The sequence below is a fragment of the Peromyscus maniculatus genome, chromosome 22 (assembly GCF_049852395.1).
Source record: "Peromyscus maniculatus bairdii isolate BWxNUB_F1_BW_parent chromosome 22, HU_Pman_BW_mat_3.1, whole genome shotgun sequence".
Taxonomy (NCBI): domain Eukaryota; kingdom Metazoa; phylum Chordata; class Mammalia; order Rodentia; family Cricetidae; genus Peromyscus; species Peromyscus maniculatus.
Window position 1 is genome coordinate 11,318,283 of NC_134873.1, and position 70,144 is coordinate 11,388,426.

The 70,144-nt window shown below is 47.9% G+C and overlaps 2 protein-coding genes across 9 annotated transcripts in view; both read left to right on the forward strand.

Annotated features, from left to right (window-relative positions):
* The first annotated feature begins 3,548 nt into the window (after positions 1–3,548).
* Cyp4f22 (cytochrome P450 family 4 subfamily F member 22) lies at positions 3,549–44,497 on the forward strand. 2 transcript variants are annotated; one of them, XM_076558667.1, is made up of 14 exons: positions 3,549–3,665; positions 18,088–18,182; positions 21,301–21,523; positions 24,190–24,334; positions 32,527–32,580; positions 33,392–33,519; positions 33,702–33,826; positions 36,448–36,715; positions 39,893–39,959; positions 40,077–40,206; positions 41,017–41,150; positions 42,353–42,417; positions 43,000–43,082; positions 43,511–44,497. In XM_076558667.1, the coding sequence occupies exons 3-14, from the start codon at positions 21,302–21,304 to the stop codon at positions 43,686–43,688; spliced, it is 1,599 nt and encodes a 532-aa protein (XP_076414782.1). In that variant the 5' UTR covers positions 3,549–3,665; positions 18,088–18,182; position 21,301; the 3' UTR covers positions 43,689–44,497. The 2 variants fall into 2 exon arrangements, with proteins under 2 accessions (XP_076414782.1, XP_076414783.1); XM_076558668.1 differs by lacking the exon at positions 18,088–18,182 and having other exon boundaries at positions 3,560–3,665; positions 43,511–43,828.
* Positions 44,498–56,270: 11,773 nt separating this feature from the next.
* Positions 56,271–70,144, forward strand: part of LOC102914682 (cytochrome P450 4F6-like) — a 22,921-nt gene continuing 9,047 nt past the window's right edge. For 2 of the 7 annotated variants that reach the window (XR_013047256.1, XM_076559300.1), the window contains exons 1-9: positions 56,273–56,747; positions 57,097–57,292; positions 61,464–61,608; positions 63,944–63,997; positions 64,087–64,214; positions 65,345–65,466; positions 67,355–67,625; positions 67,960–68,026; positions 68,225–68,354. Coding sequence is in view for 6 of the 7 variants with exons in the window: in XM_076559300.1 (XP_076415415.1) it covers positions 56,638–56,747; positions 57,097–57,292; positions 61,464–61,608; positions 63,944–63,997; positions 64,087–64,214; positions 65,345–65,466; positions 67,355–67,625; positions 67,960–68,026; positions 68,225–68,354 (1,223 nt within the window). In the remaining variant the exon portion in view is untranslated. Of the gene's footprint in view, positions 56,842–57,096; positions 57,293–61,422; positions 61,609–62,558; positions 63,998–64,086; positions 64,215–65,344; positions 65,467–67,354; positions 67,626–67,959; positions 68,027–68,224; positions 68,355–68,637; positions 69,150–70,144 lie in introns of those variants that run through there. The other 5 variants (XM_076559299.1, XM_006991284.4, XM_042266948.2 and 2 more) reach the window with 5 other exon arrangements.

A 70,144-nucleotide genomic window follows, 5' to 3' on the forward strand; every position in this document is an offset into this window, starting at 1 on the left:
ACTGCTGAGCCATCTCTCCAGACCCTGGAAAGACCTTTTGAAAAATTAATGGTGCTGGGAGAGTAGCACAGGCCTTTAGTTCCATGGAAGGCAGAGGCAGATGGATCTCTGGGAGTCTGAGGCCAGCCTGGTCTACAGAGTGAGTTCCAGGGCAGCCAGTCTACACAGTGAGAACTTGTCTCAAACATTATTTTTAAATGAATTCTTTGAATTTCATACATGTATACACTACATTTTGAGCATATTCATCCCCCCATCTCACGCTCACCCCTTTCTTCCCAACAACTTCCCCTCTCACTTTGCTGCTTTTCTATGATATAATAGGGGCTTCTTGTGTAAGCATGGGTCAGGGGGTGTCATTTTCTGGAGCGCTGACTGGTCCCTGCTGTGCTCTGCTTCTGGAGTCCACACGGCTGTCCTGAACCATCTCCCAAGTCTACTGATTGTTCCTGGCTCATCCAGTTCTGTGGTCCTGCTCCCATCCTGTCTCCTTCCTTTTGCCCACCCCCATTCTGTGAAGTGGGAGGTGACCAATGCGAACCCCTCTGGGTTCGCCTGCTGGCTTTCGCGTTGGGTTCAACTAAGAGGGAGCCACAGCAGGCTTTAGAGGGAAGGAGAAAAGTGAGGGGCTCGGTGCAGGGGTCCTTTTGTGACCCGGTGAAGGCCCAGGGTCCTTGGGATAGGCCATTCACGCGATGTCACCTGTCACTACCTTCCTTACCTCCGCCCCCAGTCCGCCTCTGCCTGTCCTCACTCTGAGTGAGCTGTCACCCACACTCGACTCCATGCACAGCTCTCTGTCTTCCCTTTTCACCCAAGTGACCCATCCACCCACTCTCGTGCTGTCCACTTTCACCCCAGTGAGGTGACTCAGACTCTCACATGTGTCCTGCTGCCTACCTGAACTTCCCACGGCCCTTGTGGACCGAAGGTGATGGAGTTAGAGTTTTCCTCAGCACTGCTGACACTTGTGATCCCTTAGTCTCTGTTGCTGGGGGTGTGCTGTGTGTGGCAGGACACCGACGGCATCTCTGCTCTCCACTGATGACATGCCAGTGGCACCTTTTACCCCAGCGTGATGACCAAAAGTATCAGGAGAGACTGCCCGTGTCTGCTAAGCTGGCACAAATCAATTCCCAAACTCAAAGGGCCAGTACTTGCTCCATGCCTCATTTCACTGTCCGTTTTATCTGTAGAAGGATGGGTGGCTCAGAGCACCCTCGTGACTTTCCTAACACCACACGGCCAGGAAGCCTACTGCCACTGCCTCTACACCCAGACTGTCGGGTTTATTCCTCTTCCCTGGTATTCATCTCTCTGTATCTTCCAGTCCCACATCCAGCCTGTGATGGAGGTAGCTAAGGGTCCTGGGCCTCAGCCCCAGCAACTCCCCTGCCCCCCGCCAGGTCTCCATTAGCCATTTTCAACCACTGGAAAGATCCTTCGCAAACTCTCTGCCTTCGGAAACTTGTGTATCTTCCATGTCCCCAGTAAGGTCTTCGTTAGCACCATCAGCAACACTAAATCACACAAGTAAAAAGATAAGTAGGTTCTAATATGTTTTAAAACTAGGCAAGCAGTAAGGGGGCACTTTTGCCCAGACACCGTCTGTGACTCCCCATTGCCCACCAGACCAGCCGGCATCCACTGAAATTGACCCTCAGGGCCTCCTAGCCTCTTCAGCTCTCACACCCCAGGCCAGGAAAAGCTACCTGCCGGGCTGCACCTTCAGGTTTCTTTGTGCCTGAGCCCCACCCCCTCTGGCGAACAGGTTGAAATTCAACCTCTCCCCACAGACCTAGCTCTAATATCACCTGCTTCAGGCCACCTGGTCTGCCCTCCCTTCTGTGGTTTCCAAGCAGAAAGCTTCGATTATTTCTAACTCTTCTTCCTCACTTCGAATCCCCACCTTCCCAGGGCAGAGTGAGAGAGGCTGACTGGAGGGAGAAGGGAATCTCTGAAGTGGAGGCCAAGTGTTAGTTAGTTAGTTAGTTAGTCTTCAGTTAGTTCTCCCCGCTCTCTGCTAGCGGGCCCATGTCTGCTGCCTGCCCACCCCAGCCATGTGCTCTGTCTCACATCTAAGGGTGGGGCTGACTGGATACCTGTGGGGCGGATGGGCTGGCCAAGGACAACATCCCGGTGCAAGGTCAGGGTGCCTGTGAGTGGGCGGCTTGTGCCGAGGCGGGAGCTGAATAGTCTAATGCCTCTGGAGACTCTCCCTTCATCTGTTTTCATTTATTCATTTAAAATTTTAATACTTTTTAGATGTGTTATTTATTTTATTTTGTATACGTGAGTGTTTTTGCCTGCATGTATGTTTGGGCATCATGTGCGTGCCTGGTGCCCTCAAGGTCAGAACAGGGTGCTGGATCCCCCAGAACTGGAATTGCAGATGGTTGTGAGCTGTCACGTGGGTGCTGGGAACCCAGCTCGAGTCCTCTGCAAGAGCAACAGATGCTCTTGACATCTGAGTCATCTCCACTTTCTATATTTATTTAAGTACTGTGTGGACCACAGCGGTCTGTGGCGGGCCTCTAGAGGTCAAAGGACAACTTGTGGGAGTTGGTTTTCTCTTTCCACCACGTGGGTCCTCGGGATTGAACTCAAGAAGTCGTGCTTGGTGGCAACCGCCTTTAACCTGGTGAGTCATCTGGTTGCCCCTTCACTTTTTTTTTTCTTTTAAAAAATATTGCTCTTACTTACAGATTTTAAAATAATTTTTGATTGTGTGTGTGTGTGTGTGTATCTGCTCACACGAGTGCAGAGCCTCTGGCCTCTGATGCCCTGGAACTGGATTTACATGCAGGCAATTGTGAACAGCAAATGCTTTAAATGTCCGAGCCGTCTTCCCAGCACCTCTTGTCTCCAACACTCCCTCTCCCTTTCATTTATATTGCAACATTTATAAATAAACAAATACCACACACACACACACACACACACACACACACACACACACACACACACACACACACATTTCGACAGGGTTTCTTTCCTTAAGTAGCTCAGGCTGGTCTGGAGTTTGCAATCCTCCTGTTACCAAGTGCTGGGACAACGGAGATGGTGTTGGGAGGTCTTGAAGAACAGCGGTAGAATCCTACCCGGGAGGACATGCAGGGCCGGGTCCAGGAAAAGCAGGTAGCCCGCCACCTTGGCCTGATGGAGCCTGAGAACTCTCAAGAGCTCCCAAAGAACGCTCCGGTGGGACAGTGACGATCTCAGAGGTGATGGTTTAGGAACTCCTCTGCAAGCTTGAGAGCCAGTTCTGCCTTGGGGCTCTGAGGGGTTGGTGTGGGAGATGGGTGACCCTGAGTGGCAATAAAGCTCTAATAGGAGTCAGAGCCAGGGAGTCTGAAGGTTCCCGGCTGTTAGCTGTCTTAGTCTTATCATCTCCATCTCTGTCTGTTAAGTTCTTGCTTTTGGCGCCTGTCCCCACCTCCATGTCTTGGGTCTAGTTAGTGCTCTGGATTTCGGGGGCCAGGCTGGCAAGCGGCAGGGCAGGGGTGTTGCCGTATGGGCGTGGCCCCGCCGCGGAGAGGAAGGGCTCAGGGCTCAGCCTGGCGGGTTTAAAGGGCTGGGGCTGTCAGACCGCGCTGTCAGAGCCCAGGTGGCTGGCGGCACCTGCAGATCTGGATCTGGATCGAGCTCCGCAGGCTTAGACCCGGGTGAGTGAGCCGGTCCAGCGGCTGTGGCCTGAGCGGGGCGGGGCGGGGCGTGCGTCTGTGGGCGCAGTCAGTTCCAGGACCCCGCGACCAGCGGATGAAGTTTGAATGACCAGGAGTGGAGCGAAATGTCGGTGTCTCCCAGACAGTTGTGGGGTTTTTTAATTTTTTAATTTTCTGAGTGCTCCCAGTGTCCTGGAGTAGCTCATTTTCGAGTACCAGTGGTGGAGACAGAGGGAGCTTCTTGGGCCAAAGATTTCTGTTCTGGGACACCTCTTTAGGCGCTGCCTGACATATTGTCTTGAAGAGGAGGCCTGAGCTGGCATGTAGTTCAGTGGTACAAGTTTTTTTCAGCATTCTTGAAGCTGTTCATCCTGCAGATGAAACCTATCTGCTTGTAGCTGCTGTGTGCATCCACAGAAGTGTCAGGACCTCCAAGCTCCCTTCTTGAAATAAAATGGTGGCCCAGCCCCTCGGCTTTTGGCTACGCACTCTGGAAATCAGTCAAAGGTGGTATTTATCCCATAAGTGCTGACTGGTGTCTCCGGGGCCTTTTAGAACTACTGCTGGGCTGCCCAGCTTGAGCCTTGCAAGGGGGATCTCTGGCTTGAGGTGAGAGATAGGGAGGAAGAGGCTGCCTTTGGCCTCTGCACCGGCAAGTGTGTGTGGGGGTCCTGACTCACAGTCCCTTTCTTGGTCCATCTGCCTTCACAGTTCACCATGCCCCCTTTGCCCACAGTGAAGTCCTCTCTCCACGTTTCCCTTCCCTCCCAATCTCTCTGTTTTGAAGCTGACTCCAGCAAGAGCTTGTAACATCCAGTGTCTTGAAGATGAAACCCCTGAGATCCCTGCGCAGACTCTGATGTGACTGATGGGGAGCCTGAGGGTTAGAGAAAGGGAACGCGCGTACCTATGGACACTCAGTGGGCATGCTGGGATTGGAACAAACAAACCCTGTCTGACCTCAAAATCCTGGGCTGCTTTCTGATGGCCTCGGCATCTCTGTAGAGCCCAGCTTAGGTTTCTGAGCGGTAACGTTAGCCGTGGACTCCTGTCTTGGTGGTGACCAGAGTTGGGAACCACAGAGGGGCTCGGATGACCTGGGAGATATTCAGAGAATGAGACCTCATCTCTCCTCCATGACCAACTAGCTTTGGGCTTTGTTCTGTAAATCCCAGATGTCCAGGTAGCAGGAATGAATATGCTTACAGTAACAAGTGGTACTATGCCTGATAGTGAATGAACACTTTGAATATTCTATATGATTCTTGTTTTAATTTGTGTGTGTGTGTGTGTGTGTGTGTGTGTGTGTACGGGCACAAGTGTGGAAGTCACAGAACAGCTTTTGGAAGTCTGTTCTCCCCTTCAGGCCTGTGGGTGTCAGGGACTGAACCCAGGTTGTGAGGCTCGGCAGCAGATACTTTGACTCAGTGATCCATCTCGGTGACTCAAATATTTTATATGTCATCATAGCTCTGCAAGATGGAGAAATATGGTTCCCATCTGAAGCAACTGACATTCAGAGAGGCATGGACACCCGCCTCAAGTCACACAGCTACAAGGGATAGAACACTATAGAATCCCTTCTGTGGCTCCCGTCCAAGTGTGGCCACATTTGCAAGGGTGTGCAGAGGTCATAACATCCCAGGGTGCCAGTGACCTTAGAACTTCTTTTAGGCTGGGCAATAGTGGCGCATGCCTTTAATCCCAGCACTCAGAAAGCAGAGGCAGGTGGATCTCTATGAGTTTGAGACCAGCCTGGTCTACAGAATGAGATCCAGGACAACTAGGGCTACACAGAGAAACCCTGTCTCGAAAAACCATAATAAATAAATAAATAAATAAATAAATAAATAAATAAATAAATAAATAAATACTTCTTTTAAAGGCAGGACCTATTGGGGACAAGGAATCTATGTGCTTAAAATCGTCACTCTATTCTTCCCTGCTTGCTTTGGCAGCTCAGTTCTGTCCTCATTCGTGATAACTGATCCCGAGTTCCCTCTGATTTCCAGACATTTGGCGCGCTCAGTGTGGAGAAGCAGACCTAAAAGGCTGTTTTCAACTCAGACCTGGAGTCTGGCCCTTTGGTGGGGGAGAGGAGTCCCTAGGGTGAGGCAGATGTTTTGTGTTGAGAGTCAAGGGTAGGCTGGGACAGGAAACAGATCGCCTTAACTATTGGCTAGGAGAGGGAGACTGGTTTGTGGGGTGATATATTAACTCTGGGGTGTTCCTATGTCAAGCCCTGGCCAGTGCTCGACATTCAGGAAAAGGCATGTATGCAGTACCTGGCCAGGGTACATGTTCTGAGTTCTTTCTTGTGAGCCCACACACCTTGTATAACAAGTCCCTGGCTGGTGGCTTGCCAGCAGAACCTGACAAACCAGAGCTCCCTGGGTGTGGGTTGGGCTAGGCTAGGCTGCAGGGCTGGTTGATGGCACCACCTCTGCCAGATAAGGCAGCCCCAGCAGAGTGGAAGGGATGCTGTGACGGGCAGGCTGGGCATCTTGCTGATCAGGATGACACCCGGGGCTGGCCCTGCCAGCCTCCCACAGCCTTCCAGAGGTGTGGGCTTTGAATTTGTTTCACTTTTTATTTTGATGAGAGAGTGTCCCTTGTAGCCCAGACTGGCCTCAAACTGACTTTGTGGCTGAGGATGATCTTGAACTTCTTATCCACCTGCCTCTACCTCCCAGGTGCAGGGGTGACAGGCACATGACACACACCTGGTTTTCTGGGATGCTGGGAATCAAACCCAGGGCTTCATGTGTACTAGGAAAGCACCCCACCAGTTGATCGACACCCTCGGTCCCATTTCCTCCACTTCTGCAGAATACTAATAAGCTGTGGGAATTGGTTCACACCTGTCATCCTAGCACTTTAGAGGCGGAGGCAGGAGGATCTTGAGTTCCAGGCCAGCTTGGACTACAGAGCAAATTTTGGCCTAGCCTGGGCTATGAGACACTATTTCAATCCTAAGCCAAAACTCAAATCAAACCTATGAAATAGTGGTCATAGGAATGGCTAACATACTATGTGTATGTGACATGCCCTCACATACCACTGAACTCTCCCCCAACAACTTCAAGAGATAAACCTAGTTGTTGTTATATTGCTACATATTATTAATTTTTTTTTTTTTGAGACAGGGTCTTACTATGTAGCATTGGCTTGCCTGGAACTCACTTTGTAGACCAGGCTGATCTTGAACTCTCAGAGATCTGCCTGCCCATGCCTCCTGAGTGCTGGTATTAAAAGCATGTGCCACCACACCAACCCCAAATTCTTAAATTTTATCACATTTGTTTATAGTGTGTGTGTCGGCAAGCACCTTTACACACTGAGCCTGAACCCTCTTGCTGGATCCTTAAAAATAAAACAAAACGAAAGTCTTACTGTATAGCTCAGGCTGGCCTCAGACTCTCAATCATCCTCCATCCCACCTCAGCCTCCCAAATGCTGGGATTGCGGCCTGCATCACCACACGGGCTATTGTGTTCTCTCTCTCCCTCCCTCCCTCCCTCCTTCCCTCCTTCCCTCCCTCCCTCCCTCCCTCCCTCCCTCCCTCCTTCTCTCCCTCCCTCCCTCCCTCCCTCCCTCCCTCCCTCCCTTCCTTCTTTGTAATTGTGTGTGCAATCATGTGTAAGTGTGGTTTGTGCACATGAGCACAGGTACCTGTGGAGGCCAGAAGTGGGGGTCAGCTCCCCTGGAGCTGGAGTCATAGGTACATTGTGAGATATCTAATGTGGGTGCTGGGACCTGAACTCTGGTCCTATGGAAGAGCAGAATGTTCTTTTTGAATCTGGCTTCCAGGCATTGAGCTGAAGTCATCAGGCTTGTGTGGCAAAGCAAAAGCACCTTTACCCACGGAACCACCTTTTTGGCTATATATATATACATATATATATATATATGTATGTATATATATATATATATATTGTTGAGGCTTAGCTATTCAGTATAAAATTAACTCTTTTTTTTTTTGATGTTAGGGACCGAATCCATGGCCTTGCACACATTGTCATGCCCTTGCACACACTGTGTTCACACTCTACCACTTAGCTGCATCCCTCCATTGAAACAAACCCTGTTACAGTGCACAGTTTACAGACATTTGATTGTAGCACCTTCAAAATGGAGGGTACTGCCACCTCTTCAGGGTTCCGAAGGAGACCCGATTTCTGTTAGCGGTCACTGTCCACCCTCCCTCCGCTGTCCCTAACCCTTGCTAGTCTGCTTTCCAGCTCTGTGGATTTTTGTATTCTGGACATTTCTTGTCACTAGATGGTGTGTATGGCCTTCATGTCTTTCTCTTAGAATCGTGTTTTCAGGTCCATTCAAGTTCTGCCTTTATAACAGCCTCATTCTTCTTCGTGTCTGAATAGCATTCTGTTGTGTGAATGTGCCATATTTTACCTGTCTTCTCCTCTCTGGTGGGCACTTGGGGTTTTCCTCTTCTTGACAGTTGTGAATCACGCTGGTATGAAAATTCTTTGAATACTTGTTTTCCAGTCCTTTGAGTATGGAAAAATGGAATTGCTTGGTCAGGTGATAATTTAAGGTTTAGCTTTATGAGAAAGAACCAAATTGTTTCCTATGGTGGCTGCACCTCAAAACTTTTTTTTTTTTTTTTTTTTTTGAGAGGGAATCTCACTGTTTTAGCTCAAGTTCTCCTAGAACTCACTGTGTAATCCTCGTCGGTCTCAAACTCACAGAGAGCTGCCTCTCAAGTGCTGGGATTAAAGGCCTATGTGAAAGCTTGAAGACTACTTGCAGGAATTGGGTAACAGGGATTGAACTCAGGTTGTCAGGCTTGGCAGCGAGCACCTTTACCTGTGAGCCATCTTGTTGGCCCTCAAAACTTTTTGTAGTGTGTGTGTGTGTGTGTGTGTGTGTGTGTGTGTGTGTGTGTGTAGTGATCTTCTTTGGGGTCAGAATATACTCAGATGTGGAAAGGGTAAGATTTCTCCATTGCAGGCTGGGAGTGTGGATCAGTGGCAGAGTGCTTGTCCAGCATGTGTGAGGCCCTTAGCTCCCTCCTTAGAACAGAAAAAGAAACAAAATTTTCCGATGTACTATTTATGTAATCTTCGTTTTTTTAGTATGTGTGTGTACATGCACACACATGAATACATTTGTAGGTGTTGCATATGGAGTCCAGAGGAAGATCTCACTTTCCAATTTATTCTCTTGAGACAAGGTCTCTCTCGCTGAGCCTGGAGCTCACCGCAGTCTCTTCTGCTCCCAGGGGTAGAAGTGGGAGTGTGACCTCAGGTGTGCCAGAGCCCACAGTTGGCACGGGATGAGGTGAGGTGGGCACAGGACTTCAGAACCCTTCTTATCCTTGCACAGTGCCCCTTGTGTACACAGCCCCCAGAACTAAAGCCAAGAGTCCTCTAGCCCCGGTTCCTTCCTGTGGCAATCCCTTGACATGGCCTTTGCTGTGTCTGCACTGAGCTGTCATCCGCCTTCCTCCAAATGTTCCTGGCCAGAGGAAATGAATGACAGGGAAGGCTACAGCCTAGGGCTGGTGCTCATTCATGCTTCTGAGGGTGGTGGAGGGGTGGAGGCTGATGGGGGGAGAGGACATAGGCTGCTGACAGGGCTGGGTTTGGCAATGAGAAGGAGCTGGTGTGGGCGGAGCAGGGAAAGGCATGTGAGTGAAAGGAACAGCACATGCAAAGCTTAGAGGTGAGAACTGGCTTGGCCTGTGGCCAGAGTGGCCTGGAGTTGTCAAGGACCATGAGTGAGGAGGAGGGGGCGTGGGAGACAGTACTACCAGGATAAACAGGGACCAAGGCATATAGGGTGTCACAGTCCAGGCAAGGTGTCTGAATGTCACTCAGAGTGTAATGGAGACTCATGGGATGGTTTGAGCAGGGGAGTTTTATGATCTGATTTAAATTTTGTGATTTTAAAAACATTTTCATTTTTTGGTAAGTGTGTGTGTGTGTGTGTGTGTGTGTGTGTGTGTGTGTGTGTGTATGTGTGTGTTACGGGCCACCCTGTGGGTCCGAGGGGATTGAACTCAGGTTGCCAGGGTTAGCAGCAAGCACCTTTATCCACTGAGCCTTCTTGCTGGCTCCTGATTTTATTTCCAGAAGATGCTTTTAGCTTCTGTGTGTGCCTTGGAAGACTGTGGGAGCAAGGGCAAGCCAGCGGGGTACTGCCACTGTGGCAGGCAGATGTGGGATGAGAAGATGGACTTGAGGAAGAACTACTCTGCATTGCAAAAGAATCCATCGGCACATGGCATTCTTCTGAGGCAGTGATTGTGAAACCTGGGCTTAAAAAAAAAAAATCTGTTAACCATTGATGCAACAGGAACTGAACAGGGCTAGTCACTGAATACATTTGTTGAACTGACCCACTCAGAAAAAGGGATTAAAAAGAATTGTTTGTGGAGGAGGGGCTTTGTAATCTGAAAATCTCTCTCCTTTTCTTTCTGTTTAAAAATATATAAAAGCATTTAATTGTGGTGGTGTTTAATATGGAAACTGTATACTATACATAACACCTTTTCCCTAGTGTTTTTAAAGATTTATTTTATTTGTGTGTGTGTGTGTGTGTGTGTGTGTGTGTGTGTGTGTGTGTGTTCTTACGAGTGCAGGTGTCTTTAGAAGCCAGAGGCTTTGGAATCCCTGGAGCTGGAGTTATCTGTGGTTGTGAGCTGGCTGTTGTGGGTGCTGGAAACTGAACTCAGGTCCTCTGCAAGAGCAGCAAGTGCTTTTAACTACAGAGGCATCTCTCCACACAGAGGCATCTCTCCACACAGAGGCATCTCTTCACACAGAGCCAGCTCTCCACACAGAGGCATCTCTCCAGCCTGGAGATTTTTTGTTTGTTTGTTTGTTTTGCTTTGTTTTTTAACATGTTTAGTTTGGATGTAGGAAGGGGGTGAGGAAATTTGAAAATTTGAGAGTTTGGAATTCTTCCAAACATATCATGGGGAAACTCACTGAGTTTGGTACTGAGGCATAGGAATCAGCTCTGATATGAGATTGCTGAAGGCCTGGGGTGGGGTGGAGAAGGGGTGTGGTGATATTTTATTTGTGCTGAAATGTGATATTTTATTTGTATGTTAATAAGTAAAGCAGCTAAGAACCCCCAACATCTATAACTTGTGTGACAAAGAGGACTCCACACTGGACTGGGGAAAAGGACCCTCGGTGAGGAAGAGAATGGTGGAGGTGGGACCTCCGAAGGGGCTCTGGAGCCAGGTGAAGACAGTGGGGACCCACGGAGGGTGTTAGAGCATGGGACTGGCAATCCTTGAGGAAGCTGGTAATGGTAGGGCTGGTAGATGGTTTAGCTGGTAAGCATGCAGATCTGAGTCCAGTGCCCAGCACCTATGTGAAAAGCTGGGCATGACAGTGTGGGTCTTCTCCCCCTCTGGGGAAGCGGGGACAGGAGGAGCCATGAGACTTGCTGGCCGGCAAGTCAATCAAACCAGCTGTAGGTTCAGTGAGAGAGTTGGGGGGGAGGGAACAATTGAGAAAGAAGCCCGGCATGGATCGCACAAGCAGGAACACAAAACCTGAAAGAAAGAAAGAAAGAAAGAAAGAAAGAAAGAAAGAAAGAAAGAAAGAAAGAAAGAAAGAAAGAAGGAAGGAAGGAAGGAAGGAAGGAAGGAAGGAAGGAAGGAAGGAAGGAAGGAAGGAAGGAAGGAAGGAAGGAAGGAAGGAAGGAAGGAAGGAAAGAAAGAAAGAAAGAAAGAAAGGAGGAAAAAAAGAAAGAAAAGAGGAAAAAGAAAGCTGTTAATGGTGGTGTATGCCTGTAACCCCAGCATTCAGAAGCTGTGACTGGAGGATCTGTAGTTCAAGGCCAGCTTGGGCTCCACAAAACAAACAAGCAAATAAATAAACGGAGCTGGGGCGATGGCTCAGTGGGTAAAGGCACTGGCCACTGAGCCTGACCACTGGAGTTCAATACCTAGGACCTACAGAGCAGAAGGGAAAAAGCAGTTCTTGAAGGCTGTCTTCGGTCTCCACACATGCACTGTTGTGTACTTGCCTCCTCAATAATAATAATGGTAAATAAATGTAATTTAAAAATAAAACTAAGACAGGAAAATGGGAGGAGGGTGGAAGCATGTCCCTCTCCGCCTCCTCCGCGCCACCGTGATTCCAGGGATTAGAAAGCGCCACTCTGGAGAGATGGCTCAACAGGTGTAGTCACTTGCTATAACATTTGCCCGCCTTAGTTTGATCTCTTGATCCCATATGGTACAAGGAGAGGACTGATTCCTGCAAATGGTCCTCTGACTTCAGCATGGCACCAAGACACACACACACCACACGCACGCACACACACACAAATAAATACTCTGTGAGTTCGAGGCCAGTCTGGTCTATAAGGTGAGTTCCAGGACAGCCAGGTGTACACAGAGGAACCCTGTCTCAAAAACAAACAAACAACAACAACAGCAAAATACACGTAAAATTTACTAAAAAAAAAATGAAGTCCCTAAGTGCCACCCTCCCCACTTCCCACCCTCCCACCCCACCTGCTCCTTGGCAATATCACCAGATACCTTGTACCCAGTTGCATCATTGCCATAAGTGATCTCCTCCCTCTGGAGCCAGAGCCACGTCCGTCATGTTCACCACTTTAATCCCAACGCCCAGAATTGAGTCACTCACATTGCGGCCTCTTGAAAGTATTTGCCAACTAACTTTCTGAGGAAAGGCATGCGGAGCACTTAGCGTGGGTGTGGCAGGTGAAGGCCCTTTGAAAAAGGTCTCAATGGACGCATTCAATCACTGGCTGGCTTCCTTGGCCTTGCCAGAGAGATCTTCTCATCAGCTACTGTTAAATTGTTAAACAAATAAAGAGTTATGGATACTTCTTAGGGTGTGTGTCCCTGGGAGCTGCTCAGGTGAATGCCATCCATTTTTTTCTTTTTCTATTTTTAAAGATTTATTTTATGCACGCAAATGTTTCCTGCGTATTTGCCAGTGTATCACATATGTGACCTGAGGAGGTCAGAAGAGGACATTGGATCCCCTGGAACTAGATAGTTGTGGATAGTTGGGAACCGCCATGTGGTGCTGAGACTGGAACCCAGGGCCTCTGCAAGAGCAGTCTGTGCTCTGTTGAGCCTCTGAACCATCTCTCCAGGCCTCCTTCTAAAGAGTTACTTTTATTACTTAAAAGTTATGTGTATGTATGCATGTCTGTGTGTGGGTATGTACTTGCGAACACAGGTGCCTGTAGAGGCAGAGGCGCTGGATTCCCTGGTTCTGTAGTTGCAGGTGGTTGTGAGTTGCTTGACATTGGTGCTGGGAGTCCAATGCAGGTCCTCTGGCAGTAGGGTCCTTAACTTTGTTTTTGTTAGTTTATTTTTTTATTTTGGAATAGGGTTCATGTAGTCCAGGCTAGCATTTAACATAACATGTAGCTGAGAATGGTCTTGAAATCCTGCTCTCCCTACCTCTCCCCGCTGAGTGCTATGATCACAGGCATGCACCCCTCTCCCCTACCCTGTGATGCAGTGCTGGGGATAAACCCTAGGGCCTGTGTACCCTAGGCAAGTGCTCTACCAATGGCACTATGCTCTCAACCCTTTGTTGTTGTTGTATTTATTTATTTATTTATTTATTTATTTATTTATTTATTTATTTATTTATTTATTTTGATGCAGGGTCTCACTCTGTAAGCCAGGCTGGCCTTGGACTCAGCCAGCTGAGTGCTGACATTTCAGGCGTGAGCCACAGTACAGCTAGTTGACCACTTTTGAGCATCTGTCTGCCTGGGACAGTGCAGACTCTGGAGCTGATGTGCTTCCATTAGGGAAGCTGTTCACTTCTCTCTCCTGCCCCCACCCCAGGGACACACCTGATCCTCCTGGCCTACGTGTGTGTGTGTGCGCGCGCGCCTATGAGTGCATGTGGAGGCCAGAGGAGGACTTCTGTTCTCCTGCTCTCTACTTTCTTTGCATTGCTTTCCATTGAGGTGGGGGGCTCTCACTGAACCTGGAGCTTGTCATTTTGGGGCTCTAGGAATCTGCCCACTTCCAGGCCTGTGCTTGTCTCTGTCCCCCAACACCCTGGTTAGAGGTGCACACAGTCACACCAGTTTTTTTAAAAATTCTATTTACTTTTAATTTGGTTACATTTTTTCTCTTATTTATTTATTTATTTATTTATTTATTTATTTATTTATTTATTTATTTTCCATTATCAGCTTGATACAGTACAAATTCTTATTCTAATAGTGAAATATTTCACTGAGGCTTGCCCAGTGATTGAGTAAAACCAAAATTTATTATAGGCCACAGTCGTTCTAGGGTCCCCATGCTATATATATATATATAGCCTCCATGTTTCTGTGGGTTGCAGTCTGATTGTTCTTTGCTTTATATCTAGAATCCACTTATGAGTGAGTACATACCATGTTTGTCCTTCTGGGTTTGGGTTACCTCACTCAGGATGATTTTTTTTTTCTAGTTCCATCCATTTGCCTGCAAATTTCATGCTGTCATTGTTTTTCTCTGCTGAGTAGTACTCCATTGTGTATATATACCACATTTTCTTAATCCATTCTTCAGTTGATGGGCATCTAGGTTGTTTCCAGGTTCTGACCATTACAAATAGTGCTGCTATGAACATAGTTGAGCATGTATCTTTGTGGTATGATTGAGCATTCCTTGGGTATATGCCCAAGAGTGGTATGGCTGGGACTTGAGGTAGATCAATTCCCAACTCTTTTTTTCCCCCCAGACAGGGTTTCTCTGTGTAACTTTGCGCCTTTCCTGGAACTCGCTTTGGAGACCAGGCTGGCCTCGAACTCACAGAGATCCACCTGGCTCTGCCACCTGAGTGCCGGGATTAAAGGCGTGTGCCACCACCGCCTGGCAGATTCCCAACTTTTTGAGAAACTGCCATACTGATTTCCACAGTGGTTGTACAAGTTTGCGCTCCCACCAACAGTGGAGGAGTGTTCCCTTTGCTCCACATCCTCTCCAACATTGACTGTCATTAGTGTTTTTGATCATAGCCATTCTGACAGATGTAAGGTGGTATCTCAGAGTCGTTTTGATTTGCATTTCTCTATGACTAAGGGTGTTGAGAATTTCTTTAAATGTCTTTCAGTCATTTGAGATTCTACTTTTGAGAATTCTCTGTTTAGCTCTTTAGTCCATTTTTTAATTGGATTGTTCAGTATTTTGATGTGTAGTTTCTTGAGTTCTTTATATACTTTGGAGATCAGTCCTCTGTCAGATGTGGGGTTGGCAAAGGTCTTTTCCCATTCTGTAGGCTGTCATTTTGTCTTATTGACCATGTCTTTTGCCCTACAAAAGCTTCTTAGTTTCAAGAGATCCCATGTATTAATTGTTGTTCTCTGTGTCTGTGCTACTGGTGTTATATTTAGGAAGTGATCTCCTGTGCCAATGCTTTCAAGAGTACTTCCTACTTTCTCTTCTACCAAGTTCAGTGTAACTGGATTTATGTTTAGGTCTTTGATCCACTTGGACTTGAGTTTTGTGCATGGTGACAGATATGGATCTATTTGTAATCTTTTACATATTGACATCCAGTTATGCCAGCACCATTTGTTGAAGATACTTTTTCTTTTCCATTGCATAGTTTTGGCTTCTTTGTCAAAAATCAGGTGTTCATAGGTGTGTAGATTAATGTCAGGGTCTTCAATTCGATTCCAATGGTCTGTATGTCAGTTTTTATGCCAGTACCAAGTTGTTTTTTATTACTGTAGCTCTATAGTAGAGCTTGAGGTCAGGGATCGTGATGCCTCCAGAGGTTGCTTTATTATATAGGATTCTTTTAGCTATCCTGTGTCTTTTGTTTTTCCATATGAAGTTGAGTATTGTTCTTTCCAAGTTTGTGAAGAATTATGTTGGGATTTTGGTGGAGATTGCATTGAATCTGTAGATTGTTTTTGGTAAGATTGCCATTTTTACTATGTTAATCCTACCTATCCATGAGTATGGGAGATCTTTTCATTTTCTGATATCTTCTTCAAATTCTTTCTTTAGAGATTTAAAGTTCTTATCAAAAAGGTCCTTCACTTGTTTAGTGTTATCCCAAGGTATTTTATATCATTTCTGGCTATTGTAAAGGGTGATGTTTCTCTGACTTCTTTCTCAGCCCTTTTATCATTTGTGTATAGGAGGGCTACTGATTTTTTTGAGTTGATCTTGTATCCTGCCACTTTACTGAAGGAGTTTATCAGCTGTAGGGGTTCCCTGGTAGAATTTTTGGGGTCACTTATGTAGACTATCGTATCATCTGCAAATAGTGAAAGTGCAAATAGGAATCTGCGCTCTTCCAGCCCTGTGCTTGTCTCTGTCCCCCAACACCCTGGTTAGAGGTGCACACAGTCACTCCAGTTTTTTAAAAATTCTATTTACTTTTAATTTGGTTACATTTATTTTGTGTATGTGCATTTATCCATGGCTCCTGTGTGAAAAGTCAGTGGACTAGAACCGGCATGGTGGCCCACGCCTTTGATTCTAGCACTCAAGAGGCAGAGGCAGGCAGATCTCTGAGTTTGAGGCCAGTCTGGTCTACAGAGTGAGTTCCAGGACAGCTAGGGCTGTTACACAGAGAAACCCCATCTCACCAAACAAACAAACAAACAAACAAAAACAACAACCCAAAACCCAAAACCAAAAACAAATAACAAACAAAACAAAACAACAACAAAAGATCAGAGGAGAACTTGCTGGAGTCAGTTCTTTTCTTCCGCCATGGGATCTGGGGGTCAAACTCAGGCCGTCAGACTTTCAACGCAACACTTCCCCCACCGACCCATCTCACAGGCCCAATAAACAGCTTCAATTGTAGTAGAATAGAGGCCACACAAGTTTTCCCATCGGAAGTGTTTGGAGCATAACTCAGCAACACAGAGCACATTCATCATGTGGCACATGATGTTTCCACCTGTGGAAACTGTCCCAGTACACATTCAGTACGTGGCTCCCCTTTGCCCTTAGAATCTCTGATGCTGCTTCCCGTATCCACACCTCAAACGGCTCTAGGACCTTAATAAATAGAGCAGCACTACTGGTCTGGCTTTCCATTTCTTTCTTTTTTTTCTTCTTCTTGTTTTGTTTTACAAGACAGAGACTCACTATATAGCCCAGGCTGGCCTTGAATGCACAATCCTCCTGTCTCAGCCTCCTGAATGCTGGAGTTATATTCATGAGCTACCATGTCTAGGTAGCACTGATCTTTTTACATTGGGCTTATTTCACTGAGTGTAATGACCTCAAGATTCATCTGTAACACAGCACATGCCTGACTTCTCCTGTCTTGTCTTCGCTGAGTAATGTTCTGCAGTAAGTGCATGCCATCTTTTACTCATCCCCTCACCTGTCTGTGGACAGTATGGTGGTTTGTGCTTTTCCGATACTGTGAATATTGCTGCTATTGGACAAGCTGTACAAATATCTCTTTGGGATCTTTCATCCGGAAATGCATCCAGAGGTGGGCTTGCTGGATCATATATTATTCTAGGTTTATATTAGTTTATTTATTTACATGTACTTATTGATTGATTTTTCTGTGTGGATGTGTGTGTACATGCCATGGAATACATGTAGAGGTCATAGGACAACGTACAGGAGTTGAATTTCTCCTTCTACCACGTGGGTTCTGGGAATCAAACTCAAGTCATCAGACTTGATGTCGAGTGTCTTTACCCATGGAACCATCTCTTTGGCCCTTTGTGTGTGTGTGTGTGTGTGTGTGTGTGTGTGTGTGTGTGTGTGTGTGTGTTTAAAAACATGAGATCTCATGTAGCTCAGGCTAGACTTAAACTCACTGTGTAGCTGAGGATGGCCTTGAATTCCTGTTCCTCCTGCTTCTGTCTCTGAGTGCTGAAAAGTGCAGGCAGCACACACCTGTTTAATTCTCACAGGGATAATTAGCATGCTTTGCAAAGTGGTTGAACATTTCACAGTTTTCTCAGTGGTGCACACAGGTTCCAGTTTATCCAGTTTCTCACCAAAACCTTATTTTATTTTATTCTTCCTTCCTTCCTTCCTTCCTTCCTTCCTTCCTTCCTTCCTTCCTTCCTTCCTTCCTTCCTTCCTTCCTTCCTTCCTTTCCTCCCTCCCTCCCTCCCTTCTTTCTTTCTTTTGCATTGCTAGGATGAAACTGAGGGCTTTGGGCATGCTGAGCCAGCGTTCTGCCCGAGTCATGTCTTAGCCCCTCAGTGGGGGATTCTAGGCAGGCACTCTGCAGCTGACACATGCCCCTGGTACTCATTCATTACTTCTTTGAATTGGAGGAACTGAGCTGAGATTTAACCTCCTGGTCTGGAAAATGAATAGTGTCATAACCTGCTGTGTGAGATTGCCTGAGGTGGAGGCTTCACATCCCTGTGGCGTGTGGTGCCATGCATGGGGAGCACTATGTCCCTACTCATGCTTCAATTCATGCCACTGCTTTCCTTCTTCCAGGAGCTGACCCCAAGTCAAGGATCTGAGTACCAGTAACTGGGCGATTTCAGCAAATACCAGTAAAGAAAGAAGAAAGTCAAGAGAATTGAAAGCAGGTACCCAAAGGAGTATGTACAGGCACATGCTCAGAGTAGCACATTTCCCCATTCCCAGAGATGGAAACAGCCCAAATATCTATCAAGAGATGAGTGGCTAAGCCCGACAGTGGGGGTGCACGCCTTTAATCCCAGCACTTGTGGCAGAAGCAGACAGATCCCTGTGAATTTAAGGTCAGCCTGGTCTATAAAGCAAGTTTCAGGACAGCCAGGGCTACACAGAGAAACCCTGTCTCGAAAAACTAAAACAAAACAAAACAAAAAAATGAGTGGCTGAACCAAAGTGTGGCACGTCCAGATAATGGAGTATTACTCAGCAGTACAAAGATCATAGCGATGATCCTTGCCAATGTGGCTGAATTTGGAACAGGTAGAGGAATAAGTCAGGCAAAATGGTACCATTTGTATGAAAGAGAAGAAAACCCACAGAAACATAAAGACGATCAGACACTGAGTAAACTGGATGTGATGGCCCACCATGTCATCCCAGCACTTGGGAGGCAGTACCCTGCGAGAGGAGCAGCAAGTCTGAGCTAGCCTGCACTAACTACATGAGGCCATGTCTGTCTCAAAAATTTTTCAAAAAGGAAAAGAGAAAAGAAGAAAGAGAGGGCAGTAGAGGCCAAGATTTGTATGAAGGGAAGACCAGGGGAGTGGTTGCCAATGGACCTGGGGTATTGTTCTGATCACAGTGTTCTAGGTAGAGGCAATGGTTGCACAGTGTTGTGAAAATGCTAACTGCCAGTGAAGCGTTTACTTCCTTATTAATTTCATAATCTTTATTAATTATTTTTGTGACAGGACCTACTCTGAGGCAGTTCTGGCTCAGAATGTACTCTGTAGCCCAGACTGGCCTCAGCTTGCGCCTCTCAGATGCTGAGATTTCAGGCACACACCACCACACTTGGCTTCCAGACTGATTACTTTTTCATTTTGAGACAGAGTCTCACTAAGTTGTTGGTCTGACCTGGACTTTACTGTGTGATCTGAACAAACCTAAGATGTAATTTTTTTTCTTTTACTTTTATGTGTGTGTGCGCATGTGTGGATGTATGGGTGTATGCACAAGTACATATGTACCCGAGGAAGCCAGAAGAGGGTATCAGATCCTCTGGAGCTGGAGTTACAGGTGGTTGTGAGCTGCTTGAGGTGGTGTGTTGTGAACAAAACTCGGGTCCTCTGGAAGAGCATAAAGTGTTCTTAACCATTGAACCATCTCTCCTGCCCCCCAACCCCCACATTTTTCTTGTATTTTAGAGACAAGGTTTCTCTATGTAGCCCCAGCTACCCTGGAACTCAGAGATCCGCCTGCCTCTGCCTCTCAAGTGCTGGCATTAAAGGTGTGCGCCACCACAGCCAGGCTGGCCTTGGATGTTTTCAGACCCCTTGTCTCCGTCTTTTGAGTAGCGGAATTGTCGGCTTGTGACTCCTGGCCCAGGTTTCTTCTCAGACTCTAAATAATCACTATCATATCTCAATGGACTTAAGAAAAAAGTACTCATATACGAGAGAGAACTGATGTTCCTTTCCTGCCAGCTTCTCTTGTCTGAGAAAAATCTAGCTTTGCAGCCCAGGCTAGTCTCACTTGTGATCCTCCTGCCTCAGCTTCCTGAGTACTGGGAGTATAAACATGTGCCTCCATGCTTGGCCTGCCATCTACTTTTCTGTGTTTGACTTATTTCCCTTACCCTGCATGGTTGTCCAAACCTGCAGTCCCAGCCCCTCAGGAGGCTGAAGCAGAATATCACTTCACACCAGGGGTTAAAGGTCAGCCTGAACTACAGAACAAGACACCATTTCAACCAGTCAACCAATGAAAGAGGTTGAGTGACTTATGTTACTTAACATGATGTCTTCCCGGTGCCTTTTTGGCCAAAAATAACAGGCTACTCTTTTTTGTGGCCGAATAATATTCTATTGTAGGATTTGCTCATTTAAAAATGGCATTTTTAGGCCTAGGAAGATGCCTCAGTGGTTAAGAGTGTGTACTATTCTTACAGAGGAGGGGGTTCTGTTCACAGCACCCATGGTAGGTGACTCACAACTGCCCCAAATTCCAGTCCCAGGGCATCCATGGCTTCTGGTCTCCGAAGACACCCGCACATGAGAGCACATACCCACACACAGACACACACACACAATTAAACACTTAATATCCAAAAATTAAGAAAAATGATGTTGTACATTATGTGAATTTTCACTTTAGTTGGAAAAAGAAAGAAGGAAGGAAGAGGTGAGTCAGGGAAGGGGGAAAAGCAATCAGGAAAGTCCTTGCTTTGGGCTGCTGGAGTTAATCTTGCTGGGAAACCCTGCATAGAGTACCTGCATAGAGTACATGTCTCGGTGTTATTTCACACATACACACACACATACACACGCATGCACGCACGCACGCTCACGCACGCACACACATTGAGAGAGAGAGAGAGAGAGAGAGAGAGAGACAGACAGACAGACAGACAGAGACAGAGACACAGAGACACAGAGAGCTAGAGTGTTGATTTACCAAGACTGTAGGGCCATTGGTTGAGGGCTACTTTGTGTGCATGTGTGCATGGTGTGTGTGTGTGTGTGTGTGTGTGTGTGTGTGTGTGTGTGTGTGTGTGTTGCCTCCCCCGGACTCTGACTATCTGTGCCCAAGCAGAGAAAGTCCTATGATAGGAGGGTCCAGAGGGTGTCTTGGGACTGGGGACATGGAGGGAGGGTGGACGACCTTGGGTATAGCATCTCCATCGAGCACTGCAAACATAAACAAACAAACAGTTAAATAAATAGAAAAGAAAGAAAATAAGGGTGGGTGGGGGGAGTAGGGCTGGAGAGATGGATCAGCAGTGAAAAGCAATGGCTTCTCTTCCAGAGGACTCGAGTTTGAGGCCCCCAGCCCCCATTTCAGGATGCCCACAACCCCTTATAACTCCAAACCCTGTTCTAGTCTCCACAAGAGAGACTCCACAAGTTGCACTCACAAGCGCAACTCCGTCACCCCCGATACACACATAATTAAAAATAAGCCCTTTTTAGAAGTTGTTTTTGTCTTTTAAAGAAAGATGTGTGTGCCGGCAAAGTGAAGGATCCTCCTGTGTGTGGCTGCGCTGACTGGTCCCCGCGTGTCTTCTAGGATGCTGCCCATCACGGACTATCTGTTGCACCTGCTGGGGCTGGAGAAGACAGCCTTTCGAGTGTACGCTGTGTCGGCTCTGCTGCTATTCCTCCTCTTCCTCCTCTTCCGCCTGCTACTGCAGGCATTCAAATTATGTTGGGACTTCCGCGCCCTCTGTCGCAGGCTGAGCTGCTTCCCAGAGCCTCCGGGTCGCCACTGGCTGCTGGGCCACGTGACCATGGTGAGTGCGCAGGGGCAGACCTGGTGGCGGGTGGGTTTAAGGTTGGACGCAGATTCACTGTGTGGAGTAGGAGACCAGACCTCAGAGAGGGCAAGCAGTTTGCCCAGGGTCACACCGTTAGAAGGAGGCAGAGCTGACTATAAAGTCAAGTTCGTACCCCGTGCTGGCTAGCTTTCCTAGTACTGGAAGCTGCATCAGTGGTCTTCTTACTCAGAGCTGAATGTTCCAATAAAGACCTGCCAGGCAAGATGTACCCACTGGTACAATAGTGACATTACAGTTACAGGGGTAACCAATTGTCTTTTAAAGAAAATGATCCATGCCCAAAACAAACAATGATAATAATAATAATAATAATAATAATAATAATAATAATAGTTCTTTCTATAGTTCTGTAGCTACCAATGTAGCAGGGAGGTACTGGTGCCCATAAAATTTGGGGTCTGGAGCCTAGAGTGGGAGCAAGGAGGGGGCTCCTGGAGATTGTGTTTCTCTAGCCTTACCTAGATTAGGGTGATTCTACTCTTGCTCTTTTGCTTCTTTTATCTTGAAACAAGGTCTCTATGTATCCCTGGCTTCCTAGAACTTGCTATGTAGACCAGGCTGGCCTTGAACTCACAGAGATCTGCCTGCCTCTGCCTCTCAGGCGCTGGGATTAAAGACGTGCTCCACCATACCTAACTACTCTCATTATTGGAATGCTATGATACTACACTGAGATTCTAACTCTTTCCTTGCATTTGATTTTTTTTTTTTTTAACAAAGTCTTTTCATGTAGGCCACACTGGCCTCAAACTCATAACCCTTCTGCCTCAGCCTCTTGAATGCTGGGCTTACAGACATGTCAGCATGCCTGACTCATCTATTTTTGTTTTTAATTTTTACTTTGAGACAAGGTCTCACTCTGTAGCTCAGCCTGGCTTGGAATTCCTATGTAGCTCAGGCTAGCCTCAAGCTCACAGCAAATCCTCTTGCCTCAGCCTCATGAGTGTTGAGGTTACAGTTGTGAGCAACCATGCCTGAGACAGTAAGAGTCTCTTTAGAAAGATGGGGCGCTAAACATGACATGAGGGCCCCAGCTTAGGGACACACACACACACACACACACACACCATTCAAGACATAAAGATTAGTTTGCATGGCGACACAGACCACTGGTCCCAGTTACTCAGGCTGATTGAGAAGGATCAGCTGAACACAGAAGTTCATCTTGGGCAACATAGGAAGACCTTGTCTTTGGTATCCTAGGCTGGCCTTGAAATTGCCATCTTCTAGCTTTCCCGAGAAATTCTGGATTCCAATCATTCCAACCCTTTCCTGCTCATACACCACCATGGCTCCCCATTACAGTCTAGAGGAAGACTCCTGACCTGTCCTATCATCCTCTACAGTTTCCAGAACTCACTTCCTGTTTCTGAAGCTGGCCTTTGTCAGCTCTCTGGTCCTTCGTCCAATTGTGTTCTCTGTCAGAATATCTTTTTCTGCTGCATGAATTTTCATGCTAATCTCCAAGCACATATCGGCAGGAAGCCATCTCTGCTCCCGGGCTTCGTTTGTTTTTCCTGAGGAAAGGGTCTCAGTATGTAACCCAGGCTACTACAGCCATTGTTACCTTCCTTGGTGCTGGGACCGCAGGCATTCACGACCAGGCCCAGCTCCTCTCTCCCTCCCTCTCTCTCTCTCTTTCTCTCTCTCTCTGCAGGGAACTCATCTAGCACAATCTGGTCTCAAACCTATTATGTAGCTAGATAACATTGAATTTTTGATCCTCCTGCCCTCTACCTGTTGAGGGCAGAGATAGCAGACATTTGCCACTGTAAATGGTTCAATTGTAATTTTTATTTATTTGTTTTTTACTAACATTGTATTCTACTTTGCTTGTCTGTGGCTATGATAAAACACTCTGACTCAAAGCAGCTTAGGGGAGGAAAGGATTTATTTGACTTACACTTCCAGGTCTCAGTCCATCGTTGGGGAAGTCAGGGCAGTTGTAGAAAACCATGGGGGTGCACTGCTTACTGGCTTGCTCCCCCTGGCTTGGGGAGCTTTCTTATACAACTCAGGATCACCTGCCCATGGGTGGTACTGACCCCAGTGGGCTGGGCCCTCCTACATCAGTGACGAGTAAAGACAATTCCCCACACACAGTTACAGGCCAGTCAGATCTGGGCAATCCCTCGATTCTTCTCGGATGTCCCGGTGACAAAACTAAACAGGACATACAGCAAACATCTGATAAATGCCAGCTCTTACCGCTGCTGTGCTTGCTACCCGCTGTCTCTCTCTGGGTCTCCCTCCCTCCCTCCCTCCCTCCCTCCCTCCCTCCCTCCCTCCCTCCCTCCCTCCCTCCCTTCTTCCCTCCCTTTCTCCCCCTGCTATGCTGTCTTTGGAATCCACCTTCTCACAAATCCTAGGCAAGAGTTCTACCCCTGAGGCATGTCCCCAGCCCCTCACTGGGGGATTCTAGTCAGGGGCTCTACCCCTGAGCCAGGCCTCCAGCCCCATTGCTCTTAATTTATTTTTAGAGGAGGGGGAGACTCAGAGAAAGGCAGAAAGAGGCCCGTGGTCTGGTTGGTGTTCTGCAGGAGAGAGGCAGTGGTGGGAGGGGGCGGGAGCAGGTTAAGCCGAGTTGTCACGTCTTCGCTGTTCCTTTCTGTCTGCCATAGTATCTCCCCAATGAGAAGGGCCTTCAGAATGAGAAGAAAGTGCTGGACACCATGCACCACATCATCCTGGCATGGGTCGGGCCTTTCCTGCCTCTCCTGGTGCTGGTCCATCCTGATTACATGAAGCCTGTGTTGGCTGCCTCAGGTAGGCAGGTTGGGCCTGGGGGAGGGGGGGGAGATGAGTGAACTTCCAATCCCCAGAACCTTCCTGGGATTTATAGACACGAGGTTGCCCCAGAGGAAGGGTTACTTGAGTAGGGATTTGAGGGATGAACAGAAGTTCACCAAAGAAGGCAATACAGGCTGTGAGAACAGCATGAGCAAAAAATGTGACAGTGTGCAAGAGTCTCAGGGACTTTGCAAGGCTGCGCACCTGCTGCAAGTCACATCCAAGCAATTCATTCATCCACATTGTCCATCCAGGCTTGGGTAAGTAAGTGCTGCTCAATCCTGGGCCATGCTATTCTCCTCATTAAGACTGTGACCTGCCCACCATGACCAAGCATTTCAGTCATCCAGTGGGCAGCTGGCTGACAGGGAGGCAGATGTGGATCCTTCTATCTGCTGTCCCTACTTATCTTCCAAGTGTGCTTGGTGAGTTCTCACTCATTCTCAGCACCCAGCTCCAAGAGCCCCCTCTTCCAGGAAGTCCTTCCCAAATCCTCCAGGGGTCTCTGTCTTCTAGACATCCTCAATCCTAATCCTTTAGGGTGAGTGAGTCTGGCCAACTCTATTCCCCTTGAAATGGATCCTCAGAATGGCCTTGCCTGGAGCTGGTTGTCTTCATAGCACCAAGGGGACTGGGTTGGTATTTAGAGACAGGGTCTGTCTATGTAGCTTAGGCTAGCTCACACCAAAGATCCTCTCAGATGTGTGCCAGCACTCTGCTCTCTGGTGCCTTGAAAGAAGTCTATTATTATATATTACTGTGTGTGTGTGTGCCTGTATGTGTGTGTACATGCATATATGCGTAAAACTGTGGGAGTCAGTCAGTTCTCACCTCCCGAATAGGTCCTGAGGGTGGAGCTGAAGCCCTCAGCCTTGGCAGCAACCACCTTTACCCTCTGAGCCACCTCCCCATTTTTTCTTTTCTCTCTTCTACTGATTTTCCTCTTCTCTTTCTCTTTCCCTTCCTCTCCGACCCTTCTCCTCCGACCCTTCTCCTCCTCCTCCTCCTCCTCCTCCTCCTCCTCCTCCTCCTCCTCCTCCTCCTCCTCCTCCTCCCATGGTCAGGTTCCTGGGCTGAGTTCTCCAGACAGAGTGTCAGCTGTGCTCAGGCACTTGGCAAACAGGCCCGGCTTCCTCCGCACGCTCTCTCCACCCTCTCCAGGTCTGTCTCCTTCGCTGTCCCCACTGGAGGTGCTGGATGGAGCGCTGAGAGGGGCTGAGTCAACCTGGAGGGAGGTGGGGGGGGCGTGTCCCAGGAGCTTCTCACCCTCCTGCTCCTCCCTGTAGGCCTGCCCACCCGCCACTGCCACTGTTGCCCAGGCTGGACCCCCTCCCCCTCAATGTGCTCTTTCCTCAGTGAGGCAGAACTGGCCCAGGGTGCAGTGCTTTGCTCTTAGGTGAACCATCACTGACGGCTTGGTGTGTTCACAAGGTTGCTCAACAACTCACTCTCTCTAGTTTCGAAGGATTTCATCATTCCCTCAAGCAGCTTGCACCGGAGGCGGTCCTGCCTCTGGTTCCTCCCTGCTGAACCTCCTGGCTCCCAGAACCTGGTTCCTGTCTAGATGGACTTGCTGCTTCCAGACCTTTTTTGTGTCTGGTTTCTCTCAGTCAGCCTCTTGTCTTCCCGGTCCATCCACACTACTGTACAGATTGGCCCTGTGCTCTTTTTATGATTCATTGTGTAGATGGGTCCAACTTTGCTTATTCACCTACTTGCTGGCTGTTGTGAACAATGCTACAGTGAACATTCACGCATGGGTTGTACTCTCACAGACCCCCACCCCCCGCCTTTTGTCCCTTCATTCCTTCCTTTTTTTTAAAAAAATAAGATTTATTTTTATGTGTATGTGTGTGTGTGTGTGTGTGTGTGTGTGTGTGTGTGTGTGTGTGTGTGTAGGTCAGAGGACAACGTGTGGGAATCAATTCTCCGTCTACCATGGAGGTCCCAGGGACAAAACCCAGGCTGCTTGGCCTGGGCAGCCGGTGCCTTTAAGCCACGGACGGAGCCATCTTGCTGGCCCCTCCACCCTTCTCTCCCTGATACTGGGCATGGAACTCAGGGCCTTGAGCACAGTAGGTCAACACTCTGCTACTGAGTCCTGTCTCCTAGTCCTGTGTTTGACTTCTTAAAAAGGTTCTATTATTTTTATTTGTGTATGCAGGCTCTGTGTATGAGTACGGGACTTGGAAGCAAGCACCCTTAACTGCTGAGTCATCTTTGGGGTCCAGAGTCTCTCATTCATTGCTCCTGGCCAGGGATCTTCACCTGTCCCCACCCTCCCCACTCCCCGTCTCACTGTAGGGGTCCTTCCCTGTGTGGTCTTAAACGGCTCCAGGGGATCCCAACCCAGGTCCTCACACTTGTGAGGCAAGTGTTTTACCTCCTGAACCACACTCCCCAGCCTTGTATTTTACTTTCTAGGGAATTCTCTTGCTGTTTTTCACAGTGGCTGTGTATTAATTGTCCACGAACAGGCTTCCCAAGCATTCAGTTCACAAGTGTTTGCTGCCAATAAGCGATAGTCGTAATCAGAGTAACGAATCAGCCGGCAGTTCGTTCATCAGCCGCGGACACATGTGCAGATTTAAGGAGCATATGCCAGGATGGAGGGGCAGTGGTATGGCTCAGCAGGCAAGCGTGCTTGCTGCCAAGCCTGATGACCCGAGTTTGATCCCCAGAACCCCATGGTGGAAGGAGAGAACCCACTTCTGCAAGTTGTCCTCTGACCTTCTCCTGCATATCTTGCTTGGCACACACACACACACACACACACACACACACACACACACACACACACTCAAACATGTAAATGCATTTTTTTTTTTTGTAAAGAAAATGAGATGGAGGGTCAGAGTGGTGACCTGTCTAGGTTTACATGACAAGGATCGGCAGGGCCAGAGTCTGATGCCAGGCCTAGCTGTTAAGCACAGTTCTGAGCTGGGCACCGTGTAGTAGGAGCCTTTCCAAAGCACTTTCCTTTGAAGTGGCATGACCAGCCTGGTAGAGGCAGCTTCCCTTTCTAGCATGGCCATCGTGGAAAGACAGTGATAGAGTTGAGGAGGAGCCAGAAGATCCCAGGAGAGAGCTTCCTGGAAAAAGAGTCAGTAAAGCCAGGCTTTGAAGGATGTGTAGGAGTTAGTCAGGTGTAGAGTTGGAGACAGAGGAGCTTGTCAGTCCAGAGGTACAGAAGTGGGAGGATGCTAGGAGAATTCAGGTGCTTTGATTGGATGGAGTAGAGGGGATGTGCTTGGAGGAGTAGGAAATGAGACTGAGAGTTAAGAGGAAGCTGGACCAAGAAGCAGATGGGTTTGCACTTTATCCTGGGGTGCTAGCGCCAGTGCGGGTATACGAGCCAGGCAGCCATGGGCCAAATCTGAGTATCGGTAAGACTCCTGACTAGTTCAGCCTGGATTCCAGAGCCAGGAAGAGAGAGGTGACTGTCCTGCCATCTTGCTTTCAGCGCCGCTTCCGCTCGGAAGCCTCTTCGGCCTTCCGGTAGCCCTTCCTCTGTGGCTTTCTTAGCACCTGGCATGCTCTCTGCCATTTTGGTAATTGGCTGGTGTGGGCCTCTCCTTCCCTTTCCCACCCCACCCAGGAGCTCCTGCAGGCAGGGAGTGGAGCTGAGCCATCCTTGGATCACTGGCATCACCTTGCATGGGTTGGGCACAGAAAGGCAACAGAAGGGGTGACTGATGAAGGATGACTGTGCATGCTGTTTGCCAATGCAGGGAAGTATGCGTTGGTGGCTGAGTCACGTTGGGTGTACAAACATCCTTGGGTGCCTGTTCACTCGAACCTTTCTATAGTGTGTAGGTTTTTTTTTTTTTAACTCTTTTGGGGCCTACCACCCAGCTCCCAAATAAATACATAGAGACTTATTCTTACTTACGAATGCCTGACCTTAGCTTGGCTTGTTTCTAGCCAGCTTTTCTAACTGAAATTATCCCATTTCTCTTTACACTTTGCCTCTAGGCTTTTTACCTTTCCTTATTCTATATATCTTTCTTTCTTACTCTGTGGCTGGTTGTGTGGCTGGGTGGCTGGCCCCTGGTGTCCTCCTCTCCTCCTTTTCTTGCTCCTTGCTGTTCTCTCTCCTAAATTTCTCTTCCTATTTATTCTCTCTGCCTGGTAGTCTGCCTATCCCTCTCCTGCCCAGCTATTAGCTGTTCAGCTCTTTATAAGACCCATCAGTATTTTAGGCAGGCAAAGTAACATAGCTTCATAGAGTTAAATAAATACAACATAAAAGAATGCAGCACACGTTTGCATCATTAAACAAATAATCCACAACATAAACAAATGTAACACATCTTAAACTAATATTCCACAACAATGGTGTACAAGGGGGATGGTATCCATTAATCCATCCATCCATCTATCCCTCCCTCTGGCTATCCATACATCTGTCTACATATTCATCCACTCATCTGTACATCCACTTACCCAATCACCCATCTATACATCATGTATGCATACATGCAATTTTCCACGTATTCATTTATCTACCCATCCGACCACCTTGCATCTATCCATCCACACATATGCTTTCCATTCATCCATCCATCCATCCATCTATCCATCCATCCACTCACTTACTTACTCACCCATCTATCTGCCTACCCATCTTCCCATTCATCCACCAATCTGTCTATTTATATATCCAATTACCCACCCAATCATCCATTCATCCACTTACCCATACTACCTACTAACCCATTCATCTACCCACCCACCCATCCATCCACCCACCCATCAATTCATCCATTCACTAAATATCTACCCACCCAATCACTAAATTTCCATCTATCTACCATTCACCTACCACCCACTCATCTACCTATCCCTTTTCCCATTCATCCACCCATCTATTAATCCACCCATTCACTCACCCATCCACTCACCAACCCCACCCACCTATCCATTCATCCAACTATTCATTTCTCCTTTCCTTCCTTCCTTTTCTTTATTCTTTTAAAATTAAAAACAAGTGTACGTACATATGTACGTGCGTGTGTGCGTGCGTGCGTGTGTGTGTGTGTGTGTGTGTGTGTGTGTGTGTGTATGCACACTTGTAGTTCAAGGAACAAGTCCTTAATGAACCTGAGACTTGACATTTTTTCAGCTAGACTGGTGGTCTGTGAGCCTCAGAGATTCTGTTCTCACTCCCCAGCACTGGGGTCACAGGTGCATGCAGCCATGCCTGACTTGTTTTTGTTTATTGATTTTGTGTGCGTGTTAGGGTGGGTGTGAGCCACAGCATGTGTGCAGAGGGGAGAGGGCAACTTGCAAGAGTCTGTTCTCTCCTTCAACCACGGGGTTCCGAGGAGCTAACTTGGGTCGTTAGGCTTGGTGACGAGCATCTTCACCCACTGAAGCAGCTCTCTGGGCCCTGACTTTTTCCTGGGTTTTGGGCATCGACACTCAGTCCTTATGCTTGTACAAGTGCTCTTACTTTCAGAACCGCTTTTCCAGCTCCTATTTTTCCCCTGATCCACCCACCCTTTGATCCATCCATTCATTCATTTACTGAATGAAAAAGGTTCTTTTTTCTTCTTTTGAGGCAGAGTCTCTGGTGTCTCAAGCTGGCTTTGAACTCACTGTGTAGCCCAAGGTGATCCTGAACTTCTGAACTTCCTGCTTCCTCCTGGGATTGCAGGCATGTGCCACCACGCCCAGCTCATTGCATCAGCTTTGATTTCTCTGAGTTTCCTTGGTTAGCAGTCTTTGCAACATCATCTACAAAGATCTGGATCCACACCTGATATTCTTAACCTCATAGTGCCAAATAGCACCCCCATCTCTGAAGGTTTTGGGGACATGGTGTCCCACAGTGACATGGGGTTCCTTCCTAGATCTCATTGCAAAGCTTATGACTTGCCAGTTCACAAAAATAAACAGCAGTATGATACCAGGCCCGATGGTATTACTGATGGCCTGAAGCCATCGGTAGCAGGAAGTTCACCCTGGCATGCAGTTGCTGCAGGACACCCTCGAGTCTCTTCCCTTGAAGAACTGCTGTACAGCACCCCCGGCCCCGGCCCCGGCCCCAGGACCTGCCTCGTTAGTGCAGGCTCACTCAAAGCTGCCATGTTCTCTTCCCTGGAGCTTCTTGGTCATCACGGCAGCCAGATCCAGCCATGATGGATGGTTATCATGGTAGATGCAGGTTCAAAAAGGAGAATGGGGCCTTCCAGATCCCCTAATTTGTGACTTGGCAATATCCAGCTTTTGGTGTGTGTGTGTGTGTGTGTGTGTGTGTGTGTGTGTGTGTGTGTGTGTGTTGGTCTGGGAGCATGTGTATATACATGTGTGCAAGTGGGAACCCGAGGACAGCCCTAGCTGTCGTTCCTCAGGTGCCTCCAGTCTTTTTTTTGAGACAGGATCTCTCACTAGCCGGGAGCTTGCCAAGGCTGGCTGGCCAGTGAGCCCCAGACAGTCACTTCTCCTCACCCCCACATTGCTGGGATTGTAAGTGCAATTTAAAAAATTAAATTGAATTTTTGTCTGGTATGTGGGGAAGGCAGAGGAAGGGCCATAGCACATGTGAAGAGGTCAGAGAACAACCCAGAGGAGTTGGTTCTCTCCACCTTGTGGGACCCAAGATCAGAACGAAGGTGTTCAGGGTTGACTATAAACTCCTTTACCCACTGAGTCATCTCATTGGCCCACTCACCATCTTATCAGCTTTGGTGTCGTTTAAATGTGGGTTCTGGGGACCAAACTCAGGCTGTCTTGTTTGCAAGGCAAGTACTTCACTAGCTGGCTTTTGGTTTAGTCAGAAAGAGCCTCACTATGTATCGCAAGCTGACTTAAAACTTTGGCCTCAGCATCTGAACTTTGGGGAACACAGATATGCTCCCCAACAACAAGGGACACCTGACATTGTTTAGGAGCAGAGAGACTCTATGCTGTTGGTCCTGTGTGATGGGAGTGACAAGAGCTGGAGGATAGAGATGTCTGTTCGGGGCAATGTCCGGACCAGGGCCGATCATCGATGGCTTTGAAAATGAGCCCTGTCCGGGTGCCGGTGGGTGATGGGTGGGTGCAGCGGCAGAGGCTCCCGTCACTGTCAGCAGGCTGGCATGTCAGACAGACAGGAAGGTGAGGCTGGCTGTGGGATTACAGCCGTGATTCAGATGCTGGGCCAGAGCTGAGAGCAGGGAAGGTTAGGGCGTGTGGTCCTTCCCAAGGGAACATGGCCTGGCGGTGGGTGAGTGATGCTGTGCTGTGAGACTGCTGAAGGATTGAGCAGAAGAGTCTGGGTGCAGGGACCGAATGCGCCAGAGCCATCAGCGGGAGGCTGAGCGTGGATTTTTATTATTTATTTATTTATGTATTTATTTATTTCAATATAAGAAAGTCCAGCATTCAGGCCCGGTGAGATGGCTCCTCTGGTAAAGGCAATTGCTGACAAGCCTGACAAACTGAACTTAATCTCTGAGACCCAGAAGGAAGGGGAGTACTGACTCCTACAAGCTGTCCTTTGACCTCCACACCAGTGCCAGGGCATGAGTGTGCCTACACATGCAAACACATATGTAAATAAATACATATAATTTTTTCTAAAGCTTGGGTTTCTTTTATATTTAGTTTTAGTGCGTGCGTGCGTGCACATGTGTATGAGTCTGCACTACATTATGTATGTGGATGTCGGGGCGCAAGTTGTGGGTGGGAGTCAGTTTTCTCCTTCCTTCTGAGTCCCAGGGATTAAACTCAGGTCATCAGGCTTGGCAGGAAGCACCCTTATTCACAGAGACATCTTGCAGGCCCAAATTATTTATTTATTTATTATTTTAGAAAAGCTGTTAGTACATAGCAGCCCAGGTTGGTCTAGAACTCACTATGTATATAGCTAATGCTATTCTGTATAAATAAAAAAGGAAATTTACAGTAATCTTCCTGATTCAGTATCTCAGCTGCTGGGATTACACACATAAAACACCATGCCCAAACCAAAAGCTCTTTTACAAGATTAATGGGGAGCCGAGGGAGGTGTTTGAGCAGGAGAGACTGGAGTTCAGATCAGCATGTTGTAAGATTTCTCAAGTGATAGATGTGAAGGTGGGGTGAGATGGGAGGCAGGAACCTAGAGAAGAGGCCCAAGGAGGTCCTAAGCGGAGGTCAGAACTCGGTCTGGAATGCCCATGCCTCCTCTCTCTCCACAGCTGCCATTGCGCCCAAGGATGAGTTTTTCTATAGCTTCCTGAAGCCGTGGTTAGGTGAGTGCTGAAGAAAGGATGCTGGTCTTCATTTCCTGAGCGTGCAGGCTACTCAGAGCAGTAAAAACAAACCTGTTTATTTTACAACTTTGGAAAGCTGGCTGTCAGCACAGAGGATAGGCAAAATGGCTGTCCACCCACTCAATTTGATCCCAAACTGGTTTTTATACTTCTTTTTAAAAAAAATTTATTTATTTTTAGCGCATTGGTGTTTTTCCTGCACGTATGTCTGTATGAAGGTGTCAGATCTCCTGGAACTGGAGTTACAGACAGTTGTGAGTCACCATGTGGGTGCTGGGAATTGAACCAGGGTCCTTTGGAAGAGCAGCCAGCGCTCTTAACTGCTGAGCCATCTCTCCCTGGTTTTTATATTTCTAACATTTCTCTGCCCTTTGGATTTCTCATTGGCTGAGATCTTCAGTGAGTGGTGTCTAGCCCTGTCCCCTCCCCAGATTCCTATCCCATTAGTTCAGCACAAAGCCTCATCTGATGTGTGTCTTGGGGCTGAAGATTCCCTCCATTTCTGACACATGGCCTTAGACTTCGTGTAGCTTTCAATCTTAGGATGAACTGGGATCACGTGAAGCAGGCACCAGCTGGCAGCTGGGGGAGAAAGTGGGTGTGGGGTGGGGATGTGTGTGTGGCTCCTGTTTATCTGTGATTCTCCAATGGCCTCTAAACACACCTCATACTGAACGTGGAGCCAAAATGATTGCATTTTACATGAAATCACAGAAGAGTACGGGGTTTCTTGGAGCGCTTCAGCGCGGGGGAGAGGAGAGGCCAGTAGCCCTTGGTTTTCTGGGTTCAGGGGATGGACTTTTGCTCAGCAAAGGGAACAAGTGGAGCCGGCACCGACGCCTGCTCACACCCGCCTTCCACTTCGACATCCTGAAGCCCTACATGAAGATCTTCAACCAGTGCACGGACATCATGCACGTGAGTCCTGGGGCTGAGTGGTGGGAGGAGGTTGGCCTCATCCGGGAAGGCCTCAGAGCGGAGGGGGGCAGCGTCCCTTGCTACGCCTGAACTGGATTGGCGATTAGGATCCCGCCTGCTCCCGTCTGACCAGCTCGTGGGCCGTGGTCTTCATGCCTGGTTGCCTTGGGTCTCTCTTCCAGGCTAAATGGCGGCGGCATCTGGCAGAAGGCTCGGTGGCCTCCTTTGACATGTTTGAGCACGTCAGCCTCCTGACCCTGGACAGCCTTCAGAAATGTGTGTTCAGTTACAACAGTGACTGCCAGGAGTGAGTGTGGCCCCTAGGGTAGGTGGGGGCGGGAGGAGAGAGGGACCCTCCCTGCTGTGATGCAAGCTGGGCTGCGCACCCACAGCCTTGTGTTCTTTCTTTTTCTTCCTGGGTGGCCCCCAAGATGACACACCTCTCTGAGTCTCAGTTCTCTTATAAAAAGGATTAAACGAGATTTTGGCTGGGTGTGGTAGTTCACACCCACAATCCATAATCCTAGCATTAGAGAGGTTGAGGCAAGAGGATCTTGAGTTTGAGTTTAGCCTGGACAGCTTAGAAAACCCCATAGAGCATCGTGGTGGTCGCTTTTAATCTCAGCACTCTGGAGTGAGAGGCAGGCAGATAGCTTTTGAGTCAAGGCCAGCTTGCCCAGTGAGTTCTAGGATAGCCTGGGCTATATCTTGAGAACTCATCTCAAAAGCAAGCAAGCAAGCAAGCAAGCAAGCAAGCAAGCAAGCAAGCAAGCAAGCAAGCAAAACCCCCATATAAATACATAATTAAGTAAGTAAAACAATGTCAGCCAGTGTCTTGGAACTTAGTAGATGCTCAGGAAACTCTACTCTCCCTCATTCCTCCACAGAGAGGGTACAGCCTGGAAATGCCCACCTCATTCTTTCTTTAGTTCCTCCATCTCCTTCTCTTTCCTCTTCTCTCTCCTCCTCTTGTCCTTCTTATTCTTTTTCTTCCCTCTTATTCCATCTTATCCCCTCTTCTTCCTTTTCTTCTTTTTCTTCATCTCCTTCCTGTATTGTTATTTTTTTCATCCCCATCTGCCCTCCTCCTTCCTCATCCTCACTTTCTTTTCCTCCTTTAAAAAGATATATTAAAAACTTGTCTGTCATTAAATATCATGCCTACGTGTCTGTGCATAGGTACGTGCACATGAATGCAGGTGCCCCTAGAGCCTAGAGGTGTCAGACGCCCTGGAGCTGGAGTCACAGGCAAGCTGTGAACTGTCCAACGTGGGTGCTGGGAATCAAACTTGATTCCTCTGGGAGAGTAGTATGTGCTCTTAACTGCTGGGCCATGCCTCCATCCCATCCTCCAGGCTTTCACTCTGTACCCAGGGTGGCCTCTTGATCCTCCCTGATTCCATCTCCTTAGTGTTGGGATTGCAGGAGTAAGCCACTGCCCCCCGCCCCAGTCCTTTGCTACACAAAGATGAGAATACCTGATGTTGAGATAGTCTCGAAGGATAAAATAATGTGGCAGCTTCCCTGGCATGTAAAAAGCGTTCAGTGAATATTTGTTGAGTGAACTAATAAAACAACACTCACTCGAGTTCATTCACTCCCCAGATATTTGTTATGGACTGGCTGTGCAGCTCTGAGGTGGAGGGCCTCACGTAGGAGGCCCTCGGCTCCACTTCTAGTCTTGTGCAATAAAATAAAATAAGCCAGGTACAGGGCTTAAGGGATAAACCAGTGGTTAAAAGCACATAGTGCTCTTGCAGAGGACCAGAATTTGGTTCTAAGCACAAATGATGGGCAGTTAACAAACCACCTACAGCTCCAGTTCTGGGGGAATCTGGTACCTTCTTCTGGACTCCTAGGCAACCTGCATGCAGGTGGTGAACACACATACATTCAGACCCCCCCCCCCCAAAGATATAATTAAAACTGAAAACACCGGCTGAAGAGATGCCTCCGTGATTAAGAGCACTTGATGCTGTTGTGTAGGCTCCAGGTTTGATTCCCTAACACATCTCTGGCAGTTCACCACCACCTCTGACTCCAGTTCCAGGGGATCTAGCACCCTCTTCTGACTTCTGAGGGCACCAGGGACACATATGTAGTGCACAGATGTGCAAGCAAAGTACTCATACACATAAAATAAAAATAAAAGAATAACAAAACAAAACCCTTTAAATAAAATAAGTCATGTGTGGTGGTGCATGCCTGTAATCCAAGCATTTGGTGGGCAAAAAGGCAGGGAAATCAGAAGCTCAAGGTCAGTCTTTGCTACATAGTGAGTTTGACTCCATCCTGGGCAACAAGAGACCCTGTCTTAAAAACACAAAAAGGCTGGCGGTATAGCTCAGTTGGTAAAGTGCTGGCCTAGCATGTGCACAGCCTTGCAGTCCATTGACAGACAGACAGACAGACAGACAGACACACACACAGATGGGGGAGGAGGGGGAGAGAGAGAGAGAGAGAGAGAGAGAGAGAGAGAGAGAGAGAGGGAGGGAGGGAGGGAGGGAGGGAGGGAGGGAGGGAGGGAGAGAGAGAGAGAGAGAGAGAGAGAGAGAGAGAGAGAGAGAGAGAGAAAATATAGATTAAATGAAAATACAGGGGCTGGAGAGATGGCCCAGCTATTAAGAGCACTTGCTTCTTTTGGGGAGCTCGTCATTCAGTTCCAAATACCCACGTAGCAGCTAACAATCATCTGTAACTCAGGCCCCAGTAGATCAGACTCCCTTTTGGTCCCTTCAGGCACTGCACACAGTTGGTGCACAGACATACACGCTGGCAAACACTCACAAACATAAAATAAAAAATAATTTAAAAAAAAATAACAAAAGACGGTTAATGCAGGACCTCTGTCTGTCATTATGCAACAGAGGCTGGGCCCCATGCGTGTCTCTGGGCCGCGCGGGTGGCTCACTGCCCTTCTTTCTGCAGGAGAATGAGCGATTACATCTCTTCCATCATCGAACTGAGCGCTCTGGTGGTGAGACGTCAATACCGCCTGCATCACTACCTGGATTTCATCTACTACCTCACGGCCGACGGGCGGCGCTTCCGTCAGGCCTGCGACACCGTGCACAAGTTCACCACCGAAGTCATCCAGGAGCGGCGGCGGGCGCTGCGCCAGCAGGGTGCCGAGGCGTGGCTGAAGGCCAAGCAAGGCAAAACCTTGGACTTCATAGATGTGCTGCTGCTGGCCAAGGTAAGGCTGGGTGAAAGCGGGCTTCTGCCCCTAGAGCCTGGCATGGGAATTGCACCCACTGATGAAAAAAGATGCTCAAACTCTTGGGGATTACAGGAAGGAGCCAGGTGTAGGGGCACAATGTGGGTGGGTTCATTCAGATGTCACAACAGAGTACTTCGGTCTTTTTAATTTAAATGAGCCCCATTATAGTCTAGAGTGTGGTCTGTTCTGTGGAACATTTCTGTAAACTTAAACAGACACACACACACACACACACACACACACACACACACACACACGCTAGGGAGCTTTTATGGAGATCAGTAGACAACTTGTGGGAGCTGGTTTTCTCCTTCAACCATGCGGGTCTGGTTCCAGGGTTCAAACTCGGGGCCCACCAGGTTTGGTGTCCAAGTGCCTTTGCTTGCTGATCCATCTTTCCAGCTTCATCTGTTCATCCTCACCCCCTTCCTCTTCCTCTCCCTCAGCAATTCCCAGGTTGGCCTCAAACTCACAGTCTATAATCCTCCTTCTCAGCCTCCTTTGTGGTGAGATCAAAGGTATATGCCATGATGCCCAGCTATTCTGTTAGGTGGGCTTAAAGTATACAAGAAGATGATTATAGGTTCTGTGCAAACACTCTTAGTTTTAACCATGTGTCTATGCATGGGTTTGTGCGCACAAGTGCACATGCCCGTGGCAGTCAGAAGAGGACATTGGGTAGCCTGGAGTTTCAGGGGAGCTCCCTGACACAGGTGCTTGTAACTGAACTGGGCTCTTTAGAAGAGCAGCAAGTGCTTGTAAAAAACCACCGAACAGACTTCCAGTCAAAACACTCTTGTTTTTATTATCATTGGCGCTCTGAGAATTGAACCCAGGGCATAAAGAATACTATGCAAGTGCCCTGTCATTCAGCTACGGCTCATCCTTCTGTGGATTTGTGTGTATGTAAGTGTGTGGGTGTGAGTGCCTATACATGCACATTTGGATTCAGCAGCCAGCGTAGGAAGTGTGGTATCTTCCTCTATTGCTTTCTGCCTTGAGTCACGGTCTCTCATGGGATTGGAATCTTGCCATTTCATCTAGTCTGGTTATCCAGCCAGCAACAGAGATCTGCTTGTCTCTGACCCCAATGCACACAAAGCTATGGAGTTTTTAATTAATTAATTAATTAATTAGTTAATTTTAATTAACTAATTAATTTAATAAAATGTGTATTGGAGATCTAAACTCAGGTCTTAGTGTTTGTACAGCAAGTACTCTTACCCACTGAGCATCCCGCCAGCCTGATGTTTTTACATTTATTTCACTCTTAAATATGTGTGCATGTGTATGTCTGAGTTCACGTGCCCTTAGGGTCCAGAAGAGGGTCAGACTCCTTGGAGCTGGAGTTACAGGCAGTCGTGAGCTGCCTGATGTGGATGCTGAGTGCTGGGTACCAAACCCAGATCGTCTACAAGAGCCGCAAGTGCTCTTAACTACTGAACTATTTCCCCAGTCGTTCTTGTTTGTTGTCTTTTTTTCCTTTTGAGGCAGTGTCTAGTTTAGCCAATACTGACCTCAAAGTCCTTGTATAGCTGAGGATGACTTTGAATTTCTGATCCTCCTGCCTCCATCTCCCTAGTGCTGGCGTCACAGGGGTGTGTGCCTAGCCTCTCGTGTGGAGTTTTTGATACAGTTTGATATAGCCATGGCTCTGCCACTCAGAGGGCATATGATTGAGATCACCATTCCCATCTCTTGTATCCTGGTGCTCGTAAGACCTGATGACAAACTTGTTGGTGATCCAGCAGGATAAATGGCTGCCAGGAGCTACCCAGTAAATGCGGGTGTGCAGAGATGATCGTGGCCCTTGTGTGGGTTAAGTCATCTTAGGTAACTTAGAACAGCTGGGTCTGGTGGCACATAATCCCAGAACGTGGAAGGTTGAAGCAGGAGGATTGTAAGTTTGAGACTACTTTGGGCTACATAACCTGTGAAGAAATGGAAAGGATCACAATGAAGAAAGAGGAGAGAGAAGAGGAGGAGGGCTGGCAAGGTGGCTAGGTGGGTAAGGAGGCTTGTCAGCAAGTCTGATGACCTGAGTTCGACCCCCAGAACTCACATGATGGAAGGAGAGAATCGACTCCTGAAAATTGTTCTCTGACCCCAGATAGCGTCTCCCAGGAGAGGCTTGAGAGGCAGCTTTGCCTAGGAAATGCACAGCCCTGACTCCATCTGCAACAACACACACACACATACACACACACACACACACACACACACACACACACACACACACACACCAAATCACTTAGTGAAGTTGTATCTGTTGGTTTATGTAAATGGTGAAATTGCCTAATGCATTTCCCCTCCTCTTCTTTTTGCATTTATTATTCATTCATTCATTCATTCATTCATTCATTCATTCATTCATTCATTCATTTTGTGAGTCCATGAAGGTGTGTGAGCATGCATGTGCCACAGCATGAATGTGGAGGTCAGAGGGCAAATTATGGGAGTTGATTCTTTCATACCACGTGGGTTCTGGGAATTGAACTCAGACTGTCAGGATGGGCAGGAGACACCTTTACATACTGATTCATCTTTCTGTCCCCTTCATTCGGTTTTTGAACTGTAACATAATTGTCAAGTGACGCTTGTCTGAACTCCCTTTGACATTCCTTCCCCTTTCATCTCTTTTGTAGTACATTGCATCCTTCCCTCTGCTAGGAGCATTTGTACCCAGTGTAGGTTAGGAGGGGGTGGATGGGAGGCCAGGCACAGTGGTGCGTGCACACCTGTAACTCCAGCCCTTGGGAGACTGAGATGAGTCTGGGCGGCATATGGAGTCTCTGAGAGAGTGGGGTAGAAGGGATAAGAATATGGCTCAGCCGGTGAAGACGCTTGCTGCAAAGACTGACGACCTGAGTTCAATCCCTGGGACCCACATGTTCAAAGAAGGGAAATGATCCTAGCAAGTTGTCCTGGTTCTCACATGTGCAGCATAGCATATGCATGAATGCATGCATGCACGCACACACAGACTAAATAAATAAATGTGTGCATACACTAAATAAATAAATGTAAAAAATAGAAGTGGGAAGAAAGAAAAGAAAAAGTCAAAAGGGAAAATAGGTAGATTTGACTTTGGGGAACCTCTAGGATGTAGGAAGTGGGATAAAGTGGGCTCAGCATCCTCCACCGTGATTGCAGGATGAAGAGGGAAAGGAATTGTCTGATGAGGACATCCGAGCTGAGGCAGACACGTTCATGTTTGAAGGTAAGGATGCTGAGTGAGGCCGAGAAGAAGTGCCGCTGTCCTCCTGGTGTCGGGAACACCTCAGGGAACACTAACCTGCCTGGAGGTAGTAGCTCCACTACACCTGTCTGCCCATAGGTCACGACACAACATCTAGTGGGCTGTCGTGGGCGCTGTTCAACCTGGCGAAGTATCCCGAGTACCAGGAGAAGTGCCGGGAAGAGATCCAAGAAGTCATGAAGGGCCGGGAGCTCGAAGAGCTGGACTGGTCAGTTGGGAGGGTCGGGAGGACTGGAGGGAGATAACCGAGGCCAGGGTCTTGAGTGTGAGTCTCTTCGTTACCACGTTCTGATTATGTGGCCTTAGACAAGCCCCTTAAGCTTTCAGAATTCCAGTTCTTGGGACTGGTTGAGATGCCCACCCCTTCTTCAGCAGTTCTCAGAACCATTCCATCAGCAACTGTTGTGGTCCCACCACATGACAAACATCCCTCAAATCCAGTGGCCTGTAGCAAGCATTTAGTTATCGCTTTTACCCACACACGATTTTTTGTGTGTGTGACCACTGGGCTCAGTTGTGTGGAGAAGGGCTGCTTCCAAATCGTAGGCTGGGTTCAGGTCTCTTCCAGGTATCTCCTAACTCTCCTAGGATCCGGGGTTACTCTGGGGCATGTTCTTCTCAATGCGGATTCCAGAAGAGTAAAAAAAAGTTCTGTGTGCACTGACACACTATGGAGGAGGCAAGTCATCATCATATGCTCTGTAAAGTGGTCCAACTGTAAATCTCTTTCTGGGAGAGTTTCCCTTCTGGGTGCCTAGCCTTTACGTTTTCCCTTCCTGGCATTAGATTCCTGGGGGAATTCCAGTTTCTAGGACTCCATGGCTTCAGTAGTCAGATGGTCAGAATGCGTGGTGCAGTCATTTTAGAACATCTTCATTCCTTCCTGGTCAGCCACACTCACGACACCGGCCTGGGACATCTGTAAACTGCAGCAGCCATGGGGCCACTCTGGATCTTTTGAACTGGCCTTACAAAACTGTTTCCGTGTGTGCATGAGTCACAATGCCTTTCTTTCCAGGGATGACCTGACTCAGCTGCCCTTCACCACCATGTGCATCAAGGAGAGCCTCCGACAGTTCCCACCTGTGACGCTCATCTCTCGCCGATGCACCGAGGACATCAAGCTGCCAGATGGGCGCATCATTCCCAAAGGTGCCTGCTCTGTGCCCTCCACTGCTGCGGCGTGGTTTACAGGGGTCGGGCCAGGCCTGCTGTGGGTGCGGGATCCCTGTGAGGGGGAAGATCCCTGTGTGTCTGTTGCTGGTGATGAGGGCATCTTACTTTCATTTCCTGTCACTGTGACAAGATAACCCGACAAAAGCAATTTTAGGGGTAAAGTGTGTATTTGGCTGTAGTCCATCATGGTAGATGGGTCAGGGTGGTAGGGATTTGAAACAGCTAGTCGTGTTGCAGCCACAGACAAGAGCACAGAGCAATGAATGGCTCTGTGCACGCCAGTGTTCACTTCTCTCCTTTTTATTCTGTCCAGGTCCTAGCCCATGAAATGCTGCCACCCACATGCAGTGTGTCTTCCCACCTTAAGTAATCCAATTTAAAAAATCTTTTATGGGGGCTGGAGAGACGGCTCAGTACTTTAAAAGCGCTGGCTCCCAGCACCCATACGGTGGCTCACACTATCTGTAACTCCAGTTCCAGGGAATCTGATACCCTGTTCTTAACTCTACATGCACCAGGCTTGCATGTGGTATGGACACATACATGCAGGTAAAATACTCATATACGCAATAAATAAACCTAAAAAAAATAATAAAAGCACTTGCTATTCTTGTAGATAACTGAGTTTAGTTCCAAGCACCTGGTTGGGCAGTTCACAACTACCTGCAACTTCAGAACCAGAGGATCTGACACTCACTTATAGCCTCTGTGGGCACCCACACACATAAATTGTATACGCACACACACAGAGTACATATAAAATAAAAACAAATATTGAAAAAGAAAATTTCTTACTGTCATCCCAACACAAATCTAATTAGGCAATCCCTCGTTGAGACTCCTTTTCCAAGTGATTCTAGACTGTATCAAGTTGATATAGCTAATCATCATGGAGGGAAACCTAGGTGTGTGTGAAGGAGGTAGATGTGTCTGTATCCGTAGTGGAAAGGAAGGGGTGGGTGAGGCAGGGCTGGATCTGGGGGTACTGATGGCAGAGGGTCAGTTTCTTTCAAACAAATTATTATTGTCAGTATTATTATTATTACGACTACTATCCCCTTATTATTATTACTATCCCGTATATATATATACATGTATATGTGAGTGTGTGTGTGTGTGTGTGTGTGTGTGTTTCCAAAGACTCCCTTGGGTCCCACTGATTCCAACTGTCCCTACAGGTATTATCTGCTTGCTCAGTATCTATGGGACGCACTACAACCCCTTAGTGTGGCCTGATTCTAAGGTAAGCTCCTGCCTGTGCCTTCCTATGGCTCTGGCTCCTTCTCAGGGCTGCTTGCAGGGACTGGCCCTCCTGCTCCACTGTTCCACCCAGTCCTTGTTAACTCACGAAGTCAACAAATAGTCACTGAGTGCTCTGCTCGGCACTGACCACCTACAATGACACTGCCTTTGCCCTCATGGACCTGGAAGTCAAACTCAGGGCGACAGGCCAATAGAGAAGATCATTTTGGGAATTGCTAAATGCTTTAAGGAAGTAAAAACAGACGGGGTGGGGGTATTCAGCTCAGGGGATCAGGAAAGGCCTCGAAGACAAGATGATGTTTGAGCTGAGACCTAATGAGTATGAAGAACAGGGAGAGGCCTGTTCCAGGCTCAGGAAACATCAAGTGCAAAGAACCTGAGGTAGAAAAAAGCCCGGGTGCCGGACAACAGGAGACAGGCATGGCTAAACTCTAGTGTGTGAGATAGATCGGACCAGATGGCCCCGAGGTGTTCCAGCTGCAGGGACCCTCAGAGGCTGAGGTGCAGGCTAGGCTGTATGGTTGGGCCGGAACCCAGACTCACCCAGGCAATTCCTATCTAGGTGTACAATCCTTATCGCTTTGACCCAGACACCCCACAGCAGCGCTCCCCGCTGGCCTACGTACCTTTCTCAGCAGGTCCCAGGTAAGGCCTCTACTAACCCCAGACATCATCACAAGTGGGAGGGACTTGGCCAGTGTCAGGCCAGGGATGCGCCCCCATGGAAGCAGGGACCAAGTCTCACCCACAAGTAATTTCTGGCAACCCAAGTCCCCTTTGTACCCTTGACGGAACCAAGGGTTCAGCATCAGATCTCAATTCCGTCCTTGATAAGAGGGTACCCCTCCTGTATGTTAGACCCCGGGTTCTGGGCTCACACACTTCTAACAGCTCTGTGATGTGGTCTTCGTTCGTTTCTATAGAAGCGGGAACTGAGGCTCAGACAAGGGCGGTCATCCATCAGGATGCACTGATAGTCGCAGGCTGTGCTAGGATTTGAACATTTGACTCCAGGGTCATGTCCAGAGACATGTCCTAAGGATCCTTGCCTCTCATTTGAATCCTCCCTGCAGGAACTGCATTGGGCAGAGCTTTGCCATGGCAGAGATGCGAGTGGTCGTGGCGCTTACACTGCTGCGCTTCCGCCTGACCGTGGACCGAACGCGCAAGGTGCGGCGGAAGCCGGAGCTCATTCTGCGCACGGAGAACGGCATCTGGCTCAACGTGGAGCCTCTGCCCCCGCGGGCCTGAAGGCGCGGGGCCCTGCGGATCCCCCGGGTTCAGGCTCCGCCCACTCAGGCCTAGACCACGCCTCCAAGGGCCTGGGTGCCCCTCCAAGATCCTGAAGGCGTAGACCACGCTCCTTGAAAGCACAAGAAGGATAAAGCTTTGTGGAGGAGCATCCTGTTGGTGCCGACCACGCCCCTCAGGACAAGGCCCAGCCCCTTGGGATCTGATTCCACCCCTTGAGGTCAAAGTTCCGCCTTAAATTACCCTCACAGCCCTTCAGCCTGTGGGAGTCAGATTAGGCCCCGCCCCCTAGGGCTTGGGCCCCGCCCCCAAGGCAAGGCAGCTCACCCTAGCCCTGTGGATTCAGGTTCCCCAGCCGGACCCACAGAACCTTCCCTGGACCTAAAACTCAACGCTGGGACTGGATCCTCGCGTTCCCTCTGGCTACGGCCCAGGTTAGCTTCTAAACTGAAGGTTTAGAAGCTGGAGTCTGAGGTTGCAGCCCTGAATCTTCAACGTCACCTTTCCGGGACACGCAACTACACTGAAGGACTGCATAAGCTGAATCTCAGGACTTTGGCTGTTTGCTTTGTTGTTGTTGTTTTGTGAACCCGGACCCTTGCAAGCCATTTCCTCCATGGTCACCGTCCCTTTGCTGAGTTTTCTCATTTTTTTTTTTTTAAAGAGTAAAAGCAAGGAGATGCAGATACCTTCCGCCTCATCCCATCCCAGATCTGGAGCCCAAGTTGGGGAGGAGGGCTCCTTGGCAGCTGGGAAGCGACTAGGGGGAAGCTGTTTGTTCTTGAACTAAACTCAGATTTTTGGAGACAGTTTGTGCACTGTTTATTTGGTCAACAGACTGCATATTAATTCAGTGTCTACTGTCATGGGGCCAGGAGCACAAACCAGCCTAGTTCCTACCCTCCTCAGGGAGAAGCAGGTGCTGAACTAACAATTACACACGGCAATGATTATTTGAAACGGATGACAGGTGCTTCAAACATGAGACCCCTGGTTCTGGGTGATAAGACAGAGGTGTGGGGAGTGGAGCGTCAGGGGACGTTGATGCTGGGGAGTGGAAGCTGAGTGGATGATCGGGAGGGAAGGGTGTCGCAGGCAGAGGAACAGTGTCAGCGAAGGCCCGGATTGGAGAAGAGCATGAAGAGCTTTAGAAACTCACAGCAGGCGGAGGTGTTTGCGTCTGGGTGGTGGGAGCGGAGGAAGGCTAGTAGACCGAGCAGACAGCAGCAGGGAGCCATGGCAGGGGTGAACAGGGACAGGGAAGGGTTAGATCAGGCTTAGAATGAAGGGGCGTTGTGGGGGCGTACTGGGGGTCAGGGTCCTGGGAAAGATGGAAATTAGACTCAGGGATCATGGCTCTGGACCGGGGTAGCTAGCTAGCTGTGGAGACTAAAAGGAGGGAGGAACCAGGTCTGGCTCCGGGAGCCAGGCTGACATGCAGAGTATTAGAGTTGGGGCAATGATGATATTGACCATATCAGTTCATCCAATATTAATAGGCATCTGCTGGGAGCCATGCTTACTTGGGGCCTTTGCATAGGTGACATCTAAGGGCAAGATGATAAATGACAATAGATATGTAAAGAAACCAGCAAATTCACTAAGCACGCTGGAGGATACTATACAGATGTCAACTTCTCGTGTGAGAAAAAATGGGGAGCTATGGAGGGGCCCAAACAGTGGTGGGACATGACAGCTGCTGTGTTGAATGGAGACTTCATGAGGCAAAGGGGTCAGGTGGTCCTGATGATGGCCGAATCAAGACGGTGCTATAGAGGTGATTAAGGTGATCGATTCCAGGGAGGAGTGGCTGTCCCTCGAAGGAAGTTCTGGCAGGTTTGCCTTATGTGGGGTTCAGGAGAAGGGGAGGGCTCTAGGTTTGTCTCAATCTCTTGACAAGGTGGACCTGCCACAGGCAGACACGGGGGTGCAGAGTGGAGGAGATGGTAGTGGTGAGATCAGGATGTCAGATTCTGAGACGTGAAACAGGATCCCAGAAGGATGGAATGCAGTGTGGGAATCAAATCCAGGGTCCTGTGCCTGCTAGGCAAACACTCTACCACTGAGCTGTACCCCTGGGGAATAGTTCTTTTTTTTTTTTTTTTCCGAGACAGGGTTTCTCTGTGTAGCTTTGCGCCTTTCCTGGGACTCCTGGTGAATAATTCTTGAGCTTGAATGTGGATTCCAGGCTGGAACACACATTTTGGAAGTCTAAGTGCTTAGACAGCATTTAAAGACTTAGGGAGCCAGGCTTGGTGGTGCATATCTTTAATCCAAGCACTCTGGAGGCAGAGACAGGTGAGCTCAAGGCCAGCTTGGTCTGTATAGGGAGCTCCAGGACAGCCAGTACTACATAGAGTGTCAGAAAAAAAAAAAGTCAAGAAAGGACTAAAGGGTTGCAGGGGTGGGGTGAGGGTGGTGGAGGGAATGTAGCTCATCTGGTAGAGCATTGCACTTGAATTTGATGCCTACATTACAAGAAACAGCAAATCCCCCCCTCAGCGAAGACTGTGTGCCCCAGTATGTGTGTGTCCTTACATTTGTGTGTGCATGTGCGTCCTTACATTTGTGTGTGCATGTGAGTGTGTCCTTACATTTGTGTGTGCATGTGTGTGTGTTCTTACATTTGTGTGTGCATGTGTGTGCCCTTACATTTGTGTGTGCATATGTGTCCTTACATTTGTGTGTGCATGAGTGTGTCCTTACATTTGTGTGTGCATGTGTGTGTCCTTACATTTGTGTGTACATGAGTGTGTGTCCTTACATTTGTGTGTGCATGTGTGTGTGTCCTTACATTTGTGTGTGCATGTGTGTGTCCTTACATTTGTGTGTGCATGTGTGTGTGTCCTTACATTTGTGTGTGCATGTGTGTGTGTCCTTACATTTGTGTGTGCATGAGTGTGTCCTTACATTTGTGTGTGCATGTGTGTGTCCTTACATTTGTGTGTGCATGTGTGTGTGTCCTTACATTTGTGTGTGCATGTGTGTGTATGTCCTTACATTTGTGTGTGCATGTGTGTGTGCATGTGTGTGTGTCCTTACATTTGTGTGTGCATGTGTGTGTGTGTCCTTACATTTGTGTGTGCATGTGTGTGTGTCCTTACATTTGTGTGTGCATGAGTGTGTCCTTACATTTGTGTGTGCATGAGTGTGTCCTTACATTTGTGTGTGCATGTGTATGTGTCCTTACATTTGTGTGTGCATGTGTGTGTGTCCTTACATTTGTGTGTGCATGTGTGTGCCCTTACATTTGTGTGTGCATGAATGTGTGTCCTTACATTTGTGTGTGCATGAGTGTGTCCTTACATTTGTGTGTGTCCTTACATTTGTGTGTGCATGTGTGTGTTCTTACATTTGTGTGTACATGAGTGTGTCCTTACATTTGTGTGTGTCCTTACATTTGTGTGTGCATGTGTGTCCTTACATTTGTGTGTGCATGTGTGTGTCCTTACATTTGTGTGTGCATGTGTGAGTGTCCTTATATTTGTGTGTGCATGTGAGTGTACTGAAATGCACACATACCCAGGTGCATGAAGAAGGGTTCAAAGACTAAGCCTAGGACCTTTCCACAGTTAATGTAATAATGAGATTCAGGTGAGACCTAATGCGTCCTCTGTGCTCTTCCAAGGCTTGGCAGAGATAGGCAAGCACATCCCCAGCCCTTGTTTTCTCGAGACTGGGTTTCCACCTGGACCAAACTGGACTCAAGATGGAATGACTCTTTTTTCTTTTTTCTTTTTCTTTCTTTCTTTTTCTTTTCTTTCTTTCTTTTTTTTTTCTTTTTTTCTTTTTTTTTGAGACAGGATTTCTCCATGCAGTTTTGGTGCCTGTCTTGGATCTCGCTCTAGATCAGGCTGGCCTTGAACTCACAGAGATCCGCCTGGCTCTGTCTCTCGAAGGCTGGGATTAAAGACGTGCGCCACCGCCGGGAAATGACCCTTGTCACTTGGCTCAGTTATCTTCCCACATGCTCTCATTAATCCATGCACTGCCTCACAGTTTAGATGACTTATCTTTAGATGATTATCTTTTTAGATGACATCTTTTTTAGACGATTATCTCATTTAACAGAAGCAACTCAATACCCTTATCTTGAGGTCCCAGCGCAGATCCTTTCCTGCAGCATCCTTCAGGATTCCTGTCTGGTTGGATTCCTAAGCCTCTGTGTAGCACTGGGAGTCAGCGGGTGTCAGGAAGATCTGCTAAATTGAATTTGGAGACAGTGGCAGCACAGCTATGTGTCCTGGGGCGACCCCTGGTGGCCTGTTGTGGGATCGTCGGCCCGTATCCGCTGTCCGTCGTACTCGCGGGCTGAGTAGTAAACTGACAGACCCGGGTTCTACCTAAGCCACGTGGCTCTCGGTGGTGCAGTTGCCCCCTCATCGTCGTCACGATGGAGGGGCTCCAAACGCGCATCATTTCCCAAGACCTTCCCACTTCTCTCATACGCAACTCTGTCGCCCTCTAGGAACACGACAAAACAAAACAACCACAAAAACTTGGAGCCAATATCTGTGAGATCTAACTCTGGGAAGGGCCACTTCCTAGAGGTGGCTGTGAGCACCGAATTGCTCCTCTCTGCGGCTCAGTTTTCCCTGGTACCATGAGTCTTACAGGTTAATCAAACTCGAAATTCATAAACCTTGTGAGGGCGAATAAAGGAGAGGAGGAAGGGAGAGGTGGCGTCAGAGTTCAGGGGCTGCTGCATCTTTAGGGCCCTCCTTCTTTCTTAAGATAAGGGTCTCATGTAGCTCAGGGTGGCCTGGAATTACAGTAGCCCCTAAAGATGACCCTGAACTGGATTTTGTTGTCTCCACTCTCATATGTTGAGATTGCAAGTGTATACCCTCAGGCCTATGTGTACACAGTCTGTGTGATAGACTTTTTAAATTTATTAATTAATTTTACACAAGGACTGCAGTTCAGTGACTTTTAAGACAATGAGACTGGGGAGGAGGCACCCTATTCTTCTTGTATATGTGTAAGAGGCTCCCTCTGCTGGCCAGAGACATCAGTCTATAAAGTTCTTCCTCCAAGAATTCCCGTGCCAGTTTGCTTGCGTCTAGACAACTGCATGCACATATCTCAGGGGCTATGCACAGGTTTATGTGCGTGAACATTCGTGTATGTGTGTAAATGAGTATGTGTGTGTTTCTGTGTGTATGTGATTATGTGTGCATGTGTTGGCGGCACAGCAGGAGAAACAGCACTGTGCTTGCAACTGTCCACACCAGCTGTGCTCATGGTCAGTGTCTCAGCTCTCTGCCCTAGTTGGTCTCACACTCCAGAGAGACACTGTCCTTAGGAGCAGTCCCAGGTCTTCCCTCTGGCAGAAATGACTCTGAGGTTCGTGTTCCTTGACCTCTGTCCAGAGCTGAGCACTGGTTATCCACAGTGCAAACTCCCTTCAAACTGCCTTTAACTCCTGTCTCCCTTTCCATCCCACTTCCCACGGAGTGTTTCTGGTGTTTCCAGGCATCTCCTCCCAAAGAGATGCCTGGCAGTTGAAACCCAGTCCTTGACCTGGAATCCTTGTATCAGGACCTGCAGGTTCAAACTCACCAGACATAATGCTGGCTGGTTCCCCCGACTCCTGTAGTCATAGTCTTGTGTCCTGATTACCAAGGAGGGATTTGATCTTAGAGGGTAAATCACTTGTTCAAGTCACACATAGTTGGTGAGTGGCAGAGCCCAGCTTTGACCTTGGTCTGTCTGATCCCAAGCCAGGTGCTCAGCACTTTCCTAACAGCCTGCTAAGGGTCAGAGAATTTGTGAGGGGTGTTTACAGCAGTGGGTTCCTTGACAAAATGACCCCAAGCATCATAGCTGGTGTGTATGCCTTCATTCTGTCATAGAGTAGGTGTTAAAACGATTCATTCTGTCCATTATAGCCATGTGTTAGGGAGTATTGCAGACCTCCCCTCACTTTCCTCGCTCCCTCCCTGGCTGGTTGTAAAAAGCAGTAAGTGTGGGACATTTCTTGTAAGTGTACAAATTCATACTCTGGGGAAGGCTCATCAGGCTGTCTTTCTATACTCTATTGAACATTATCCAGAGCAACTCATCCAAGTGGGAAGGAGCCATTTCCAAGATGGCTGACTCTCATGGTGGACATGGCTGTGTATCTCATGTCTTTTCAGAAACGGCCTCTCCATGGGGCTGCTGGGGCTTTCTCTTACAGTGTCCACTGGGGCCAAGACTGTGTAGTCCAATGGGATTGGAAGGAAACTGTACACTGTCTGTAACATGAACGCCAATGTTGAAGATATCATGGGGACTGCCCAGATTCTCGAAGAGAGGAATTAGGAGTCATCCCTGAATTGGTAGGGTTCTCTAGAGAACCAGTCAACAGATGGCTTCAGGTGTATAATATTTTGATGTTTCAACATGACATTGTCACACCTTTGAAGCTAGTGCTCAAGAAGCATAATCAAGTCACCAAAAAATAAAAATAAATAAAAACATTTAAAGATGTGTCTACGTGTGAGAGCATGTGCATGTGAGTGCAGATACCTTTGGGGTGCAGAAGCATTGGAGCTGCCTGACGTGGGAACCAAACTCAAGTTCTCTGCAGAGTGGCACATGCTCTTAACCATCTCGCTAGTCCCCTCCCATCAAATCTTACAATGATTTAAATAAGTTTATGATCTTGTGTTAGAGACACTCAGAGCTATCCTGGGAGCAGTATGTGGCCCTTAAGCTGCAGGTTGGATGTACCTTGATTATTAAAAAAAAAAAAAAAAAGAGGTGCATCTCTTTCTTTGATGTCTATTAATAGTGCAAGTAATGGGTTCACTGTGATATTTTTATACACTCATGTAATATACACGGGTCATACTCCCGGCTATTACCTTTTCTTACCTCTCCCCCACCTTATTCTCCTCCTCTTTCCTAATGGTCTTCCATCTGTTTCGTGTCTTTTTCTTCCTAGCTCCCACAATGGAGAGTAAATGTGATATTTATCTTTCACTTAACATGATGATTTCCAGTTCTGTCCATTTTTCTGAGCACAAAGTGATTTCACACTTTTCTATGGGTAAGTAATACTCTATTGTATTTATATGGCACATGTCTTTTAACCATCCAAACATCCATTGACAGACATGTAGGAATATATATACCAGTTAAAAGAAAAGAGGCCAGAGTGTCTATGAAGTTGGGAGAGAACAAGATATGCGTGTGTGTGTGTGTGTGTGTGTGTGTGTGTGTGTGTGTGTGTGTGTGTGCACGTTAGGGATTGTTGGAAGGAGGAAAGGGAAAAGAGAAACAGATGTAATTATATTTTAGTAAACAACTCAACAGCTTCAGGAAGTCCCAGGAACTGACCAAGTTTTCCAGGCCCTCCCCTCTCCAAGCTAATATAAGCTGTAAGAATAGTGGAGTGACTCTCTGATCTATTGAGCTGCCTTCAAGTTGTACATATAGTGAGCTTCAGGGTTCCAGTTTTTGTGAATGGTCACACCCCATGTTGGGATGTGCTTTTGATGATGCAACTTTCTTTCAGCCATCCTTGCTTGTGTAGGTAGCTGTGGTCAGAAAGTTTCTCCAGTTCTGCCAAACCTCAGTCCTGCAGCCCGCTTATAAAATAATCATTTAGTAGCTTATATTAATTATAACTGCTTGGCCATTAGCTCAGGCTTATTACTGACTAGCTCTTGAATTAACCATGATTCTTATTTATGTTTATTCATGTGGCTTGGTACCTTTTCTCAGTTCTGCCTTCTCATCTTGCTTCCTCTGTGTCTGGCTGGTGACTCCTCACTCTGCTCTTCCTCTTCCCAGAATTCTCCTCGTCTGCTTACCCCACCTATACTTCCTGCCTGGCTACTGGCCAATCAGCATTTTATTTATCAACCTATCAGAGCAATACATATTCACAGCATACAGAACAATATTCCACAGCAGGTAACCCCTCACCCACACTTCTGTAAGTAATCCCAACAAACTTATTGCTTTACCAGGCTGAACTTTTGCGGTATCTTTTGGTCTGTCTTTGATTCCCTGTCTGAGATGAGTGGTCAGCCACTTGTTTACATCTCCCCAGGAACAGTATCACTCAACACGCCCACCACAGCACTTCATCTTTAATTAATTAGTTAAATGAACATGGATGTTTTGCCCCCTTGTGTGTCTGTGCACCATGTGTGTCCCACGGAGGAAGTCAACGTCAGATCTCCTGGGACTGGAGTCACAGGCACCTGTGAACTGCTACATGGGTGCTGGAATCAAACCCAGGTCCTCTAGAAGAAAAGCCAATGTTCCTAACCACTGAGCTACCTCTTCCCTCCACATAGCACTTTGAATCATAACTTTCCACCCATACCCCAATTGTCACATTTTCATCCATAATGTAAAATTCATTTACTCTTTCTTTGGAAGTCTTTTTTTTCCTCCTAAGACAGGGTTTCTCTGTGTATATATCCCTGGAACTCTTTCTGTAGACCAGGCTGGTCTGGAACCCAGAGATCTGCTTTCCTCCCAAGTGCTGGGATTAAAGGTGTGTGCCGCCACTGCCTGGCTATCAAGACAATCTCAGAATGGGAATTTCATCCCTATAAAATAAAAAAGCAAGTTGCATGCTTCCAACACACAATGACACGGAATAAATTTTCCCACTACAAAAGGGAGAAATGAGAGCATAGCAAGACTAAAAGCCATCAAGAAAAGCACAAAACTTCAGCTCCATCCATATCGAGGACCTGGCTCTTGTCGCTGACTCATACAGGCTCCAGCAGTCCTGCCTCTCCAGCGCTGTCCACGGGCGCTCATGTAGACTCTCCACTCTGTGCACGAAGCTTTCCCCAGTGGACACTCAATGGTCCTGATATTTCCAGCATCTTCTGGTTTCCACTGGAACTTAGGTTCATCTTCCCACTTTTTTTTTTTTTTTTTTTTTTTTGGTTTTTCGAGACAGGGTTTCTCTGTGCAGTTTTGGTGCCTGTCCTGGATCTCGCTCTGCAGACCAGGCTGGCCTCGAACTCACAGAGATCCACCTGGCTCTGCCTCCTGAGTGCAGGGATTAAAGATGTGCGCCACCACTGCCAGGCCATCTTCCCAGTTTTAAGTAATCTACTTTCACGCCCTCCATGCAGGGAATCTTACCCGGACACACACTGCTTGGCATCAGAGGATTTCTGGAATTTTGAATTCTGGAAATTTGGTATAAGTCACCCTCCCCTCATGCATCTTTCAAGCTTGCAAAAGAATTGCCAGATGGAAGATGCTAAGTGTTGCTGTCGGTTTGAGATCTCGCCTGGACTTTGCTTGGACCACAGCTGTGGTGATGTATTGTGTCCCCCAATATACTGTGTCTCCCAATAAAATTTACCTGAGGATCAGAGGAAAAAGCCAGTCACAACACAGAAGTCAGGCAATGGTAGCACATGCCTTTAATCCTATCACTTGGGAGGCAGGGATCTGTCTGGATCTCTGTGGGTTCAAGGCCACACTGGGAACAGAGCCAGGCATGGTGGTATATGCCTTAAATTTCAACACTAGTTAAGCATGGAGGTCTGGAGGTCTGTACAGACAGACAGGAAGTGACAGAGCTGGGCAGGTAGCTGGACAGAGAGAGCAAATCAGATGGCAGAATAGCAAGGCATAGAGGCATGGGTAGACAGGAAATAGCTCACCTTTTGGAAGCTTCAGAGTTGGTGAGGTAGGGTTAGCTGTGGTTTTCCCTATTTCCCTGATCTCTCAGGTTTTCACCGTTATATCCGGCTCCATGTTTTTTTTTTTTTTATTTAATAAGACAGTTTAGCAATTTGTCTACACCACAGCTGCTGTGACCTTGTGTGTCTTTGAGGTTAACCTTAGGAAAACCCCTCTAGGTGGCCATTTTGCAGTAAGTATTCCCTTCAGCAATATCCCTCATATATAAAATTTACCATCACTATTTCTCCTCCTCCTCCTCCTCCTCCTCCTCCTCCTCTTCCTCCTGGTGTGTGTGTAGGTACATATGTGTATGGTACATATGAGGAGGTCAGAGAATAACACTGAGGAACTAGTTCTGTCCTCTGAGCCACCCCGCTGTCCCACAGATCTATTGGGACCATTCATGGTTGGGACCTTGCGCTAGGACATATCCTGTGGGACCAATGCAGTCCTGTGGGACTAAGGCAAGTGTGAGATTTCTTTTGATGGTGTTGTCTTTTAACATTACTGGACTTCAAATGTGCACGCTTCCTTCTTATTCAAGGTGCTTTTCTTTAATCTTTCTGCTCTACTTGCTCTCACTGTGTGCCCAGATCAGAACACTGAACAGAAACCATGGCACAGCTCGAGTGGAAGCACATCTTAGAATTTCTTCTGTCAAACAAATAGTCCATTGTTTTTAAATTCAGCTTTACTCAGGTTCTCACAACATGGGCAGAATGTAGCCAGATTCTTTAAAAACATTTTCCCCCCATTTCATTGTATGTGTTTTGCCTCCATGTATGTCTATGTACCACATGCATGGCTGGTGTCTGTGGAGGCCAGAAGAGGACATTGGATCCCCCAAGAACTGGTGTTATAGACAGTTGGGAACCACCATGTGGGTGCTAGGAGGAGCAACCAGTGCTCTTAACCACTGAGTCATCTCTCCAGCCCTGCAGCAAGATTCTTTACCATATTACAACATGAATGACCTCTACCTCAGTTTCCAAGAGAGTTTTTTTTTTTTTTTTTTGAGACAGGGTTTCTCTGTGCAGCCCTGGCTGTCCTGGGACTCACACTATAGACCAGGTTGGCCTCAGACTCACAGAGACCCACCTGCCTCTGCCTCCTGAGTGCTGGGATTAAAGGTGTGTGCCACCACTGCCCGGCCCCAAGGAGTTTTGATCCCTGCTGAAACCTCATGAACTGTGGGCCTTCACTGTCCACACATCTCTCGGCACACTACTGTCCCAACTCCTACCATCGTGGCCCATCGCTCTCCTCTTACAGCATTCTGGAGCTTTTCTAGATAGAATTCCAAACTCATCCTCACTCCTCTTGCAAGCCAGGGCCAAAGCCTGTGAGCCACACAGTCAGACTGAGCACAGCACTGGCTTCTTCACTCTGTGGGCCCCATGGGCCCTGCCCCCGACTGTGAGTGGCTGCCTCCTTGCTTGCTGACCTTGACCAGATGTCCTCCCTATTCAGATTCCCTTCTGGTCTCCTTATCACCTAAGGATCACCGGAGAGCTTACCGGAGGTTCTTTGTTCCTACATCCTGTATTTGGTGTAAACAACTTAGGTGCAAGAATGTAGAACATTGGGTCTAGAATGTAGACCATTGGTAGTGAACTTCTGCCCTTGGGGATCCTCCATTTGTGTTGTAAGCCTGTATTTAAGGTTTCTTCCCTCTTTCAATAAACAGCATTCGGCATTTGGCATTCGGCATTCAGCCGTGGCGAATGACTCGCTGTCTCTTGTCTCTATTTTTAATCCGCAGCCCCTCGCTCGGACATGGTGAACGGGTATCGGTAATGCGGGCGTTACCGCTACATCACTCGACACCAGCTTTGCACGTTAGTTACTTTTCTTGCTGTGACAAAATACCCAGTGAAGGCTGCTTCAGGAGGGGAGGGTGATTGTGGCTCACAGTTTAAGAGTACAGGCCTTCGATGGGCGGTGGTGGCGCACACCTTTAATTCCGGCACTCCAGAGGCAGAGGCAGGCGGATCTCTGTGAGTTCGAGGCCAGCCTGGGCTACAGAGTGAATTCCAGGACAGCCAGGACTGTTATACAGAGAAGCCCTGTCTTGAAAAACCAAAATAAATAAATAAACAAATAAAAATGAAAATAAAAAGAGTACCATCGTCCTTCCTGGTGGGGAAGTCCTGGTGGGGTGGTAGATGGCAGCTCTTTACATTGTATCTGAAGTCAGGAAGCAGAGAAGCTTGTTCCTTTTAATGTTTAATGTTTTTAGTTAACACATATCAATCCTGCCTAACGATGGGTCTTATTGTGACATTTCATACATATGTGATGTGTTTGGACATAATCACTCTCCATTACCTGTTATTGTCCCTGCCCCATTTATTTCCCCACCTAGCTCATCTTCCTTCTACTTTCATGCCTTAAAATCTATCTGTCTATCTATCTATCTATCTATCTATCTATCTATCTATCTATCTATCTATCTATCATCTATCTATCTATCTTATGTTCAGTTGACGTTTTGCCTGCATGTATGTCTGTGGGAGGGTGCCAGAAACCCTGGAAATGGAGCTACAGGGAGGTGTGAGCTGCCATGTGGGTGCTGGGAATTGAACCCAGGTCCTCTGGAAGAGCAGCCAGTGCTCTTAACTGCTGAGCCAACAGTTGTTATCGTCAACAACTTGAACTAGATGTCTGCACACCCTCGGGCTTTTCCTTTCATTCTGTTGAATGAATAATGGTGTTATTCTGACGGGCCTGCCTTAATATGTAAATCGGTGTTATTCTCTAGCAGCTCTCAATGAGTTGTGGGGGGACCCAGAGCCCATACCCAGCTCTCTCTTCTCCTGACAGCACTCCCCGCCCCTCCCTGCCCCCCCCCCCCCGCAACTTGACCCCTCCCATCTGCTTCCTATCTGAACTCTGGCTCCTCAGCTGGGAATTTTATCTTCAGAATCGGACCTAGCAGGTCGCAGCAGGGCTGGATTCTTTGTTTCTGGAAGTCTTGTCTCCGTCCAGAGCTTGGATTACTTGGAGGTTGAACTTGAATTCTACCGGGTTGTGCAGCTGGTGGGCAGGGGCTCGGAGCCTCTTGATTCTGCACTGAGAAATGCTGCCCTGCTGTCCCCCAGCGTGCTGTGCAGAGGGCCTGAGGAGGCAGGCGACACCTTTGTCCTGGCTCAGATAGATGGTGTTGAAACTGCAGGAGCTCGTCCCTGCCTGGGGCGGGTGACTCTGAGTTGGCTCAGCGCGCTTCGGATGGGCTCCGCCCCCCTCATTTTGGCCTCTCGCCGGGGCTGGGAGGCCGCAGCTAGGCCTGGGAAGTATGATTGGCTCAGCCCAGATCATCAGTGCACACAGTCAGAAGCCAGGAACTAAAACATTTCCAGAGAAGAAGAGAGGAGGTCTCCTGGGACTCATTGCTTCAGAGAGAAGGTGCCAGGCTTGGGGACACCGGGGAGCCCTTGACTGAACGGTGGAAGCTCTGTCTACAGCTGGGGTGGCCCCGGGGAGCCCGCTGGCTCTGGAGGCCAGTGATTTCCGGTTACTCTGCCACTTCCCCGTGCTTTATTTAGTCTGGGCCAGTCTAGACTCTAACAGTTCCCCACTGTCTGCGGCTCTCCTTCGTGTTTTCTCTCACTGTCTCTCCCCTGCGTTGCCCTGGGTGTCCCTTCTCCTTGCCCTGTTCTAGTCCTCTAAGTCACTATCCCTGTCCAGTGACCCCCGCAATCCATCTCTGTCTCTTGGGCCTCAGAACCTCAACCTCTGCCCATCTGCCCTGCAGGATGCTACAGCTGAGCCTGTCCTGGCTGGGTCTGGGGCCTGTGGCTGCATCCCCATGGCAGCTTCTGCTGCTGGGTGGGGCCTTGTTCCTGGCCCGAATTCTGGCCTGGATCTATTCCTGGTATGACAACTCCTGCCGGCTCCACTGCTTCCCTCAGCCCCCTTCACGGCACTGGTTTTGGCGTCACATGGGCATGGTGAGTATGGCAGCAGGTGGGTCTGGTGTGTCAGGATGAATGTGTTCTCAGAGGATCAGGAAAGGTTCTTAGGAATCTGGGGGTCATGAGAGGGCTGGGGCCTGCAACTGTGGAGAGGTGAGGGAGGCTCTGCTCACACACCCAGCAGATCCACTCCTTGCCTGTCTGCCCACACGGTGCTCTGAGGCTTTCTTCTTCTTTTTCTTTTGTTTTTTCCCCTTTTTTATCCCTAGCTAACTTTGGGTCACATTCTCATCAGGACTCATGGTCTGAGGTCTCATCCTGTTGTTTGTTCAGTACTGTTCTGTGCTGTAGTTCCAGGCCCCCAGGACAGGTTCCCCCATGTGCTCTCCTCATTTTCCACGGTTGGATTTGAGGCCCTGTAGTGGAAGGCATGTGGTGTGCCCCTTTCCTGGCCCATCTCTGTTGTCCTCAGGCAAGTGTCTGTACCTCTCCAAGATGCCTCTTGCTCTGTGGGAATGAGCTATGATCCTTACACCTCCACCTAGAGGGACACTGAATGTCAGAAGAGATGTGATCTTTCCTCTCCAACTCCTCAGGCTCTGTTCTTTCTTATCTAGTTCTCCATTCTCAAAGTGTGTCAGAGGACTCTACTGTCCAAGTTGTGCCGAAGTTGAGCACTCTGTTTTCCTTTGTGGTGTTGAGATAAGACACTGAATGTCCTGTGCTCCCTATGAAAGGGTTCCATCACTACCCCAACAACAACCTCTTCTTCTTCTTCTTCTTCTTCTTCTTCTTCTTCTTCTTCTTCTTCTTCTTCTTCTTCTTCTTCTTCTTCTTCTCCTTCTCCCTCTCCCTCTCCCTCTCCCTCTCCCTCTCCCTCTCCCTCTCCCTCTCCCTCTCCCTCTCCCTCTCCCTCTCCCTCTCCCTCTCCCTCTCCCTCTCCCTCTCCTTCTCCTTCTTCTTTCTTCTCCTCTCCTCCTCCTCCTTCTTCCCTATGTGGCCTCTTCCATAATGGCTACACTTTCTGGGAAGAGTTTCTCATTCTCATATCCAGTGTCTCTTGCTCCAGAGCTTCCTACTGCCAGAGCCACCCTTGGCACCCCGATGTCACCGGGAGGGCACCACCTCCAATGGCATTGATTCAAGTGCTGCTCTCTCTCACCACAGGCCTCTTTGCTTCCCTGTTTGCCTTCTCTCATCTCCTATCTCCTCGGGACCTCCTCCTCTCCATCTCCCATCCAGGAGCTTCCTATTAGGCAGGGTTTCCCCAGATGGTAGACCCATATACATCATATATTTACCTGACTAGAACGGTGCATAGCCAGCAGAGGCTGGGGAATCCAGTCATGGCTATCTGCATGTTGGAGAGGCTGAGGACCCAGTAGCTTCTCAGACCACGAAGCTGGATGCTTTGGCAGTTCCGGTCTGGTGCTGAAGGCCCGGAAGATTCAGGAGAGTTTCTGATCTCCCATCAGCAGCTGAGTTCTGGTGGAGAAGAGACACAGTCACCACCAGGAAGTGAAGGTCCAGACATCAAGCAGCAGGTTTGACCTCAGACTTTAAATCTGGGCCACCTGTCAGAAGGCAATGCCCACTCTCAGGGAGGGTCTTCTCCCTTCAGTTCATCTTTCCAGGAAATCCCTCACAGACTAGCCCAGAGGATCATCTTAGTTAGTTCCAGTTGACAGTGAAGATTAACGGTCTGAAACCCTACCTGTTGTCAGCCTGACACCTAACCAAATCTCTGTGTCATGCTTAATTACCAAATAAAGATAATAAAGTCTCAGTTCCACTTAACATCATCTAAGCTTCATTCTCACAAAGGAATATACTATTATTTCTCCAGAGTAGATGGCAAAGTCCCATGAGGAATGCCTAACTACTGATGTTATTTTAACCAATGTTGTGTTACATGGTAAAGGATTAGGAGAGAAAAGAAAACATAAATTTCTGTATATTTGTGCATAAACGTATCCTTAACAAAACAGGACAGAAACACTCATGATAATGAAATCCTTGTTTCTGTAACTAATCATGAGATTTTAGATGGTATTCATTGCTGCTTTCTTCTACTACCCATTCTATATTTCCTCTACCCTCAACAATGTCTCATAAGCTCTTGGCTCTTTATCTGGAGGGGGTAATCTATACCTTCATCTTCCTTGAAGAACTATAACCATCCTGACTGGTTTGGGTTATTGGAGCTTCCCATTGACCTTAATCGCGGGACATGGTAACACCAAGAGAAGCCCTAAAAGATCTCCTGCAGTCTAGGCAATACTCTTCCTTCTATTGTGGATAAGAAGCCCACCCACTTTTCCTCTGGCGGTTTGGATCAGTCACCCTGTTAACACTATAACACTTATCTTATCCTGTTGATTCAAGGGAATAAGGAACACAAATTGGTCAAGGGGGAGAATTAGCTTCTGAGTCAATGGATATTTATCAAGTCTCTTGGCAGAAGCAACCTCCCATCTGGAAGCAAGTCTTGTAAGTCAGCAGAGCATATGATTGTGTGAACAAGGAAGAAAAAAATTGCTGGCGGGTCCCTAGAGGTGATCAGGCATGGCACCAGTCTCATTTCCACCTCTTGCTTGATTCCTGAACTATAAACCCTGGTCAGAGGAGAATCGATGCCATGTACAGATTCAGAGCAGATAGAGCCTTCTGGAAAACCTGTCCAGTCATCTAAGTTATTTCTACCTATTTCACTGTAGCTGTGCCCTTAAAAGGCCATTCTGCCCTTCCTTCAAGCCATCCGCTTCAGGTTGGTGGGGGATGGTAAGACCACGATCAGGAACCCACTGCCTCACTTCTATGGCTGGGAAGTGAGTTCCTTTATTAGCAACCAAATTACGTGGCATACCACAGTGGTGGATAAGGCATTCTGTAAATGAATAGATGGTAGCTTTGGCAGAAGCATTACATGCAGGAAAGGCAAATTCATAACCAGAGTAAGTATCTATTTCAGAATGGACAAAACACTGTCCATTCTGTGACGGAAGTGGTCCAGGGGAATCAACCTTCTCAGGTCACTGACTGATCTCCCCATATTGGAGTCTCAGTGTTGGTCTCTGCTGCTGGCAGATCTGACACTCAATGGCAGCCGTAAGCAGGTCAGCCTTGGTGAGTGGAGGCCTGTGTTGTTGAGCCCATGTATATTCCTGCCACCTTGTCCACTTTGGTCATGGACCCTTTCACCAATGACAGAGATGGCTGGGGAAAGATGTTAACTACTATCTACAGTACAAGTTACCCTATCTGCTTGATTACTGAAGCCCTTCTCAGCTGAGACCACCTTTTGCTGAGTAGTTATATGGATACATCCTTTGCCCATTTGGAGAGATCTACCATATGCCTTTCCCCAAAATGTCTTTCCAACTTTTTAATTATGCCACCTTTAAGAACCCTGACACATAGCCAAACCATTGGCCACAGCTCAAGAAGCAGTATATAATCACATGCTTGACTATCTCCTTTTCCAAGCAAAAACATATGACTGTACACACTTTGGTAGATTTCTCTTCACTAGTGTCCTTCAGGGTTCAGAAATGCTGTAATGCTACAGCTATCCACTTTTGGGAACATCTGTAAATGTTACAGATGGAAACATCTGTAAATGCCTACTCTTCTGTTCAACAGATCACAGGACACACTTCATAAAGCTGTAGGTGCACGCTTAGGAACAGAAGGAGTTGTAAAAGGAGTAGGAACCATAGGCATTTTGGAATCCTCTTTAGTAATTTGCTGTGATTTCCTTTCATCACTAACCCACACCCTCAAAATCCATTCTCACATATATGTTCCAGGCCTCTTCTTATATAAACCAGAAACAACAAGAAGTTCTTCAGGAGTGTAGTATGACTTCTCATTGTGTATTCCATCTCTGTGGCCTGCTGACACTGGAGTCTAGTTGTAGGTCTGGAAGTAAAGATGTGTGGTGAGGGTGGGTCCCGATTGGCATCAGAGGAAGTAGCATAGGCTATAGAACCTCAAAGCCTGTCCCTGGTGATGTATTTCCTCCAGCAAGGCTCTGCCTTCTAAAGGTTCCATGACTTCCCCAAACAGCATCACCAACTGGGGACCAAGTGTTCCAATAACTGGGCTTACGTGGGGCATTTCTCACTCAAACCACCACAGTAACTTTAGGTCTAATCAAATTGCAGAGTTAGCGCCAGATTCCAACAACAGCCTTCTCCACCCCCAGATCCAGAACAGCGAGGAAGGCCTGCAGCTGATGACTGAAATGGGCCACTACTTCCATGATGTCTACCTCTGCTGGTTTGGGGCTTTCTACCCCATCCTGACACTCACCCACCCCAAGTTCATTGCCCCCGTGCTCCAGGCTCCAGGTATGTCTCTCAGGATGGAATTACTGGTCTGTTCCCTTCCTTTTCTCCAAGCCCTTCCCATCTCTGCACGGGCCAGGCTGGGCAGGGGAGGGTGGAGCCATGTCAGACAGAAGTCAAGCCAACCCTGCTGCTAACTGGACTGACCCTTGACAAGGTTTAGGGTTTCTCTAGATACTGAGGTCTGTTAAGTGAGTGATGGAAATTCAACCCAGTGTGGTCTTCTATTGGCTGGGGGTGCAGCTTTGCAGTGGGGCACTAGTCTGCAATGTACAGGGCTTTAGGCTGCATGCCTAGGCACTGAAATACAAACAAACAAACAAACAAACAACAATGTCAAAACAACTAAAGAAATTTGCTGGCAGAAAAGTCCAGGGAGAGTGGGAGAGTGGTCTTCAAGCACAGCTGGATTAAGGTCTCAACAATGCTGCAGGACCTTTATCTCTTAATTCCATCTTCCTCTGGGACGACTGCATTCTCATGTGGAAAAAGATGACCCCTAATAGCTCAACACCTTGAAAAAGATCCCTGTGGGTCCAGGATGAGTTCTGGGACTCCTTAACTTTGTCTCATTTGGGTGATAGGACAGATTCTTCACCCACCACTGTGACTTGATTGCCTCATACTCTTTTAGACATAAAATGACAAATAACCACCCCATCAATTCAAAGTGCATCCCCCCCCCCAGGGTTTCTCTGTGTAGCCCCTAGCTGTACTGGAACTCACTCTGTAGATGAGACTGTCTCCGAACTCACAGAGATCCACCTGCCTCTGCCTCCTGAGTGCTGGGATTAAAGGCGTGTGCCACCACTGCCCAGCCTGGTTTGTGTGTTCTTAAAAAGAAGCAAAATAGAAGAGGACAAATGGCACTTTGTTTTCCTTTCTCCTCCTCCTCCTCCCCCTCCCCCTCCTCCGCCTCCTTCTTTTTTGAGACAGGTTTTTTTTCTGTGTAGTTTTGGTGCCTGTCCTGGATCTCACTCTATAGCCCAGGCTGGCTTCGAACTCACAGAGATCTGCCTGCCTCTGCCTCTCGAGTGATGGGATTAAAGGCATGTGCCATAACCGCCTGGCCAGCACTTTCTTAAAATGAAAATAAAAGGCTAGAAGACGAAGGCCTTTTACATACTTAAGGTATGATCTTCCCCTACCTTTTTGATCCTTGATAAAACATCTCTAGTAATGAAATGAAATAAAAATATGGAGATATGCTGGGTGTGGTGTGCACTCCTTTAAGGCCAGCAGTAGGGAGGCAGAGGCAGGCAGATCTCTATGTGTTCGAGTCCCACTGGTCTAGAAATTCATTTTTTCACAAACAAACAAACAAATCCACTTAATGGTCATTTTGTCATAGGATTCAGAATATAGCGTGGCCAAACATCATTACAATCACTCATCATTTTTATGGGATCATTAGCATAATCAGATCTGTTTATCAGGACACTTCTCGAGAGGTTGTTGCCAGGAATGGAGGCTATGGCATCCCTTCTAGCAGAGTTCTGAAGTAGACGAGGCAGACGAGAGCTGAGCAGAGCAGAAAGGTTTAGAGTTCGGGAAACTGGTGCAGAAGGAGGAATATGGCACACCAGGATCCCACCCAGATTCTGGGCTGCTTCAGCCAATTCCGATGAAAGGGGCCTTAAACTGCAAAGTGACTTGGGAGGGAGGAGAAGATCTGTATGGACCCAGCTGTGTCTGGCTGGCCCTGGAGCTGCCTGATGGCTGGAGGGGCCAGCATCCTGCAGTCTTGGAGGGCAGGGGAACCCTTAACTTTAAAGACTCAATGCTTAGCATGGTGTAAAAGAGGATACTTGGGAACCCCGGGGCATGTGTAGGACACATCTGGAGCATGAATGGGACACATTTAAATTCTACCTGGGGTTATCTGATGGGCACCATTAGATCATGTCAGACTGTTGTGTTCTAGTGCAGGACCATACTGTATCATCTCAGGGAAGATCATATATGTTCATAACAGTGCCCCTGTCTAAGGGGCAGGGTGTGTCAGGACATGTCAGAGAGCTGAAATAGACAGTGTGTCCCCGCCTCCATAAAGGCATTTATAAAGGTGTTGTACTGGATTCAGATATGGAGGAATGTGGTGGACTATGTAGCAGCCACGTGAAGGCGTCAGGCTGACGGTGTCAGGCTGACATTGGCTCTCCCTGCTGCTGCAGCCTGGTCTAGCCTTGTCTCACCTCCTCCCTCCTCCCTGCTTCCTTTGTCCCTGTCCCCTTCCTGTCTTGGAGGGGGAGTGCACAGCCTTGGGGCTGAGAGTCCCCATCTACTCCCCAAATTCAACTTTCACTTCTCCATGGCCCCCGATCGTCCTTCACGGCAGCTGCGGTGGCCCCTAAGGAGATGATTTTCTATGGCTTCCTGAAGCCATGGCTGGGTGAGTACCTTAAGGTCAGGGTCAGGAGACACCCTTGTGGGCCCGGAGAAAGGTGCCACCCTTGCTCACTGCCATGGCTGCCCTTCTAGGGGATGGGCTGTTGGTGAGTGCTGGTGAGAAATGGAGTCACCATCGTCATCTGCTGACGCCTGCCTTTCACTTTGACATCCTGAAGCCCTATGTGAAGATTTTTAACAAGAGCGTGAACATCATGCACGTGAGTGTGTGTGTACATGTTTGTATGGGATACTTTCTTTAAGATTAAATATTTTAAATATATATGTGCTTTATGTGTGTGGGTGTTTTGCCTGCATGTATGACTATGCATTCCTAGTGCTTGTAAAGTCCAGAAGAGGGCACTGGCACTTCTGTGTAAGTGGAGTTATGGACGTTGTGAGTCACGGTATAGGTACTGAGAATTACACCCGGGGCCTCTGTAAGAGCAGCAAGCGCTCCTAACTTCTCATCCATCTCTTCATCCCTGCATGGCGTAATTTCTGTACTCACATACCAGCTGACATTTACTGAGTACCTACTATAATGTAGCTGATGTTTTTTCTGGTCCTACCCAGCCCCACAGACCTTGCAGCCGCTTATAAAGTAATCACTCAGAAGCTCATATTAATTAAAACTGCTCGGCCATTAGCTCAGGCCTGCCACTGACTAGCTCTTACATTTAAACTAACCCACAATTCTTATTTATGTTTAGCCACGTGGTTTGGTACCTTTTTTCAGTTCTGCCTTCACATCTTGCTTCCTCTGTGTCTGCTGGCGACTCCTGACTCAGCCTTCCTGTTCCCAGAATTCTCTTCTCTGCCTGTCCTGCCTGTACTTCCTGCCTGGCTATTGGCCAATCAGCATTTTACTTATTAACCAATCAGAGCAACACATTCACAGCATACAGAGTAATATCCACATCATAAATGCTATGCCAATTCCATAATCTATGTTGCCTGTTGTCATTTTCACACCATCCTGAAGAAAAGGCGACTGTGACAGTTATGTTATGAAACTGGGGGCCACAGAGGTCAGGGAGCCCATCCAAGTTCATCAGCAATAAGTGTGAGGGGAGCAGGCATTGAAGTATGGTTTGTGGGACAACAGATGAGGTCAAATTAATTGAACCAGGAGAGGGAAATGCTGTGACCAAAGGAACACAGACGTTAGACTTGAACGCAAGGTTCCTGACTCCAGCCTTGCGTCTTCTCTTCTCCCACCAAGGCTTATGGACCAAGTGTGCTGTGTGTGTGTGTGTGTGTGTGTGTGTGTGTGTGTGTGTACCCCAGTGCTTGGAGTTGAGGAGGGGCTCAGGAGCCAATGCCTTCTTCTGCTTCCTTCTCTGGCCAGGCCAAGTGGCGGCGCCTGACCGCCAAGGGCAGCGCCCGTCTGGACATGTTTGAGCACATCAGCCTCATGACGTTGGACAATCTGCAGAAATGTGTCTTCAGCTTCGACAGCAACTGTCAGGAGTGAGTCACTGTCTTTGTCTGGGAGCCTGAGGAACCATGGACCAAGGGAGGAGGCTGGAGAGGGAAGACTGGCTGGAGGGAGCAGAGGGGACTCCCTGGAGGCATTGAAAGACAGTGAAGAGAGAGAGAGAGTGGGTGCTGTCCTTTCAGGGAGGTAGGATTGTTGGGATAAAGGCAAGGTGTGGCTAAGTAGTAAATCAAACAGGCAAAGAGGGTCTCTTGTCACTATCTGAGAGAAACAACTGAAGAAGGAAAGGCTGGTGTTGGCTCCTGGTTTCAAAGGTGTCAGTTCATCGTGGTTGGTGGGAAGGCATCATGGAGCTTCTCGCATTAAGAAGGACAAAAAGTGGAGAGGGAGAGATGGTCTGTTCCAGCAAGCTTCCTCTTCTGTTTCCTGTTCTTCCTTCTTGGCCTCCAGCCTGTGGGATGAGACTGTCCACATCAGCGTGGGCTTTTACCCCTCAGCCAATGCTCTGGGAAACATCCTCATAGACGAACACAGAGATGTGCTTTATGAGGGCTAGGGATGTGATTTGGTCAGTAATGTGCTTGCCATGCAAGGCCAAAGACTTGAGTTCCCATCCCTAGCTCCCCATCAAAGCAAAACCAGGGTGACTGATATCTGCAATCCAGTGCAACTACATGGAAATGTACATACAAGACACATGTGCAAGACACTGAAAATAAGCGATTTAATCTAAGCACTTCTTAATCTAATCAAGCTGAACATCAAGGTTAGTAATCACAGGGAGTCTACAAAGAGAGTTTCAGGACAGCCAGGGTTACACAGTGAGATCCTGTCTCGGAACCACTCCCCCTGAAAAGAGACTCCAAAAAACAAAACAACAACAACAAAAAAACAACCCAATCACAGGGAGTTGAAAGTGCTCCCTGCTTCTCTTTTTCTCTCAGACACAGGGTTCACAGTGCTCCCCACTGCCTTTCTGTATTACTTACCTTCCTGCTGCTGTTATAAAATACTGTGATGGTCTAGAAGGAACAGGGTATTTTGGATTACAGTTCTAAAACGGAAGTCCATAATGGCAAGGAAGGCAGGGTAGCTGGCTGCCGAAGCAGGAAACTGCCTGATCACGTTTCAGCTGCACCCAGGAAGCAAAGAGCACAAACTGGAGGTGGGACGAGGCTACAAGTTCTCCAGGTCTGCTCCTCCAGCAAGGCTCTCACCCTGAAAGTGCCATCAACTGGGCACCAAGTGTTTCACTACACGAGCCTCTGGGACACACTTCCCTTCAAACCTTCCTCCTTTCTCCCTCCCTCCCTTCATTTCTTCCTTCCTTTTCTTTCTTAATGGTATCTTACTATGTTGTTTAGGCTAGCTTGGAATTGAGTAGGTACTTCAGGCTGGGCTTGAACTCATGATCCTCCTGCCTCCATCTCCCGGATGTTGGGATTGCAGTCAGAAGCCATCATGTCTATCTAGTGGGCAGATCTTAAGGATGTTGTATACCCAGAAAGAAGGGCATGAACTCCATTCTGGGTTTTCCGAGGAGTCATGGAAGGTATTTAAGCAGTTGGGAGTCATAGTCACAGCTGAGATTGGTCAACTGACTCAGTAGAGGACTGTCAGGTAGATGCAAGGGACCTGAAGAGGAGGACATGAACTTGATGCAGAAAACAGGACAGACTTGCAGGAAATCAGGAAAGAAAAAACAGAGCAGATGCTGAGTGAAAAAAAGATGGGGACAACCACATTTACCTTCGAATCCTGGGGTGCCAGGCTACTCATACGGGGTAGGCAGCAGGAGAGCTTTGCCTGGCTTAAGCCCTTTTCTGGACAGATCTTGGTCCTGAGACTCTGGCTGAAGTTTCTCTGGGGTTTCATGTGTGTTATGTTGCTTCCTGTCTCTGGCCTGCCCCTGCCCTGCAGGTCTCCGAGTGAATACATTGCTGCCATTTTGGAGCTCAGCTCCCTCATAGTGAAACGGCACCATCGGGTTATCCTGTACATGGACTTCCTGTACTACCTCACTCCTGATGGGAGGCGCTTCCGCAAGGCCTGTGACATGGTGCACAACTTCACAGATGCTGTCATTCAGGAGAGGCGTAGTAACCTTGCTAGCCAGGGTGTTGATGACTTCCTCAAGGCCAAGACAAGGTCTAAGACTTTAGACTTCATCGATGTGCTCCTGCTGGCCAAGGTGGGCTTTTGTGGGATCTCAACTGAGAATTTAACCAAGAACTTTGACATTAAGTGTTAGGTGGAAGATGGTTAGATTAAGAGGGCATTTGGGAAGCAATAGATGGTGTTTATAATAACTAAGGACAGGACACAGAGACGTTTTAGAAGTGACTCCATTGAATGCTGTGTGGAAGGACAAACAACAGCAGGAAATTAAGGAGGAAACTGCAGGGACAGGCTCTGGAAAGGTTAGAGAAGGCATTCTGTGTGCACAATGGGATCAGAACTTGTCTTAGGTCAGCATCAGGAATTCTCAGGCATGGAATGAGTTGAGGGTCCTGTTTTGTCTTCAGGATGAACATGGAAAGGAGCTGTCAGATGAGGACATCCGGGCAGAGGCTGACACCTTCATGTTTGGAGGTGAGGGCCCCTGTGTAGGGCTGCAATGATGATAAGAGTCTATCAATCCCAATTAGATATCGTGGGGAGCCACCAGACCCCTCCATTCCATCCATCCATCCTTTCTTCATCTTTCCTTGGGACATGGATGCCCAAGTACTGTTTACTCTGAGGTGCTAAAACAGCCCAGACACCCAGTCCTTCCTGTCTGTCCCTCAGGCCATGACACCACAGCCAGTGCGCTCTCCTGGATCCTGTACAACCTGGCGAGACACCCGGAATACCAGGAGCGCTGCCGGCAGGAGGTGCGGGAGCTGCTGAGGGACCGAGAGCCTGAGGAGATTGAATGGTGAGCATAGGTTCAGTGCCATGAACATAGCTGAGATCCAGAATGGTAGTTGCTATTTTTGATTTGTAAAATTACATTGACTTATTTATTTGTGTGTGACTGTCTCTGTCGGGGGTGTGCATGTGCCAAGTACGCATGTGGAGGTTGGAGGACAACTTTCAGAAACTGGCCTCTCCTTCTACTGTGGGTTCTAGGGACTGAACTCAGGTCGTCAGGATCAGCAGCAAGTATCATTACCCGAAGAGCCACCTCCTTGGCTTTACCTTTGCCTTTTTTGGTCTAGTTATATAGTTCAGGCTGGCCTGGAGCTCACTATTCTCTTCTCCTGTGTCTACCTCTTGGAATCACCTGACCAGCTTGGCCGTCACTTCCTAAATCTCTACTGTATGACCCCCGAGGGTTCCTGGATCATATCCTCCACTTTCCTCTTGGATTATGTGTCCTTTGTTTGTTGATTTGCATGAAATTACACACACACACACACACACACACACACACACACGCTCACATTCACTCACACACATATCATGATAATAGACAGACAGACAGACAGACAGACAGACAGACAGAGGATTGTAGACATCCCTGAATGACTCCTTTGAATACTATTGTGGTTCATGGTATCTTATGACATACAGATTCTTCAATTTTGTGAATAATATACTGACATTTCCTTCTGGTGTTTAAGTTCAAGCTTTTGGAGTTTTAAGAATTCCTGGTGTTTCACAAAAAGTGTCTCTTATGCTTTGTAGGTTTTTTTGTCCTCCTGAATCAGTCTGGTGATGGGCGGGGCAGGTGGAGAATTGGTGAGTGGGTTCAGAATTGCACTTGGTTAGTGGCACTCCGCATACTAGCCCAGCCGTAGTTAACATTAATCTCACCTTAAAGAAGTGACAGGTCTTGGAAATGCTAGATGTGGTAAGGAATGTTAAAGGTCCAGTTTTTCAGATGTCATGGAGAACTCCATCTTCTAGTCAGCACAGGCAAACACTTATTTCTACTTACTCATTTTAAAAAAGATTTATTTTTATTTATGTTTGGTTGTGGGTATGTACACATGAGTGTGGGTGCCCTCGAGAGCCAAACGGTGTAAACCCCCTGGAGCTGGAGTACCAGGTGGTTGTGAGCTGCCCTGTGTGGGTGCTAGCAAGTGAGATCAGCTCCTCTAGAATCGCAGTGAGAACTCTTAACCTTGTTGGGATGGAGTCTCCTAAAGCTAAGGCTGGCTTTCAACTCAATGGATAGACTAAGCTGATCTTCATCCTCCTGCCTCCACCTTCTGAATCTTGCTGCCATTTAATTTTTTAAAGGTCTTTCATATAAATATATGAAAGCATTTAACAATATTCTTTTTTTGGTAAAGATATCTTTTGATAAGTATGTTTTTCTTAGAAATGTTTCTAAAAATATTAAGTAAATTTATCCACTTTTTCTTTTTTCTTTTGATTTTCTAATGGTTTAATCTTTGATTCAGAGTTAAGGGTGGTAGCTCACTCCTCTTCTCTCAGCACTCATGAGGCAGAGGCAGAAGGATCAGTTCAAAACCATCCTCAGCTTTATAGGGAGTTCAAGGCCAGCATGGGCTATATGGAGACCTTGTTTAGAAACGAAACGAAACAAAACAAAACAAAACAAAACAAAACAAAACAAAACAACATATAGCCAGGTATGGTGGCACAAGTCTTTTAAGTCCAACACTTGGGAGGCAGAGGCAGGTGGATCTCTAAGTTTGAGGCCAGCCTGGTCTACAGGGAGTTCTAGGGTATCCAAGGCTACACGATGACACCTTG

What these genes read in the sequence shown, in the direction of transcription:
- Cyp4f22 (XM_076558667.1), top strand. Translation starts at nt 21,302, where the DNA reads ATGCTGCCCATCACGGACTATCTGTTGCACCTGCTGGGGCTGGAGAAG. An exon ending in GAGCTCGAAGAGCTGGACTG is followed by an intron (nt 40,207 to 41,016) that starts GTCAGTTGGGAG and finishes CTTTCTTTCCAG; the next exon opens with GGATGACCTGACTCAGCTGC. An exon ending in TAGTGTGGCCTGATTCTAAG is followed by an intron (nt 42,418 to 42,999) that starts GTAAGCTCCTGC and finishes ATTCCTATCTAG; the next exon opens with GTGTACAATCCTTATCGCTT.